Source organism: Megascapheus bottae, chromosome 22, assembly GCF_031878675.1.
Source record: "Megascapheus bottae isolate mThoBot1 chromosome 22, mThoBot2.hap1, whole genome shotgun sequence".
In the NCBI taxonomy this organism is placed as follows: domain Eukaryota; kingdom Metazoa; phylum Chordata; class Mammalia; order Rodentia; family Geomyidae; genus Megascapheus; species Megascapheus bottae.
The window spans coordinates 32654626-32726092 of record NC_143530.1 but is presented as its reverse complement, the minus strand read 5'-3'; the positions used below and the strand labels follow the sequence as shown (position 1 = coordinate 32726092).

At 46.1% G+C, this 71467-nt stretch overlaps 1 protein-coding gene across 2 annotated transcripts; it reads left to right on the top strand.

The window, feature by feature from the left end:
* Positions 1 to 48341: 48341 nt before the first annotated feature.
* Tfap2a (transcription factor AP-2 alpha) lies at positions 48342 to 70311 on the top strand. 2 transcript variants are annotated; one of them, XM_090356460.1, is made up of 7 exons: positions 48342 to 48600; positions 57973 to 58407; positions 61428 to 61479; positions 63475 to 63706; positions 65829 to 65947; positions 67816 to 67957; positions 69468 to 70311. In XM_090356460.1, exons 1-7 carry the CDS (start codon positions 48568 to 48570, stop codon positions 69754 to 69756), a joined length of 1302 nt encoding a protein of 433 aa, XP_090212586.1. In that variant the 5' UTR covers positions 48342 to 48567; the 3' UTR covers positions 69757 to 70311. The 2 variants fall into 2 exon arrangements, with proteins under 2 accessions (XP_090212586.1, XP_090212585.1); XM_090356459.1 differs by lacking the exon at positions 48342 to 48600 and adding an exon at positions 52950 to 53053.
* Positions 70312 to 71467: the final 1156 nt, after the last annotated feature.

The following is a 71467-nucleotide window of genomic DNA, read 5'->3' as shown; positions in this document are numbered from 1 at the left end:
AGATCTGAAGATCACCATTTTGTTATTGTTTTGTTTTTTGTTGGTTGGTTGGTTGATCATGGGGCTTGAACTCTGGGCCTGGGCGCTGTCACTGAGCATTCAGCTCAAGGCTACCACCCTACTCCTTGAGCCACAGCGCCCCTTTCAGTTTTCTAGTGGTTACTTGCAAATGAGAGTCTCATGGTCTTTAGTGCCCTGGCTGGCTTTGAACTGTAAGTCTCAGATTTCAGCCTCCTGAGTAGCTAGCATTACAGGTGTGAGCCACCATGCCGGCTTGAGGATCACCATTTGAAGCCAACTCACACAGGAAAGATAGAAAGAGTCCTATCCCCTGTTAACCATCAAAAAGCCAGAAGTGGAGCTGTGATTCAAATGGTAGAGCTCTAGGCCGGATGCTGGTGGCTCACTCCTGTAATCCTGGCCACTCAGAAGGCTGAGATCTGAGGATCACAGTTCAAAGCCAGCCCAGGCATGAAAGTCCATGAGACTCTTATCTTCAATTAACCACCAGAAAACTGGAAGTGGCACTGTGGCTCAAGGGGTAGATTGCTTTCCTTGAGCTGAAGAGCTAAGGGACAGTGCCCAGGTCTAGAGTTCAAGCTCAATAACTGACAAACACAAATGATAGGGCACTAGTATTGAGCAGATAAGAAAAGGAACAGTGTCTAGCCCCTGAATTCAAACCTTAGTACTAGGACACATATATGCACACACACACACACACACACACACACACACACACACACACACACCAGAAAACCACAGTTCAAGATATCAGCAGGTAGGGGAAAGATCCTCCTTGAAAAAATGTCAGCAAATTCCTAAATTAAAATATAAGAAAGCAGAAAAATTAACTTTGAGTTCATAAAGCTTAGTAGCCCCTGATTCACTTAGTAACTCTGTTTTTAATATCAAGAGACAAGTTTTTATAGAACTTCGAGTACTCTTCTACAATTCCTAGTGCTTCAATTTTGTTTTAGCCTTTTCTGTTATCAAACAAAGTTAATACCTTACAGGAACTTTTGTGAGTATCTAATGAAGTGACAAGTTTGGTTCATAGTCCAGAAAGTGTTAATATATCATTAGATTCTGGAAACACTTCTTCTTGCCTGAAGCATATGCTGGGGGGATCAAGTCAGCTGAAAAGACAGAAATGGACATTGTCCTTTCATAACATGAAATCTAACTAGGAATATACACCAAGTATTTAACAAGACAGATGAGAATCAGGGTGCCATGTTGACACATCACAAAATGAAACAACACCCAAGGGCTCTACTGTCGAAAAAATCTTTATTCTATGGCTATGGCTTTGTCTCCCTGCCATAATACAAAAAGTAAAATTAATTAATCAAGAAGGAAAACAACTAACAACTTTACTTAGGTCCAACTGGGAATTTTTTAAAGAATCCTGAAAACTTCTGCACGTTTAACCTTCAGTATTTGACTCGATGAATTTGTACAAATGCATAACTTATTTTTTTTGCCAGTCCTGGGGCTTGACCTTGGGGCCTGGGCACGGTCTCTGAGCCTCTTTGTGCTTGAGCACTAGAGTGGTAGAGTACTAGCCTTAGTGCTACTAGCTTTTTCTGAGTAGTTTATAGGAGATAAGAGTCTCATGCACTTTTCTGCCCTCTGGATTATCTTCTGATATCAGCCTCCTGAGTAGCTAGGGTTATAGGTTTGTGCCCAGCTTTGAAAACATGTTTGCAAACAGAAATTTCACTGGTGCCAGTGGCTCATGTCTATAATTATAGTGACTCAGAAGGCTGGGATCTAAGGATCAGTGAAAAACTAGTCCAAGCAAGAGAGTCTGCGAAAGTCTTAATCTCCAGTTAACCACCAGAAAGCCAGAAGTTGATTTGTGGCTCAAGTGGTAGACTGCTAGCCTTGTGCAGGGGGCGGCGGGGAGCAGGGAGGGAAGCTAAGGAATCACACCTAGGCCCTGACTTTAAGTCTTAGTACTGACAATAACTGACTAAATGAATAAGTAAATCTGCTGCATCTCCAAACACTTAAATTCATTCAGTCAATCTATTTTATTTGCTTAATTTATGCCAGGTACTATATTAAGCTTTGGGAATAGAAAACAAGTGCACTAGAAATGAATGCAACAAGCCTTTGTGGCTTTAGCTGCAGTGAGCGAGTAAACAGACGTCATGGAGAAAGAACAAATCCTCATTTCCTCCCTCTAGTAGCTTTCCAGCAAGTGAGTCTCTATTGAGACTTCAGCAAAGTAAATTGCCCAGAACCATTCTACAAGAAAACTGTCAGCCTAGTTAAAGGGAGTTAAGCCACAGTGTTTATAAGTAAAACTAGGAACTTGGATACAGGTAAAGTGCAAAGATTAGTTTGCCTCCAAAGGTCAGTTTGTCTCACCCATCAGAAAAGAAAATACGTATCCACAGAGACCAGCTGGTCCTAGAGTGAGCTGTGAAGGACACAGTGAGACCTGACACACTCCTCCTAGGAGGGTTTTGAACCTCACAAATGCCACCAGAAGCCATGTGCTCAGGCGATCAGTTATTGACCTACTGGATATGAACCACTACTGGGACCATCTGACTTAGAACTCAGGGTAATGGTTTTCTGCTATTTTCCTGGTACTCTCATTTTAACCACTCAAAAGCTGCCTTTTTCACAGAGGCAGTTTTTTCCTAGTAAGAAATCATATAGCCTTAGGTCCAAGTTGATCTCTCACAGACTTCTGATGTGTGTTTCATGCAAATGGATCCCTGCTGGGTAGGTCTAGGTAGCAGAGTGATCCAAGGTACCAGTAAGGTCTAGTAGAAAATGTTTGAACTCAGGGCCTAGGTGATCTCCCTTAGCTTTTTAATCAAGGCTGGAGCTGTACCATTTGAGCCACAGCTCCACTACGAGAGAGAGAGAGAGAGAGAGAGAGAGAGAGAGAGAGAGAGAGAGAGAGAGAGAGAGAGAGAGAGAGAGAGAGAGAGAGAGAGAGAGAGAGACGGATCTGGTCTAAGACTAGGTCCTGGATGGGCCCTGAGCTTTTTGTGCCCTACAACTCCTCTTCTGACTTTTTTGCTTAACTGAAGACAAGAGTTTCATGGATTTTCTTCCAGGCTGGATTCAAACCATGATATTCAGATCTCAGCCTTCTGAGTAGCTAGGATTATAGGTATGAACCACCAGCGTCCACCCAGCTTCAAACCCTATTCTCTCTCTCTCTCTCTCTCTCTCTCTCTCTCTCTCTCTCTCTCTCTCTCTCTCTCTCTCTCTCTCTCTCTCTCTCTCTCATACATACACACACACCACCACCACCACCATCATCACCACCACCACCACCATACCACACTCAGAGCTAACTTCTTGTAGAACTGAAACCTGGCCCACATACCAGCAATTGTATTTAGCATCACCCAGAAATGTTCATGAGGAGAATGGGCCCCTCTTAGTCTTCCAGAACAAAATGAACAAATTCCTTTGTAAAGGCCACACAAATGGAGCCAAAGTAAATGGTGAGATTATGGAGAGCAAGGTTTTTTTTTTTTCTCAGTCCAGCCCACAACATGAAAGGAAAACCCTGATACCCTGGCTCCACAGGCAGTACTCGATCCTTCCTCTAAGTTGGCTGGGGGCAGCACCCCCAGGCTTCTTCTTTTTAAGTCCTTTGGGATGCTATACAATTTTCTTGTTGGTCTTCAGGGGGAAATCCTGCCCCCATGTGTTGAGCAGGTACTTGCAGGGACCTTGGAGGGCGCTACTTCAGGTCAGTCTGGAGCCTAGAGATTCTCCCCATACACCATGGGCTCCATCTTGGAAGCCAGAAAAGCATCGCGGAAGCAGCTGAGTAACTAACTGTCCCATGGCTTCTTTGAATTCAGCCTTGGCCTTTTCATCCAAGAGAACACAGTAGATATTTGGGGGTTTGTAGACAGCCTTGAACAGCCTTTTGAATATATCACAGTTTTTGTGAACAACCTTCAACATGGGGCAAAGGAAGGTGGCTTCGTCTCTGGACAGAGTTTTCATTCTGTAATGGTTTAGGATCAAGTACTCCTGACAAAGTCTATGTCTTCATGATACCATTACGTAAGACAGTTTTCCCTCCATCACAATCGTGTCACAGACCTTCTATGAGGATTAAAGTACTGGGAGACTTTTTTTCCACTCCCAGGCATTTTTGTTTAATGGGTAGACAAGAATGAAAGTGTTATTGAGATAGCCAGGAACCCCATGATAAATGTGAATGCCTTCCACTTCATTTTCCTACAACCTCTTCTTTTCTTTTTATTGTATTTTATTGTTGGGATAATGTGTAGAGAGGTTACAGTTACATTCATCAGGTAGTGGGCACATTGCTTCTTTTTTTTGTTTTTCATATATTTTTTATTGTAATTAATAGAAGGGTTACATGATATTTGCCAGAGAGATGGTGCATTAATTCCCATACATTGATACCCTTTCACATGTCTTGGTCCCCATTTCCCTCCCCCCCACCCCCACCCCTCATCTTGTTTTCCCCCGTTCCCTATCCAATTTCAAATAACCAAATACAAATATATCCAATATATCAGGTAACAAAGTGAGATACTGTAACAATATGAGATAACCAAGGGACAGCAAAAGAGATGAGAAATAACATAGTACCTTAAGAACAACAATCATTCATTATATGGCTTCTGTTTCTGTATTCTAGAGATCCTTTCATTTAGCGTCCTACTATATGGCCTTTTGTATCAAGGTTTTGCTCTACTGCAAACCTCTGCTACTAGAGCCCAAAGTTTCTACTGATTATGACAAATGAGGGAAACCATTGAGCCTAAGTTCCTTTGAGTCTGGCTCACTTCACTTAATATGATCTTTTCTAAGTCTTTCCATTTCCTAACAAATTAAAACCAGTTAGAATGGCCAGGATCAGGAAAATGAATGACAACAGACGCTGGAGGGGATGTGGCCAGGAGGGATCACTACTACACTGTTGGTGGGAGTGCAAACTCGTTCAACCACGAAAGCAGTATGGCAGTTCCTCAAAAGACTAAACATAGAGCTCCCCTATGACCCAGCAATTCCACTACTTGGCATTTACCCAATCATCCAGAAACAAGGACATACTAAATCCACCAGCACAACAATGTTCATTGCAGCACTATTCACCATAGCAAAGATATGGAACCAACCTAGATGTCCCTCAGTTGATGAGTGGATCAACAAGATGTGGTATTTGTACACAATGGAATTCTATACTGCTGTTGGTACATTGCTTCTTGAACCTTGATACTCCTTCTCAATTTTTGTCCCCCTCCCAGTCATCTTGCTTTCCCCCTTCCCTATTTCAAAAAACAAATATGTGTATATATGGTATACTTGTATACAAATTCAGACACAGTAAGTATCTGATAAGTGAGAGGAAAAAAGAAAAGAAATAATAAAGAAATAATGTCACATAGTACATTAAGAACAGCAATCACAAAGATAAATCTCTTGTTTCATTAACCTAGAGTTCATCTTGTTTAGACTCATCCTGCATGGCAGTAGCTTTTGAGCTACTGTGATCCTCTGTTAGGAGAATCCTAGTTGCTACAACCTCTTCTTGATTTATCATTTGTTTGACTTCACATCATTGCCAAAGTCAGGTCCAGGCCCAGTCTGCAGAAATCCTTATTAACTCCATATTTATTTATGAATTTTATGTATTTTATATATATGTGTTTCTTTATTTATTGTGATGATCCTGGGGCTTGAACTCAGGGCCTAGATTCTTTCCTTCCGTTTTTTCACTCAAGGCTAGTCCTCTATTTCATGACCCACATCTCCATCTCAAGCTTTTTGTTGGTTCACTGGACATAGCGTCTCATTGACTTTCCCGCTTGAGCTGGGTTTGAGTATCTAGGATTACAGATATGAACCATTGATACCTAACAATAACATCTTTATTTTCAGCCAGGAGTAAAATTCAAGAATTCACGGAAGAGGGCCGGGAGTTTGGCCTAGGGATAGAGTGCTTGCCTAGCATGCACAAAGACTAGGGTTCGATTCCTCGCTATCTCATACATAGAAAAGCTGGAAATGGTGCTCTGGCTCAAGTGGTAGAACCTTGAAGAAAGCCCAAGGACAGTGCTCAGGCCCTGAGATAAAGCCCAGGACTGGCAAAAAAAAAACACAATTCACTGAAGAGGAGGGGAGTACTCCAAATCTGAAGCTCTTCTCTGATACTTAAGGGTGTAGGCAGAGCTGAGAAAAAGTCACTAAGGCCAACAGATCTACTGCTCACCAGCCAGGCACAGCTGGGCACTTCTGTCCAGGTCAATGTCACATAAAGACTGTCACCACAGGTAGTCTTCCTACAGGATGCCTGTCATCCTGTAGCTCTCTTCCTCCAGAGAGGACAACCATCACCACCACTGGTGTCACCATGAGACACGTGGCACATCTTCCACTTGGGGCAGTCACTGTTGTTCTGAGGCAGGGCACTGTTGATAGTAACAGCACCCCAAACTGAAGAGCAATGGCTCAATAACTTCATCTAAAAATAAAGATCAAGAATAATTTAGAGTATTTCGGGGCTGGAGGGAGTGTGTGGACTGTTCATCCCAGCTCATTCCATGCCTTGACAAATGGAGAACAGTAGAATGGAGCTACAGCTAACATTCCGTCACACCCACCTGGAAGGTGAGTCTTGGCTTGGTGTCTGCTTTACAGGTAAGAAAGCGGAAGCCCAAAGAACACGCTGACTTCCCTGATATTTAATACTGAGCATGTGGCAGCATGGAGTCTTAAGGCTAAATATATAAATGGACATATATGCACACAGGAATGCATGCATGTGCACACACACATGCGCGCACATGCACACACGCACACAGACACGTACACACATGTCTTGCTGTGATGTGCAACCTGTTCTGGAAGTCTTGGGCTCTTGTGATCTTCCTGCCTCAGCCTTCTGAGTAGCTGGGACTACAAGCATACCCCACCACACCTGGATTGAAATCCTGGTTCTTGTTTTGGTTCACAGACATGCTGTCTCTGTCTTTTCTGATTGAGTTCTTCTTTTCCTTTTAGGTCATGGCGTAGCCATGAGGCTCTCTGGTGAGCCTTTCCTACTCTCCCAGGGAAGGATCGGGAACCATTTCTTTTTTCCCTCATGGGGTTTCCTGTTCCCTGGAATTCTGCTTCTATTTGCTCTGGTACCACTCATGGGATACTAGTCTCATCTACTGAGCACTGTATGCCAGCCCCTTGCTCACAGTATACATTTATCACTGAATTTAGGTCAGCCTGCCTCCTTTCTTTGTACCAGATGTCAGCCAAACTTTACTGAGGTTCCAGTGGGGCCTGTGAAACATTTTTATATAACCTGAGAGCTAAGAATGATTTTACCCTTTTGAGTTATTAGGGAGGAAAAAAATCAAAGAATGAAAATAGTTTATGATGTGACTACTATATGAACTTCAAATTTCTGTGTCCATAAACACAGTGTTATTCGATCCTAGCCAGGCTCACATGATAGCACAGCTGAGTTACTGCCATGGAAAGCTAAATATTAACCTATTAGGCTAGTTAGCAAAGCCTTAAAGGAGTCACTAGTGGCTCCTTATCAGAAAAGGTTTGCCCATCTCTCCTCTCTATTGTCAGATTCTCTGTATACTGCCCATGTTTTCACTAATTCAAGATGGTTGCTGGAGACATAGTACCACTTTGCTTTCTGCTTTATTTTTGAGATCTGGTGAATGTTAGGACATCCTATTGTCTGATTGAGAGCAGAGTGCGGATTGAAAAGAGAGATTTGCATAGGGCTCAGCATGCGGCTTAGTGGTCAGGTACTTGTCTAGCATGCACAAGGCCTTGGGTTTGATCCTCAGAGTGGGAATTCATGTGGGTTTCCATCCTGGCTTTGTTGATTCCTAGCGATGTAACTTGAGCAGGACTGAGCCCAGGATTGGAAAAAAAATTAAATTAAAAAAAAAAAAAAGCAAACCGTGGACTTTGTGTGAACTCAGATACATGGTAAACATTCTCACTGCTGCCTGCCTGCACCTGTTCACTATTTCCATCTACCTGTGTGGCTAAGCCCTGGAAGGCCTGGCTCCAGTGAGGCCCAAGCTGTGGTGAGTTGCAGTACAGCCACTCAGTGGCCCTGCTTAGTTGGAGTAGCTCAACTCAGGGTGCTTTTCTTCTCATTCCAGAGGGCAGAAAAGACTGGGTGGGGGAGGGGAAAAAGGAGAATTTTTATGCCATCCAATAATTTTATTCCCACCTGCCTGGGAGCAGCTCTAAGGGAATAACAACCTCCACAGAGAGAACAATGTGATATTTGAGGGACAGTGAAGTGTCTACCTGACCCAAGATCTCAGTCACAGAAACCAGCTAGCTAAGGTAGCCACAAAGACACCAATAAACCTGGTGCTGGTGGCTCATTCCTGTAATCCTAGCTGTTCGGGAGAATGAGAACTGACATTGGCGGTTTCAAGCTAGCCTGGACCAAAAAAAAAAATGTGAGAGATTCCCATTTCCAATTAACCAGCAAAATGCTGGACTAGAGGTATGGCTCAAGTGAAAGAGCAGCCTTCATGAGCAAGAGTGAGAACCAGTGAGAGTTTGTGATCTAGAGATCAAGCCTGGTATGAACACCAACAAAACAAAACAAATGATGAAGAGGTCCCATTGAAGACACAATGTTTGTTATTGTCTAACAAGGCTTTACATATCATTAAATCCCATTAGTAATCCGATGACCACAGAGATCCTGAAAATATGACATCCGAAACATGTGAGACTAGGAATGCTGCAGCAGATCCTTTAAAGTGAGCTGGTAGGGAGGGCTGTACCCCACAAGGGAAGACAAAGGTTAGAAATTACATCCAGGATTCCTGTTCCATTTAGAAATGAGTCTTAGGAATTAAGATTTCCGCTCTCCTCCCACCCCAGAGTCCTAAACATACTCAAATAAAACTTGAATCATTTTTGTCCAAATTACCTTCATGTCATTTGACAGAGCACCAGGTTTTGTTTGTTCATTTGTTTAATTTAAAGGTGAATGATATCTGATATATGCATAGCCATAATATGGCTACTCAGGAGATAGAGGTAGGGAGACCATGTGTTTCTAGGCCAGCCAGCCTGAAGAAAGTTAGGAGACTTTAGCTGGAAAACAAAATTACAAATAAAAGAAGTGAGGTGTGACTCAAGTGGTAGAGCTCCTGCCTAGCAAATGCAAGGCACTGAGTTCAATCCCCAGTATCACCAAAAGAGAAAAGGAATTCTAAATGGCAGTCACATGGCAGAATGGACAGGTAAGAAAAGCGCCGCCCAGGAAAATCTGGTGACTCGGATCTCTATGTCTGGTTATTCCTTTCCAGTGCCATTAGCTGCTTACAAACACATTTTTTTTCCCTTCAGTCCCATCACGCTGCAAAATCCTGCAATGGTTGAGTGGCATACTGGATGGGATTATCTTAACTGCAATAGATTTGTTCTTACAGAACATCTATTTCTACTCTCAGGCAGCAGCCGAATGAAAATATGTGTGCTTTTCAAAGAGCCTGGAAAAATATTTGCACTTTGAAACCAAGAGATGATAACATTCCAGATGGGTTAAACATATCAGGACTAGGTAAATCTATTCAAAGCGAAATAAAAATGATTTGGAACCCATGTGACTGAAGTCAATGGCTGTATTCAAAGCAGCTGTGAAGGGCATCTACCTCTTAACAAGGTTCAGATGTATGACGGTGCTCCAGATCCTTTGTTATCTTCTGTAAATAAATTATTCTTATAAACTCCAGAAGTAGCCCAGTGTTCCAGACTTGTTACCAGCCACTGACTCAGGTCTCCAGCATGAGCAGAGATGTATAACTAAATCCTTCCTCCATGGGCATCTGTAGCTCCTACCTGTCATCCTAGCTACTCAGGAGTCTGAAATCTGAGGATCAAGGTTCAAATCCAGCTCAGGCTGTGAGACTCTGTGAGACACTGATCTCCAATTAACTACCAAAAATCTTAAGAGTAGAGCTGTTGCTGGAGTGATTGCTTTTGATCACAAAAGCGCAGGGACAGCCCCTAGGCCCAGAGTAGAGCCCCAAGACAGGAAAAAAAATAAACAAACAAAAAAACCCAATAACAACTAACAAAAAATCTTTGAATAATTTGGACTCATTCTTTGTCAAGTTGAAGCAGTAGATGAAGATAAGACAAAAGGGAAATTTAAAGAATGCATTTTAAGCCAGGTACAGCTGCCTTCCACCTATAATCCGAACTATTCAGGAAGCTAAGATCTGAGGATCACAGTTCAAAGCCAGCCTGGGAAGGAAAGCCCCTGAGACTCTTCTCTCCAATTAACTACCAGAAAATTAGAAGTGGAACTGTGGTTCAAAGTAGTAGAGGACTAAGTGGTGCTGTGACTCCAGCCTTGAGCCAAAGAGCTCAGGAACAGCGCCAAGGCCCAGAGTTCAAGCCCTATGACTGACCAAAAAAAAAAAAAAAAAGTAGTAGAGGACTTGCCTTAAGAAAAAGAGCTCAGGGACAGCACCCAGGCCCAGGGTCCAAGCCCCAAAATGAAAAAAAAAAGGGGGGGGAGGGAGAAGAAAGAAAGAAAAACAAAGAAAAAGAAATTCCAGGTTCAGAAATTTAGAGCCAGGAAGTAAACTGCAAACCAAAAACAACATCAAGAAGCCCCATCCAACCATCTACTAAGATGGTTCTTAGCGCCTCTGAACACACCTGTGACCTGGCACTTTTGAAAAAAAAAAAGTGTTTTCCCCTGCCCTCTCCTCTCTTGTTCCCTGTCTACTTAGGCATATAGCTATGCCAGTTTCCCCAAGATGACTAAAGATATTCTCAACTCCTGTCTTTCTATGGCTACCACATAAGAAAATCTCCTATCTCTTTACTTTGTCTCTGTATTTGGCTTATGGGGCTGAGTGGCCAGCGGTGATGGGTAGAAATTTGAGCCTGGGGTATAAATCTGTGGTTTCTTTTTTAAATTAATTTCTAATGCACTTACTTGCTACAAATAATAAACCTTTCTTGCCTCTTCTCTTCCGGTGGTATTTATTGGCTTTGCACTCAGCGATTCGTGAATTCACCCATCGAAGTCACAAGGCTCCTCAATATGCATACAGCTTTTCCTGTGTCAGGAGAAAGTCCTGGCCACAGAAACATGAGATGGAGGCCTTGGGAAACCAGATGGCTGGGCTGAGATGAAGCTCTCCTAAAAGTCTCCTTAGGCTCCTTACTAAACTGGTTCTTCACAAGGGAAAAAAGTAAGTCTTGTAATATGAACACCTGAAGACGAAAGAGTGAAATTTAATCCCACTTATGGAGTACTTCTCCAATTTTTCATTCTTTTTTTTCTCTTTCTTTTCTTTTCTTTCTTTCTTTCTTCCTTTCTTTCTTTCTTTCTTCCTTTCCTTCCTTCCTTCTTTTGCCAGTGCTGTGGCACTAGCCTTAAACACAAAGAGCTCTGGAACAGTGTGCTCAGGCCCTGCATTCAAGCCCCATGACTGATGAGAAAAAAGGAAAGAAAGAAATAAAGAAAGAGCAGAATGAAGGAAAGAGCAGAATGAAGGAAAGAGAAAGAAAGAGAAAGAAAGAAAGAGAGAGAGAAAGAAAGAAAGAGCAGAAGGAAGGAAAGAGAAAGAAAGAAAGAGCAGAAGGAAGGAAAGAGAAAGAAAGAAAGAGCAGAAGGAAGGAAAGAGAAAGAAAGAAAAAGAAAGAAAGAAAGAAAGAAAGAAAAAAGAAGAAAAAAAAGAAGAGGATAAATACTGGGAGAAGTACTCCATAAATGGGGTTAGCTTTCTCAGCCATGTTTCTTGTTACATAAATTGACTTGGGTGAAATGGGGAGAAATGGAGTTCTAAAAGATGGCTTTCTGATTGGTGGGTCTTCTTTCTGTTTCCTAGAACCTAAAGATTTATTTTCTCTTTCTTTTGTCCTTACTTAACAAGTTGTTTTATTCCTTGTTCTTTTGTAACTCCCTGCCCCATTTCATTGTCAAGCAAGTATTGGTTTCTGAGCTGTCTACAAATTCAATAGGCCAAAATCCTCTGGCTGGCTGCTTTTCTACTCTTGGAGCTTGGGAGCTCCAATTTCTCCCATTCTGTCCACAGAGGGGCTGTGGTGTGCCCACCTGGGCCCATTGTTTTCTCTATCTACCTCCCACTTTCTGTGAGAGGAGGGAGGCTAATTGTTACAAAACAAGCAGCATTTCTTTTTCTTCTCTATTAAGCCAGTTGGTTCAACCTGTCAGCCCACCCCGGCCCCCCTCCCCCGCCCCTATTCTGGGAATTTAGCAGGATTTGTAGATAATTCATGGCTCAATTGGAAGTCTTCTCCCAAGAAGACTAACTTTTGTGTATCTTGAAAACTTGTCATGCCTGGTGCTGGTGGCTCATGCTTATAATCCTAGCTACACAGGAGGCTGAGATCTGAGGACCATGGTTCAAAGCTAGTCCTTGGCAGGAAAGTCTATGAAACGCTTATCTCCAGTTAACCACTAGAAAATGGGGAGTGGAGCTGTGGATCTAAGTGGTAGAGTGCTAGCTGTGATCAAAAGAGCTCAGGACAGGCCCTGTGACCAACAGAAGAAAAGAAAAGAAAGTTTCTTTTTAGAAATACTGTGATATAATAGCTACCTTGATTTTTATTTAGCCTTATTACCTTAACAGAAGCAGCCACAGAAGATGAATTCTCAACCCTCAGAAATCCCATCAGATTAAACAGGCGTTGTGGGGTATGGGCTGGGGAATTGAAGTAAATCAGAACACACACACACACACACACACACACACACACACACACACACACACACACACACACACACACACAGAGTCAGAGGCTGTTATGTAGCCCAAACTATCTTGAAACTCCTGATTGGTGGCTTTGACAGGAAAAAGCAAGCTTGTGGCACCCTCTGCAGGTGTACTTTTGAACTGCAGTGATTTGTTTTGAACTGGTTTACTTTTCTGTTGGGTGGTCATTTCCCATTCCAACTGAAAAAGCATACATTGAAACATCAGATTCTGGCACTAAAAAACTGTAACAACCTGGATCCAGGCCTTTGTCTCTTTAGACCTCAAGAAACAGAGTCCAAGGATACAGAGTGTAGAGGAAAGCTACAAAGATTTATTGAAGGAAGAGATAAGGAGGGGGTGGAGGGAAGGAAAGTGGAAGAAAAATATGGGAAAGGGGTAACAATGTTCAAGAAGTAATGTACCCATTACCTGATGGATGTAACTGAAACCCCTCTAAACATCACCCCAACAGTAAAATAAAATTTTTTAAAAAGTAAAGAGTATATAGAGATTCCCTTCTTGAATACTTGTTTATTAAACATGACATTTGAAATATGATGTAAAAATCAATGTTAATAAATTCTTTAATAAAAAAAAGAAAAGATAAGCTGAGTTCCTGCTACATGAGTGGGGTCCCAAGGGCTGAAGGTCACAGTCTGGGACGCATTGAGCTGGGGGTTAGTAAGGGGTCTCTAGCAGAGAGCTAAAGGACTCGTAAGATCGTTGGACAGCCTGTGGGCCATATTGGTCCTCAGACACTATCAGAGGCTGCTCGGAGCACTGCCATGGGGCCCGCAGGTGTGAATGCTCCCGACCATGGTGACTGGTGTGTAGGTCCCTGCACACAGGACTGCTCACAGCCTGTGTGGGACACAGAACCACGATGGGAGGAGCCTTCACCCTGATTGGCCAGTCAGGATATTGTCTCTGTTGTCATGCTTACCATTTATTGGGGTTGCTGCCATCAGGCTCCTGATTATCTATCCTTGATTTCTCCCAATGGTATTAATTCAGTAAAGCCTTTGTCTGCTCATGAATTTGTCTCTAAGGATTTGATCTCTTGATTATTATTTTAAATTATTTTTTGTACTGGTTCAGGGGCTTGAACTCAGAACCTGGCCACTGTTCCTGAGCTTTTGCTCAAGGTTAACATGCTGCTATTTGAGTCATAGTTCCCCTCTGGCTTTTTTGTGTGTGTGTACTTAATTGGAGATAAGAATTTCATGACCTTTCCTGCCTGGGATGGCTTTGAACTGTGATCCTCAGATCTCAGCTTCCTGAGTAGCTAGGATTACAGATGTGAGCCACTGTACCCAACTGGGACTTACTTGACCTTTTAAGAAACATTATTACATATAGAAAAGTACGGTTGTACATAGAGTGGTCTTTTATTCACATTGCCCATGGCTCTCTGTGGTTGTGGACTCCTTAGCTGCTATGGAAAGTTTTTGTCAATTATACCTAATGTATTTATGAGATATTTGGAGCGTTCAGGGCCCACCCCTTAGCTTCATTGTTCCAGGGTCCTCTTACCCCTCTTGCCATCTATCCATGAGCCCTGGCTCTAAGGAAATTCTCTGCCTGCCTTCCCAGGTCTGCACATACCAGCACGGGCCTTGTCAGTGAGTAGCTAGGATTACAGGCATGAGCCTGCCTGGCTTGAGGACTCTTATTAAAGAATTAGCTTTATTAATTAGCTATGTTAAGAAACATAATCACGATTAGGAGGTAGTGGTCCTGCTTTGCTGTGAGTTTAAAATGTATGCATATCCAGATGTGAATGTACAAATTATTCAGATCCTGCTTCCATTCACATGGCTGTGTCTACGTGGTGGCAAACTCTGACGGGCAGTAAAGTCACGTGTAGTGTCGTCATTAGCTTTAGTGGGCCCTCCCTCATCAGCATCACCTCCAAACTCATCTTTCCTTTTAAGTCGGGGATGGGAGGAGGGCAGTCACCAGCTATCATCAACCAGTGGTGGGATGTGCTTAGCGGTGGCTCCATCAACCACAGGCCTGACCACTCCACAGCATGGCCTGTAGAGATGTCCTCAACCCCCCTCCCACCCCTCAGAGTCTCCTTCTGTCTGGTTGGGAGTGAGGGTCTCGTGCCTCCTGAGTGGAAGTCATCCTGCTCTCATGGTGCCTCTCTGTGGAGGTGGACACACTGTGGTGTGGGGCGGGGCCCAGCGCTGCGCCTGCCCTCTGGAAACCTCTGCCTTTTGTTAAGTCCAGCCTTAATGTTTTCCTGATGTCTTACTGGTAACAGACCCCCCCCCAAGTGGATATCAGAGTAATAGGAGAGGACACGATGGTGAGAATGGCTTCACCAAAGATAATGAAATACCAACCGCATCACGTCTGCATGAATGCATCCTGAGAAACCTGAATGTTACGAAAAACCAAGGTATTTGGGGGAAATTGTATACTCTCTAGTAACTCTGTGTGAATTTTCATACAAGCACTGCCTTATGAGTTTTATTTAAAAATTAGTATAAAATGGGGGAGGGAGAGCCATCTGAATTGAGCCATGTAACTTGAGAGTGGGAGTAGGAGGGAGGAAAATGGGGCAACAATAGAAGGGTGACATTGATTAAGATGTGTTGTCCTTATAATCTGACTTCTGGAATAGAAATCACTTTGTACAACTTCTCATACCTGTAATCCTAACTATTAAGGAAGCTGAGATCTGAGGATTACAGTTCAGGGTTAGCTTGTGCATCAAAGTCTGTGACACTCTTATCCCCAATTAACCACTACAAAAGCAGAAGTGGTGCTGTGGCTCAAGTGATAAAGCACTAGTCTTGAGCTGAAGAGCTCTTAGACAGCATCCAAACCCAGAATTCAAGCCCCATGGCCGGGAAAAAACCAGAAATAGGTTTTTCAATGCTGCCAAGTCTGGAAGTCTGAAATAGAGCTATCCGCAGGGCCTTATTCTCTCCAAAAGATGGTAATAGTGCCTTGTCTTGTCTGGCTTGTGGTGGACCCAGCTCTTTCTTTACATGAAGCTGTGTCACTGCAGTCTCCACCTCTAATCCACTTGGGTTCCCCAGTTCTCATAGGAAGACGTAGAAACTAACTAGATAGCCTAGGTTGATGATTTCTTAACATTCTTAATAACTTCTGCAATGGTATTTCAGTCAAGTTAGGTCACGTTCACGGGTCCATGAAGATATCTTTTTTTGATTAAAGAATTTATTAACATTGATTTTTACATCATATTTCAAATGACATGTTTAACAGACAAGTGTTCAAGAAGGGAATCTCTGTATACAATCACTAGCACTTAGTTTTTAGAACATAATCAAAATTAGGCTAAGGGTTTGTATGTCATAGATACATATTAATTGATGAAATCAAACATTATGTCTATAGAGTCATAGGTTTTAATGTCTATGTAGTTATGTTTGTATTTCCAATACCATGTCCATAGCATTAGGTATGCAAATATTGAGTCCTCGCTCTTGTACTGTTTGGATCTAGTAGCCATATATTAAGGATACCATGCCATGAGGATATCTTTTGGGGGATCCCATTCGGGGGAGCCGTCTCCAGGGATCCTATACCACTGAGGTAGACAAAGTCAATATAGTCTTCTGCCTTGTTTGCATTTATGTTGTGACCCTGAGCAAGTGCAGGCAGAATCCAGACCTGTGCATGCTCTCTTGGTCTTTGCTGCCCTCTGCTGGTTGAGCTGTGCAGCTCTCTATGAGCTTAAGCCCTTTCTTTTCCTATAAAGGCAATTGCATTTCAGTGGGTTATGCATACCACTTATCGCTGCCCCGGAAGACAGATGAAGGTACCTCCATGTAGCAGGTAGCGTGTCTTGAAAGAAAGGGGCCTTTGCCTTATCTTCGAACAAGGGGTATAGGAGATGGAGGGTTGGCACATGCTAGGGAGGAGAACCCACATCTGCTCCCAGAGTCCACAGGAAAGTCCAAGCTGAGAATGATCGGTCAGCTGCACAGATGTTTGCATCCTCTCCTCCTCCAATCAGTGCCCTGAACATTACACTGCAGATGTGAACTGGCCTCAGTTCATTGGTGATACTGATACTTTGATTTCAGGCTCAGGGCTTCTAAGAATAAATTTCTGTGGTTTTAAACCACCAAAAGTCTGGCAATTTGCTACAGCATCAACAGGTAGCTAATGTAATAAGTCACCACTTGTGACAGGAATGAGTCAGGGTGTTAGGAAATCATCTATGATTGAGAATAATGGCCTCCGTGTTGACTTTAAAAATGTACGTTATCCTCTCTCATAGAGTGAATGACTGGTGACACACCATAGATCTGGTTAACATGAAGCATCTGTAGCCTTCAGAAATAAAAAGGCTCAGTGTGACCAGGCAAAACCCCAAACTCCCTATTCAACATTCAGGAAGGGGTTATTTTTTATTCATAATTTAGTGTCCGGGAAGGACTGTCCCTCCACTTCTATAGACCCCAATAAAGACTCGAGGTCTAAAGAATCTTGAGGGAATCATTCCTTCTGGAGTCTACCAAGTCTCCTGCCTTGAAAATGTACTTTCACTTTATTTGCATTAAATACATCTGTTTCTGCTCAGTGTGTTTCCTGTCAGTCCTTGAATGCTTTTTCCATGGAGGCCAAGAACCTTCTGGTCCCAGCCGGCTGCTAACCCTGGTTGTGTGATACTTAGAAATGTAAACTCAGGCTCAGAATTGAGTTCTGATTCTGCCACTTATATTGGCAGTGTAATTTGGGCAGAGTTCCTTATTTGTAATCTCGGTTTTCTCTTTTGCAAGATAGAGATAATAATACCCATCTCTTGGATTTAATATACATATTAAATAGCACAATAGAAAGGTATACTCCAAACATAAGCAGGTATTGAGTATTCATTAACTGATTTAACAACAAATAATATATACATATATGCACACATGCATCAATAAGCCAAATGCCAGCGGCTCACATTTGTAATCCTAGCTACTCAAGGGACTGAGATCTGAAGATAGTGGTTCAAAGCCAGCCTACATAGAAAAAAATCTGTGAGGCTTTTATCTCCAGTGAACTGGCAAAAAGTCAGAAATGAAGCTACGGTTCAAGTGGTAGTATGCTAATCTTGAGCAAAACAACCTAAGGGACAGTGCCCAGGCCCTGAGTTCAAGACCCAGCATCAACATGCATGTGTACACACACACACACACACACACACACACACACACACACACACACACACACACCACTTCCACCACCACCATCATGCCTCAAGACTCATATTTAAATACCATAGCTCTACAGCCAGTCTCAGGGCTATCATGTAAGTTCCCAAGAGCTTTGATAGCCCTCCCCATGTTGCTTCTGCCAGTAGTAGCCTGCACAGCCTGTCCCTCAGGCTGGGTCATTTCATTCCCTGTGGCTTTTTTTTTTGGCCAGTCCTGGGAATTGAACTCAGGGCCTGGGCACTGTCCTTAAGCTTCTTTTGCTCAAGGCTACCACTCTACCACTTGAACCACAGCACCACTTCCAGCTTTTTCTGTATATGTGGTACTGAGGAATTGAACCCAGGGCTTCATATATGCCTGGCAAGCACTCTACCACTGAGCCACATTCCCAGCCCATGTGGCTTTTCTTGGTAGACATTCCACATACCTGACATCTCCAATAACATGGAGTCTCAATGACAACCTCACAGCTTCCTGCTTCAGCCTTTCAGAGACTGCCTGCAAGCATCTTGACCTCACCACACATTGCCTCAACTTGCTCTGGAAGACTTCCTTCCAAAGCCATCATTCAGAAGGCTTTCTTCAGCTTTCCTTCGAGAAAAACAGAAGACTCTGTGATTCTGTAACTTGCATTAACATGTCTGGAACACCAGTGCTGCACAGGCCAGGTCAAGGGCTCCTGTCAGCTTGAACTGTGAATAGGTGCAGTCAGCTCGTAGAAAAACAGCTTCCTGTGCAGCCTTCTGTGGATGGGACTAAGATGATCTCTTTTCAAAGGAAAGTCTTGAGGCTTGGTGGGTAAGGCATGGCCAGTTCTACAGATGTCCCCAAGACTTCTTGCTACTGTTCTAAGGCAAACTATTTGGATTCTTTTTCACAGTAATAATCTCTTCAACAGCTATTGGTTTCTCTGGTCATGCTGCAATCCTTCACAGTCCCTGTCTGCCTTATGGTTTTCATTCAGTAATGCAGAGCACCACCCAGAGACAACTGAGATTCTGGTTCTTGGTTTGCTTGTGTGTGTGTGTGTGTGTGTATGTGTGTGTGTGTGTGTGTGTGTTTTCGTTTCAGTCAAAGGTAATTCTAGATGGCATTGACATTTCCTGAGCTGACATTCTTTTCCTGATCCCGAGTCACAGTGGACATGACTTCGGAGGTGGATTTAGCAGATAAAAAAATATCTCAGAGCCATCCCCAGAGTCTATCTTTATTGTCTTCGGATCCATCTCCCACTATTCCTTCCTTTTTATTTTATTGTGACTTGATTCTTTGGTTTGTCTGTTTCCTTTTTCATTCCTTTGCTACTCTGTTGAGTAATACAAGAAGGAGATTGGGAAAACAAAGATTGCTTAGTAATTTTTTTAAAGAGCTTTGAGGGGCTGGGAGCATGGCCTAGTGGTAGAGTGCTTGGCTAGCATTCACAAAGTCTTGGGTTTGACTCCTCTACACCACATACACACACAAAAAAGTCTGAAGTGGTGCAGTGGCTCAAGCAATAGAGCACTAGCCTTGAGAAAGCCCAAGGACACTGTCCAGGCCCTGAGTTCAAGCCTTAGGACTGGCAAAAATAAAAGAGCTTTGAAACTGGGCTCTGGTGGCGCACGCCTGTAATCCTAGCTACTCAGGAGGCTGAGATCTGAGGACGGTGGTTCAAAGCCAGCCCAGGCACTAAAGACCTGTGAGACTCTTATCTTCAATTAACCTCTAGAAAACAGGAAGTGGGGCTGAGGCTCAAGGGGTAGGGTGGTGGCCTTGAGCTAAGGAGCTCAGGGACAGTGCCCAGGCCCAAAGTTCAAGCCCCACGACCCACAATAAATAAATAAATAAATAAATAAATAAATAAATAAATAAATAAATAAATAAATAAATAAATAAATAAATAAAAGAGCACACATATATGCTCTTTCATACCTGTTACTTTTCATTTTCAGGATTGTGTTTAGTATTTATTCTCATTTGGTGTTTACCCAGACCAAAAAAGAAGCTAATTACCCATTTCTCAGCGCTAACCCCTGCCTTGAAAATCTGTTCCAGAGATATCTGCCTCAGTGTGAATAGCAAGGGAATCTTATTCTACCCCTTGTCCTAGAACTGACCAACTTTTCTCCTGCAGATCTCAGCCTTGGCCAAGAATTTTGAACTCTTAACTTCAAAGTCACCTAAGAGTCAGCTGCTCCATGACCTCCAAGTTTGAACTCTTGTAATCACAAAAAGCAAACTCCCCCTGAGATTATCTGGGCATGGCTCATGGTCTTGCCTTCCTGAGGCCCTTCAGTCTGTTTCGTGACCACACACCATTCACTCAGTGGTAAGCCTCATTTCATGGACAAAGCAAACATGCACAAACTCCTCTCAGAGCTGGCTTCTCAGTCCCCTGTCCCATAGGTGACAACATCACCTATTGCCTCTCCATCCTCCTTGGTCTCCATCCATGTTGCCTCTGCTGTAATAGCCACACATGGCGGTCCCAGATCAAGAGACCTTTCCCCAAGCCTGCTCACAGCACAGTGGGTGCTAGGGTCTTCCAACTTAACAGTCCCCTTCAGTGCCCACTTTCTGTCTTTCTGGAAAAATGATTCATACGAGGGTGGGAAGAGCAAAGACACAGCAGCAAGGCCCATGTGTTCCCAGAGATGAGATGGTAGGACTGTGAGATACACCACCTCCCTTGCCTCTTCCTGGCTTTGAGAAGAACTGCTCCTTGCCACATGGTCTCTGGCCCTGTCACAGAGCCCATCTGTGACCAAGATGTGTCTGCTGCTGCTGTAAGGGAGGTGGTAGGCTTGTGTCTGGGGCACCATCATTGGCTCTCCACACCTGAAGGATCTCCTTATTTGCAAGGAATCTCAGTACAGTAGGGTGTGGTATCCTTTTTTCTTTAAAAAAAAAGTTTTTTAAAGCTGGTGTCTTACACACAAAGACTCAGCTTAATTTTAATTATGTTCTTAAATTTATGTGCCAGTGATTGTATACAGAGCTTCCTTTCTTGAATACTTGTTTGTTGCACGTGACATTTGAAATATGATGTAAAAACTCAGTGTTAATAAAAAAAACCTTTTAATAAAAAAGCTATCATTAAGAAAGCAAAAACAAAAACAAAAGCTGGTGGTGTCTTAGTTCAGCGAAAGGTGATCATCATGAATGCCTTTGCTGTTCATGCAAACAAGCAAAATAAGCATGGACGGCTTTGGAGAGAAGCAGAGTGTTGTGTACGTGGCTCTGAGCCGTAGGAAGGAGGTGAGCAGCGTGCAGAAGGAAAGCAGAGCATGGAGGGGGGCAGAGTCCCGTCCCTTGCTTCCCTAAGAATTAGCTTCAAGATTCTTGGCAAAATGGTCAGGAACACCTCAAAGTTCAAGCTCTGCAGCGGGTAGTACCGTAACCCAACTAAAGCCATTTTTGTGGATCAAGGAAAGTGGGCATTTTAAAGATTCCAGGGGTCTCCATTGCGATTGAGTCTTCATCATCCTAGCTGTATGGCCCACTTTATCCGAGGCTACCTACAAGGAACTTGGCTCTGTCATGCATTGCCTGGCCACTTACATACTTTCCTTTAAAACATAGGTTCATGTCCCTGTCATGCTTGCCTTCTGCTTCCCTTCAAAGCCAGCAGGAGAGAAACAGTTCTATGGTCTACTGCCAACTTGAACAGTAGCTAGGCCTCCTTGGGCCATGCTGCATTAGTCTCTGAGTCCTGTAGGCCACTCCTGGCATTTAAGAAACATATATGTATGTGTATGTAAAATATAAATATATAATAATATAATATAACATCATTATATTATAATATTATATAGTTATATATTAAGAAATATAAATATTAATATATATCTGCTGTCCTGGACAAGAAAACAAGCTCGCCCTCTGTCACAGTCTTGGACAAAACACTTTTGAACTGATAAACATGCCTACATGCAGAACTGAGCGCAGCCCTCCTCCAGACTTGAGGTCACCAAGGTGGCGTGCTTTGAAGACAGATATGTGGAGACTTTTAGCCCATTTTAATGGCTCATCAGATACAGCTCTAGTGCAGAGTCAGGTTCTTAGCATAAACAACCTTCCTGTTTTCACAAAGTAACCCAGGCAACTGGTGTTATCATTACTCGCATAACTCCGCTGTTATCATATCATAACCCCATCAGCGGGTTTCATCTGAAGAACACTTCTTGCTCATCCGCACGACGTCCAGTGTTTGTGATTTTAAAATCTACTAGGGCAAACGTGAAGCTTTAGTTCTGGCAGGTTTCCTGATGGGTGAGTTGATTCTGGGGGTTGTAGGTTCACCAAGTGCATTTTATGGGTGAAGGTTTTTCCCTTAGCCGTAGTTTTCCTCTTGTCTTCACCCATCACTTGCATAGCTACCTTGAACCCTGCTAGTCTGGGCTTCATCTAAGTCACAAGGGCTCTCTCTTGTCTCGAAACATTCCAGCCTCATAGACTCATCTGCTGTTTGTGACAACGCTGTGGAAGGCAGGTTTTCAATGGGTAACAGGTTAAGAGAGCCCACAGTTCATTTCCCTTCCGTCCCTCACGATGCTCTCATGTCCGGCCTTGATTTTGTTAAGCAGTAAGCCCACTGGGAAGACAGAAAACTTTCTCAGCAGGGTTACCAAAGTACGATTTACAAATAAAATTGTATGTAATCAAGGTTGACGGTGTTGTTTTGCTAATTGTCCTGTCTGCCATTTCTCATAGTTATTTTTTAATCCTCTTCTTTTTTTTTTTATTTTTTAAGGTCAGGGTCTCATTAGACCATCCAAGCTGCCCTTGAATTCATAATTGTCCTTTTCCTTTGGTGGTTTTGAGAACGCTTTTTTTCCCCCCAGTCCCGGGGCCTGGTAGCATTCTACCACTTTGAGCCACAGTGCCACTTCCAGTTTTGTTGTTGTTGTTCCTTTTCTGGATAGTTTATTGGAGAGAGATGCTCCAAGGACTTTTCTGCCCGGACTGGCTTCAAACCATGATCCTCAGATGTCAGCTTCCTGAGTAGCTAGGACTATAGGCCACCAATGCCCAGCAAGATTTCACGCTATCCACAGTCTCTCTGCTCATCCCTGTGACCTAAGACATCAGAGTCCCTCCCACCCCCACAATCGAGAGTATTGTTGTTACATGGGGCTCTACTGCCTGAAACAATCCATGCCATGTGGCAGAAAAGTGGCTGACCTGCATCTAAGTTGATGTCTGCCTGTGTCTGTGACTATTTCAGGTGGATCCATCTCAGTCAAACATCGATGTCCATGCAAATTCACCAGTCAGGAAACCAAAACAAGGATCACAATGATCAAGTAGTCTGGATCATCACATCAAGTACTCTGTGTTATTCCCACCAACAGATGCTAGTTGTGTTGGCTATTCGGTGATAGTTCACTGAATTCACTGGCGTGCTTTCTTTCTTTCACTGAATATGTATGAGTGTGGCTGGAAAGGCTTTATTTCCCTGCTCCCCCCCGCAGGAAATCAGTCAAGCTCTTCCTTCACCATACAGTTATAATGTGCTTAATTTTATACTGCCATACCATTTGCTTACTCTTGTCTATGAGTTCGTATTATTTTTAATGCTCCATATTGCTTATTGGGGCAGGAAATATAACAATTTGTTCCTCAAGTGTATTCCTGGCAGTTCTAATATAATGGATATATATGCACACACATATATATATATACCATTAGGGGATAGACACATGAAATTAAAAATCATTTAAAATATGATGTAAAAATCCACGTTAATAGATTCTTTAATAAAAAATTGCTGTATTAACTAAAAGTTGACATTTATTGACTTAAAAATATCTCAAAATACTTTTTTCTGCATCCACTTGTTTTTCACTTGATCACACTAGGATCCCATGCATGCCAGGCAAGCACTCTGCCACTGAGTTATACCCCCAGCCTCTTGACTTTTATATAGAAGATGCGTTCTTAAAAATATTGCACTGAATATAGAGCCAATCATGGAACTGCAGGACTGTCACTAAGTAGATTGAAACATTCCTTGAACTCAGGACCACTTGGCTTGCTGCTCACGGCAGGCACGCTTTTGGTTGAGCCACGACTCCAGTATGGTGTTTTGCTGGTTATTGGAGAGCACCTCATGACTGACTGACTCTAAACTGTTTTTCCAAACAGTGAACATTCTCAGCTCCCTAAATTCTTAAGGCCTCAAGATCACTAAATCCCAAGCAAATTCTACACTGACACTTGTAATGAGGATTGAACTAGAACCTTGGGCAGGCTACGCAAGCACTCTAGTACTTAAGCTATGCCCACAGCCTTTTTGTTGTGGTTTCAATATTATTTCTTTATTTTTGTGCTTGTCTCTGGGGCTTGAACCCAGGGCCTTGGCACTGTCCCTGAGCTTTTATGCTCAAGGCTAATGCTCAACCACTTAAGCCACAGTTCCATGTACAGCTTTGGGGTGATGATTCAGGATAAGAATCGCATGGACATTTCTGCCTTGGCTGACTTTGAACCATGATCCTCAGATCTCAGACTCCTGAATCACTAGGAATACAAGTGGGAGCCAATGACATTACTCTTTATTTTTGTTAAGTAGTTGTACAATAAGAGTTTTAATCCCAGCTCTCAGGTGACGAGTATGAGACATCTTAATCAATGTCACCCCTTCCACCATGCTCCCCCATCTTTCCCAGCCCAGCCTCACCCTTGGAGGCATGTAGTTTAATTTTTATACAATGTATATTGAAAACAGTAACAGTATGTGCTCCCTCTTCCTTTTGAGGTAGCATCTTGCTATATTTGCCGGGAGTATTTGAGATTCACTTGTCCCCAGCTCCTGAGGAGTTGGTATTACAGATGTATGTTACTGTGTTTGGCTCCAACAGCTGTTTCAGGGGGGGTTCCGTGATGGATCAGTCTTTTTTCACCAATTGTAATGTGTTTTGAGGTGTCTTGACACGGAATGTATCCAACAGTGGAATCTTTATAACCATGCCCAAATGCGTGTCCTGAAGCCTGGCTTCAAATGTGTTTTCTCCTAAGCAGAAGCATCATTTGCTCCCAGTGGGCCTCACATTGAAGAACGATCCACATCATCAAAGCCAAATTCTCATTGTAGGAATTGCTATTTGCCTTTCTGACTCTCTCCTCCTTTCAACACATTTGTTAGCATTAATGATGAGGTCTGATCACTTCAAGCATGTATTATTCTTTGGCGTCAGTGTGTGTTCTCCTAGGATTTTCTAAAATACATTACAATTACCTTTCTCAGGAGATTTCTCAAAACAAATTCTCTGTAATCCAGCCAGACCATTTTTGGCCATCAACCCAGAGCATTACAAGATAAGATATGGTGAAGATACTTGCACACCCATGTCCATCGCTGTACTGTTCACAATAGCTTAGTTATGGAAACAGCCCAGATGCCCTGCAACAGAAATGTGGTACTCATATACAATGGTATCGTGCTTATTTATCAGAAAGAATAGATTAAATCATTCATGGAGAAATGGACAGACCTGGAAAGAGTTATGTTAAGTGAAGTCAGGCTCAGAGAGACATTTTTGCTCCCTGTCCTGCACCATAGGTTGGTGTATAGATTTATTTTCCTTGTTCTAGGATTTTACACACACACACACACACACACACACACACACACACACACACACACACACACTCAAGGTCCTGGGAGAACTGTGTTCCAGATCTCCTCTTTACCAAAATCCTTGGCTGCTCAAGTCCTTCATATACAATAGCATTTGTACAAAACCACACCTATCCTCCTCCTGATGTCAATCCCCTCTGGATGACTTGTCACATGATACACACTGATTATGTAACTTCATTTCTATACTCTATGTGTAGGCAACAACAACAAGAAACAAGATCTCTGCTGGGAAGCTGGTGGCTCACACCTGCCTGTAATCCTAGCTACTCAGGAGCCTAACATCTGAGGATCTAGGCTCAAGCCTGCCCAGGCAGGAAAAATCCAAGAGACTCTTATCTCCAAGTAACCATCAGAAAACAGGAAGTGGTCCTGTGGTTCCAAGTGGTAGAGTGCTAGCCTTGAACAGAAAAGTTCAGGGACAGAGCTTAGGGCCCTGAGTTCAAGTCCCATGAAAAACAAAAAGAAAAAAAGATCTCTGTTCAATAAGGGTGCATATTGCTTTCCATATTTTTTTTTCTTTTTCAATCTTAGATGCAGAACTAAAAGACACAGCGCACAGAGACCTCTGGGCTTAAGACTGCCGGATTAAAACAAACAAACAAACCTAAGCACCTTTCCTGTGAGACTTCTTTCCTTCAGGACAGTAGTTCTGAAGTCAACTATGGGGTTATAGGTCAGTAGTGCATCTGTTTTTACCATCCAGTAGATTGCTGTGTGATTTTCTGACATCTAAGCCCTCTCCTGCAACTTACTCGCAGAGTTAGGCTACTATGAAAACAACTGAAAGCATCTCCCCATAATCCTCTTTGGGGACAGACACATACCATCTTCTGGGGTTCTTAGTTGGCTCTTTGTGGTTGCTGTTGTTGTTTATGACTGGCACTCTACCTCTTGAGTCATGCCTCCTCTTCTGACTTTTTGCTGATTATTTAGAGATAAATGTCAATGGTTTGCCTGCCTAAGTTGGCTTTGAGCTACAATTTTCAGATCTCAGCCTCCCGAGGAGCTAGAATTACAGGCCCCAGGCTGTGCTGAGGTGGAATCCAGGGCTTTGGAAATGACAAGTAAGCGCCATGCCCCTGAGTCACATCCCCAGCCCCACATTTCTTTCAGAGGCCAATCGCCCTCCCTCGCCCCACAACTTGTTTGCAATCTACTTGTGGGGCTGGGGTTTGACCTCATGCACTTGCTCTGCTTTTCACATTGTGCTGTTTCACAGCTACTCGAACCACATCATCACACTTGGCTTTTTGTTTTTTAATCGGAGTTAAGGATTCATCTGCCTGGGCTGAGTTTGAACCTCAGATCTCAGCCATCTGGGGAAAAGACAAGTTTTTCATGTTAGTCTATCAATGCATTCTTAGAATGCTTTCTGTAGAATTCAACTGAAAACAAAGTGATTGGATTTCTCACTAAAAACAACATCAGCCTTGGATAAGAAAGAGCACTGACAATGGCTAAAAGCCCAGCAAGGGAGCCATGAACAATATTCCACTAGGGGGCAGCATTGGACAATTTTTAAAAATCATTTTCTATGCTGCCAATTAGATTTCAGTAAGCAAATTAAATGTGGTCAACTCTCTCCCTCTCCCTCTCTCCCCCCTCTTTCTCTTGCTCTCTTTCTCTCTCTCCACCCTCCTCCTTCTCCTCCTCTGCTTCCTCCTCTTCCTCTCCTCCCTCCACCTCCCTCCCTCCTTTCATTCTTTTCCTTCTCTCTCGCTCTCTTTTTTCTTTTGCCAGTCCTGACATTTAAACTCAGGGTGTGGGCACTGTCCCTGAGCTTCTTTTGCTCAAGGCTAGCATTCTACCATTTGAACCAACAGACCTTCTTGGATTTTTTTTTTCTAAGTAGTTTACGGGAGATAAGCGTTTCCAAGACTTTTTCCTGCCGGTGTTGGCTTTGAACCTTAATCCCCAGATCTCAGCCTTCAGAGTAGCTAGGATTATGGGTGTGAGCCTCTGGTGCCCCACTTGTTTCCAAATTTCTGAGTGAGAATTTTTTGGACTTTTTATATGCTGTACACTAAATTATAAGAATAATAGCAATAATAATAGAGTAGTTGTGAGATGAACAAACTGTTTTGGCCATTGAAAATAAATAAATGCTGGGGCTTTGCTAAGAATTTAATTGTGCTCCTTTTCTAACACCATAGGTAAAGCTCTCACCCCTCCATGTGATTGGACTCAGAGATAGAATCTCAAATTGGGTAAAGGTAAAGGTAAGGGGCCTGATCAACCAAGGCTGCTGTGTCACTTAGAAGAGGTCTAAGAAGGATGGGGGTGGGGCTCGGTGACAGAGAACTCATGATGAGGCCATGGGTTCAATCCCCAGTACAGGAGGAGGGAGAAATTCAGGAAATAACTTGGAGGCTGAGAATGGGAGAAGAGCTATTTAAAGCCATTTAGGGCAGAAAGCTCTTAAGATCGCTTCTCAACTCATAGCTTTGAAGGGTGGCATGCGCTTACCATCCCAAAATACATGGGAGGCTGGAATGGAGAGGACCTGGGTTCTACCCTATCTTGGTAGAGAGTCAGTGAGACTCCATCTTTAAGGGAAGCTGTACAGTGCCAGCCTAGAAATCCTGAGGTCCTGAGTTCAAAAACATTCTGTACTACCAAAAGCAGGAGGAGGAGGATCAGGAGAAGGAGGAGGGGGGAGGGGAAGGGAAAGGGAGGAGAGGAAGAGGAGGGGGGAAGGGGAGGGACAGGAGTAGAGAAGAGCAGAAGGTAAGCCTAAACCTTACTGCAAGCACAGAGTGAAGGCATGGAAGGACACCGCAGAAAATCTGCCAACTGCAAGCTGGGGACAGAGTCCTCACAGAAGGTACCCTGTGGTGTCTGGATGTTGGGTTTCCAGCTTCTAGAGCCCTGAGAAAGTGCATGTCCACTTAGGGCCGCCAGTCTGTAGGACAACTTTAGCCCAGTCTCCAGCACAAGCTGCCTGCCTCTGCAAGCCCTGCAGCCCAGACGGGAGTCCTGCAGCCTGCCTGACCAGCAGAGCACAAGGGCCCTGGGAGCCGGGAACTGCTCACAGGGCTGAGATGTCAGCAGGTCCTGTGATTCTTCTCTTCCTGTTGCTTTTCTGTCCTCTACATCCACTGCGGACTGTGGGACTGAAACCCAGAGTTTGCTAAATATATCCGTGGAGCCCAGTGCACACCTCCATCCCTAATCCACGGTCCCTGCTCCAGGCTCCTCTGTCTTGTCTGTAACCCCAGCTAGTCAGGAGATTCAGATCTGAGGATCACAGTTCAAAGCTAACCCAGGACGGAAAGTCTGGGAAGCTCCAATAAAACTACCCCAAAGCTGAAAATAGAGATGTGGCTCAAGCAGTAAAGTTGTAGTCTTGAGGAAAAGAGTTCAGGGACAAGGTCCTGACCATAAATTCAAGCCTCGGGACTGGCACCAAAAAAAGAAAAAGAACCCTTAGCCGAATTTTGACTAAGTTCTAAATACTAAGTCCCAGTGATTGTAAATAGAGATTCCCTTCTTGAACACTTGTTTGTTAAACTTGTCGTTTAAAATATGATGTAAAAATCAACGTTAATAAATTCTTTAATAAAAAAATAAAACTAAAAAACCCACCCATGATTCAAATCATTTCATTCTTTTGCTCCGATACCCCCAATGTCTGCTCTCAGGGGAGAGGCCAGAGTCTTTATAAAAGGCCTCCATGCCTCTATCATTTCTCAGTGCCTCCTGGCTCCATCTGCTGCTGTTTTTTCCTTGGCCCATGCTCTCCTACCTCACAAGTTAGTCACGCTTCTGCCTCAGGGCCTTTGCACTTACTTATCTTTCTGCCTGCAATATGTCTCTGGTTGTACAGATTGTTAACTTATCCTTGGGGGCACCATATCTAAATCATAAACCATTCACCCTCATACTATTTCCTAACTTCCTTTCTTTGTTTGTGTCCCTTTAGCACATCCCATTACCTAATATACTATATATTTTACTTATTTACTTTGTTGATTTTCTTTTTGTTTTCTCCTCTTTAGCACACAAAGTCTATGGAAAGGTGGATTTTTGTGTTTTGTTTTCATCACTGTTGTAGACTCAAAGGTAGACTAAGGTATAGGGCTACTGTAAAGGTATATTTGCTAAATAAATAAAAATAAAACAACAACAAAACTATGGAGCTGGGTGCCAGGGACTTATGCCTGTAATCTTAGGTACTTGGGAGGTTAAGACATGAGGATCAAGGTTCAAAGCCAAGAAAGTCTGTGAGACTCTTTATCCCTAAGGAACCAGCAAAAAAGCCAAAAATGGCACTGTGGCTTGAGTTCAGAGTGCCAGATGTAAGTGAAAAAGCTAAGGGGCAGTGCCCAATCCCTGAGTTCAAGCCCCAGTATTAGCATGCAGACACACACACAAGCACACACACACACACACACACACACACGCTCACATCCCTTGAGAATGCCATTGTGTAATCAGAGCCAGCGATGTCACAAGTAAACGCTTGTGTGAAAGATTGAGATTTTTTAAAAAATCAGACATTAGGCATTCTCAAGTATTGCAATAGGCCACGAAGGAAAACATCCAAGCCGGATGTGGTAGTGCACGTCTCTCCTCCCAGCAACTGGGGAGGCTAAGACTGGCTGAGATTGGGTGGATCAAGGCCCCAGCCTTGCCTGAAGCAGAAAAGTCCACAAGACTCCATCACTAAGGAGGGGAGCTGGATGAGGTAGCATGCACCCACAATCTCAGCAATGGTGGGAAGTCTCAAATAGGCAGATAGTGACCCAGGGCATGTCTGGGCAGGAAAAGAAATGCTATCTTAATAGTAACTTGCTGCTGGAAATACTTTAAGCCCCAGTCCTAAAGGTTGGATGGGGGGTGGAAGGGGGGTTACACACACACACACACACACACACACAAATCAGCTGGGTACTGGTGGCTCATGTCTTTAATCCTAGCAACTCTGGAGGTGGAAACCTGAGGATTGAGACTCTAAGCTAGCCCAGACAGAAAAATTAGTGACTGCTATCTCCAGTTAACCACCCCAAAGTTGGAAGTGGAGCTATGACAAGAGTGATGGAGTGCAATGTTTCTCGACTTATGTGGACCTTTCTGTCATACCCCCCTCTTGCCTCTCCCCTTCCTACCCTCCAGTTCCATAGATTACATTTCCTGATGAGGGATATTATCACTTTTCAAGAGTACAAAGGGGGCCCCGCCCACCTCAACAGCCTCCTGACTGACCCCAGGGGACCTGGCTTTCTGATTTTGGACATTGAAATACAGAAGTGCAGTATTATTATATGCTTAGACAATGAGAAGCGTTATTTAAAACACAGTCCTATTTGTTCAAAAACCACACAGCAAGCCAGTTACTGGGGATGTTTGCCTGTCATCCTAACGTCTCAGGAGGTTGAGATCTCAGGATTGCCATTCAAAGCCACCCCAGCAGGGGGAAAGTTCATGACACTCTTATCTCCTATTCATCATCAATTCGATCTGTGTGGCTCTGGTGACAAAGTGCCAGCCTTGATCAAAAATGGTCAGGGACAGCAGCACACAGGTCCTGAGTTCAATGAAAAAGTTGATTTATTTGCCAGTTGTGGGGCTTGAACTCAGGGCCTGGGTCCTGTCCCTGAGCTTTTTTTTTTAATTTTTTTTTTGTGCTCAAGGATAGTGCTCTACCACAGGAGCCACAGCCCCACGTCTGGCTTTTTCTGAGATAAGAAATTGGAGTCTCTTGGACTGGCCTGAGTCACCACGCCTGGCCAAAAAGTTTATTTCCATTGCAAGTGCCTTCCTTTAAAAATTATTATTCTTAAGTAACAACAAACTATTTAAATAATAGAACAAAAATAGCACAATAGAAAGATTACCTATCAAGATTCTTTATACATTCACCCTTCAAGACTTGTGTGACTCAGTCCCTGAAGGAATCATCATACTTTTTTTTTATCATATTCCTACATATTCTGAGCATGTGGTTACTCAGTGAGACCTATAACTCAGCCAAGAGACTTCTCTCTACGCTAGGCAAAAGTTCCTGTGACTTTTGGTGGGGGGGGGGATATACATCAATGAAAACATTTGGTACTGCTGTAACTTCACAGTACTGGCATTTGAACTCAGGCCCTTGGGTTTGGTAGATAAGTAGTCTACCACTCAAGCCATGCCCCAGCCCAGCAACAGCAACTGCGCAATGCCGAGTAAAGACAGGCTGACTCCCATGTGCTGGGAGCTGTTTACCTGGGCTCCACTAGGAGATGATGACATCTACCTAAGCACGTCTTCTAGTCTTGTGACTGGGCTCTCTCAGTTGTCCTTGGTTTTCTGAGTTCATTGTTTCTGGGCTGGGCTGTGTGGGGCTGGAGGGGGCTTCTGGGATGAGGTAAGAGCTCTTAGAGCAGACATCACTGGACCTGACGTGCATGAATTCCAGGCCAGGATATGTGGCCTAGGGCAAGAAGGAACTTGCCCACGACACCCAGTAGCTCATAGCTGGCCAACACTGGAACCCAGTTCTTCTGATTCCAGTCCTATGTTGCTCAGGAACCGCATCACACCGGCAAACAGCCGAGCACTCTACTCCATGTCACTTCTGTGCTCTTCACAAGGGTCCAGATGGCACTCAAGTCTACTGGGGAGGCGGGAGAAGGATAGGATGGACCTATCAGGGGTGGCTGCAAAAGTGGCGAAAGCAGGGGCATGAACAATGAGTGACTTAGAGTTCCTGATTCGTCCATCTCTCACAGACTGAACTGTGGCCCTAAGACCAAAGGATTTCATGCCTGCACCCTACCTATCGCTTGTCTTGACACTCGTGTCTGGGCATTTCCTCCTGCAGAAACTTCCAGTGTCAGTGGTAAGACTGTCTGTGAAGGGTCACTGGTTTCCAGTGGGTATAATGGCTCCTGCCTGTCAGCCCAGCTACATGGGAAGTGGACATAGGAGGATTTGTCTATTTATGTATGTATTTAGTGTGGTTTGAGGCTGGAGAGGTAACACATCAAGTCCTTAAGGGTTGGGCACTCAGGAAGCTGGGATACATGATTTCCAGTTCAAAACCAACTCAGGCAGAAAAGTCCAAGGAGACTCTTACCTCCAATTAACCAGCAAAATCCAAAAATGGAGGCGTGGATCAAGTGGTAGACTGTTAGCCTTGGGTGAAAAAGGCAACTGAGAGCTGGGAGTTTGGCCTAGTGGTTGAGTGCTTGCCTAGCATTCACAAAGACCTGGGTTGGATTCCTGGGTACCACATACATAGAAAAAAACAGGAAGTGGTGCTGTGCCTCAAGTAGTAGAGCTCTAGCCTTGAAAAAGCCAAAAGACAGCACTCAGGTCCTAAGTTCAAGCCCCAGGACTTACAAAAAAAAAATCCAAGAAGAAGAAAAAAAGTCCAATGGAGCCCGGCACAGTGGCTCATGCCTGTAATCCCATCTACTCAGGAGGCTGAGATCTGAGGACTGCGGTTCAAAGCCACCCCGGCACTGAAGTCCGTGAGACTCTTATCTCCAATTAACCACTAGAAAAATGGAAGTGGTGCTGTGGTTCAAGGGGTAGGGGGGTAGCCTTGAACTGAAGATCTCAGGGCAGTGCCCAGGCCCAGAGTCCAAGCCCCATGACTGGCAAAAAAAAAAAAAAAAAAAAGCCAATGGTTTCTGAATAGAATAATAGACACATTGTTTGGATAAGGATATATGACTGTTTTTACACTGTAGATTTATTTTTCATTCTATTAAATATTAGGCCATCAGGTAATGGAGACATTGAAAAATCTATACAGGTTAACCTAAAATTCTGAAGTTTTATGGACAGTGACAAGGATGAAAGTAAGGGCTGTGTCAGATATGAACACAATTACAGATGGGTACACATGTGTATAATTCATACAACATGACCCATGTTTTACTAATGCACAATGTGCTCAGAAATCACAGGAACAAGCCTGGCTTACATCTGCCATCCTAGCCACTCAGGAGACTGAGCTCTCAGGATCATGGTTCGAAGCCAGCTTAGGCAAGAAAGTCTTTGAGACAGTTCTTTCCAAGTAGCTGAAAATGGAGCTGTGACTCAAGTGACACAATTACCAGTTAGCCTGGAGCTAAAATGCTCAGGGACAGAGTCCAAGCCCTGAGTTCAAGCTGCAGAGCAGGGATCAAAAATAAATTTAAAGAACAAAAGGAAAGAAAGGAAGGAAGGGAGGGAGGGAGGGAGAGAGGGAAAGAAATAAAACAAAATAAAATAAATAAATCACAGGAAGGGAAGACTAGCTAGGATTCTCCAACAATTAAGGGCTCAGTCCCTGGCCATGCTCCTTCCTCCATCATGGGCTGTGAGTATGGAATGTGTGGTTTTTATAAATGGAAGCAGGATGTGCATGCAACCTGACGTGTCAGATGCATATCTGCTACACTCACACTGCACATGTAGAAGGAATCACACAACAAGAGGAGTCATATGGCTTCTTTGTACATCCATGGGCCATGAGTAGCACAAAAGCTGGAAGGAAGAGAGATGTAAACACTTGATCTCCAATGTTTAAAAAGAGGGAGGGACTTGGGTGTCAACTCTGAATAGAGTGCTTGCTAGAATGTATACCAACCATGGGATCAGGCTGGGTGCCTGTGGCTCATGCCTGCAATCCTAGCTACTCAGGAGGCTGGGATCTGAGGATCACAGTTCAAATACAAACACTTTGAGACTCTTATTTTCAATTAATCACTAGAAAACAGGAAATGGGGCTGTGGCTCCAGGGGTAGGGCAGTAGCCTTGAGCTGAAGAACAGTGCCCAGGCCCAGATTTCAAGCCCCATGACCCACAAAAAAAAAAAGCTGGAAGTGGAGCTGTGACTCAAGTGGTAGATCACCAGTATTGAGTGAAAAAGCTAAGGGATAGTGCCTAGGCCCCAAGTTTTAGCCTCAGTACCAGCAGCATGCGCACATCAATAGAACACACACACACACACACACACACACACACACACACACACACACACACACATCAATAGAACTGGTTAATTCAGCAGACTGACAAGGTCACAATAGGCCCCAGCAACCTCCACCCATCCCTCCCTTCTTTCTTCTCTTCCCTCCCTCCCTCCTCCTTCCTTGCTCCCTCCTTCCCTCCGTCTCTCTCTTTTTTTCCTTTCCTTTTTTATTTTCTCTTTCTCCCTTTCTCTCTCCCTTTCTCCTTTTCAACACAGAAGAAATCTTGTCTTGATATATAACAATTGGCTAAAAATTGCTTCCTTTGTTCTTTCCTAAACCAATCAGAAAAAAAAAAAAACAAGAATAAATGGGATGATTGCCATTGTCTTTGATAAACGATTTGCCTCCAGGTCACATCTAGCTTCACTTGGAGATTACTTTATTTAATTTTTTCTGCTAGCCATGGGCTTGAACTCAGGTCCTGGGCACTGTTCCTGAGCTCTTTTGTTCAAAGTAAGCACTCCCCCACTTTGAGCTACAGCTCCACTTCCAATTTTCTGGTAGTTAATAAGTGATAAGAGTTTCATGGACTTTCCTGCCTGAGCTGGCTTTGAACCACCATCCTCGGATCTCAGCCCTCTGAATAGCTAGGATTATAGGTATGAGCCTCCAGCACCTAGCTAAAATTTTTAAACCATAAAACTTTATACTAACTACAGAAGAATTTCTGAAGATGTACCTGGGCATTGACATTTTTTGTAGAACTCCCCCAAAGATCCTGGATAGTAGTCAGGGCTAAAAATCAGTAAAAAAATAATTCTTTGAATTCAGGGTCTGGGCATTATCCCTGAGCTTTTTTACTCAAGGATAGTGCACTATCACTTGAGCCACAGCTCTACTTCCAGCTTTGACGGTGTATAATTGGAAGAAAGCATTTCACACTTGGTTGCTGGGGCTGGCTTTGAACCATAATTCTCAGATATCAGCCTCCTTAGTCAAGATTACAGCCATGAGTCACCAGCACTGAATTATCTAATTCTTAAAATACATCCCTTTGAGCAGAAGGATGACCCAGTCTCTCTCTAGACAAATGATTGCCTGAGACCTGAACAAAAGCAGGGCTCTATGATCGTGGGAGAGAAGGTTCCTTATCGACCCACACTGTAACTGTGGTAGGTGATTCCCACGTTGAAATCACAGCAGTATACAGAATCATCTTTGAACATTAAAAAAAATGCAAATTCCTTTTTGTCTTCTTTGTCCCAGAGCTATTCCAAAGCAGGTTTGCCAAGATGACAGAGAGGCGAGCTCATGAATTCCAGTGAGGAAACAGGAAATGAATGCATGAGGTTCTGAACACCCACGTCCATCCACTATGAAGGCTTAGGCAGCAAAGGGATGGCTGGAAATGCCTGCGTTGCCTTGGTTACCCTCCAGACCTTAGGACAAGGGCACATGAGGGAGCTTGAATTTCTCTCCCTGTCTCCCAGCCTGCCACCACTTTCATGTTTGTGGAACTCAGGACAGGGAGGTAGTAGTTTTACTGTGGGTTGTCCTGGAAGTTTGTGATGAAAGCCAGTCTTCACCCCCCACCCCCCTCACCTTCCTGCACCCACTCAGCTGCTCTTTCTTCCCTTCTGTGGTGGCACTTACTGTATCTGAGCTGTGGATGGATGGATTGATTGATAGGCCACTTTGGGCTCCACTTAACCCTCAGTTTTTTAAAGGAACACATGAGGGCAGCAAACATTGCAGTTGAAACGTGGGCATCTGTGTATGCATTTGCAAAATGTTTTGGAGAGATGCAATGGCATTGGCTTATTTACTGGTGGGTATTGACATTGTTTAGGGTTTATATAGCTTGACCCTAGAATTGGTTTGTTTGTTTTTACTGAAAGTGTTAGTGACTGAGATTCAGTATGCCTCTGCTAAGAAGCTGTGCAAAGAAATCTTACAAAAATGTTGTACTACTTTTAAGTAGTGGTACAAAGGAATTGCCAGTTAATAAAGTAGTTTGTAAATATGATGTATCTTGATCAGTGTTAAAAATGATCATTATTATGTAGTTGAATAAAGGGATTACAATTATATCAAAGAAAAGTCCTTTTAAATAGGATATTTGAATACTTATTAATTTGGGGTTGCATCCTTATAGAAATTAATGGGATTTGGTGTCTCAGAGTTGGGTTGAGTGTAATTAAGCTGATTTCTTTTCATTGCCTACTATTCTAACTCTTTTTTTTTTTTTTCCTAATTCTGAGTCTTGAACTCTGGGCCTGGGCACTCAAGGTTAGTGCTTTACCACTTGAGCTACAGTATCACTTCTGGCTTTTTTTTTTAGTGACTAGATTGTGGATGATTATGGATCAATAAAACATTTCCCTTTCATTCTATACTTTCAAAATTGTTTCCTTACTTATCCGATGTTTACCCTCATCTTACATTTCTTATCACACCTTGATAATTCCCGATCAAACAGTAATTTTTTTTCTTTTCTTTTTTTTTCCAGTCCTGTTTTTGGGCTCAGGGCTTGAGCACTGTCCTTGGACTTTCTCAAGGCTAGCACTTTACCACTTGAGCCTCAGCACCACTTCCGGCTTTTGGCTATGTATGTGGTACTGAGGAATCGAACCCTGGTCTTCGTGCATGCTAGGCAAGCACTCTACCACTAGGCCAAACTCCCGGCCCCCAAACAGTAATTTTTGAGGGACTATTACTGCTTTCCTTCTACTGTCCGTTGATTTGGAAAGACAGAACAATGACCAGGTGCAGAGTGTACCAGCTACTCACAAGGCTGAGGCAGGATAGATTAAGCTCGGGAATTTGAAGACAGCTTGGTAACAGTGAGAATGACTCTCCAGAAAAAGAAAAAAGAAAAACAAGAGGGAAGGAAGAGAGGAGAGAGAGAACGAAAGTTGAAGAGAGAAAGGGAGAAGGGGGGTGTAGCGGCATATCTCCATAATCCACAGCTACTTGGGAGAGTAAGATAAGATTGTGCTAATTATTGGAGGAAGAGATAGGAGGATGCTGGTCAAAGAAAGACCAGCTCAGGCAGAAATCTGAAACCCTTTCTGAGAAACAATCAAAACGATAGAAAGTGTGTGAGACGTAATGTACCCTCTATATGGCAGATATAACTGTAACCCCTCTATACATTAAAATAAAAAAATTATAAAAGAAAATATCAGGACACACATTATTCTGTTTATATTAAACAACTTGTCAGTCCAGTGCATTTTTTGAAAGATAATAGTAAATTTCTGTTTGGTATTTTTTTAAAAGAATATTAGTCCTACCTCCAAACCCTTGAAGTTACATTAAAGGTATAGGTAAGGGCAGAAGTTCACATTTTCTGGTTGTTATTGTTTTTTTTTTTCTTTTGTAGTTCTCAGTGGCGGCTGAGCTTGTTGATAGGAAAAGAATCACAAGGGAGTCACCACCATGAAGAGTCATATCTCAGCTTTATCAGAACTAAAGCTTTCTCCAAAGCTTTAGTTTCTCCCAACAGTGCATATTTCCTGTCTGAAATTGGTGATGTACACATAGCATCTTCCTTCCTTCTTTCCTTCTCCTTCCCTCCCTTTGTCCTTTCTTCCTTCCCTGCCTTTCTCCCCTCCACCCACTTCGATCTTCTTCTTCTTCTTTTTTTTTTTTTTTTTTTGGCTAGTCCTGGGCTTGAACTCAGGGCCTGAGCACTGTCCTTGGGCTTCTCAAAGCTAAAGCTCTACCACTTGAGCCACAGCACCATTTCTGCTTTTTTCTATGTGTTTGGTACCTGGGTCTTTGTGCATGCTAGGGTCTTTGTGTGTGCTAGGCAAACACTCTACCACTAGGCCAAACTCCCAGCCTGACTTTTTTCTTAAGGTAAGTGCTCTACCACTTGGGCCACAGTTCCATTTCCAGCTATTTTTGTGTTTAATTGGAGATTAGAATCTCAGGGTCTTTCTTGTCCAGGCTGACTGTGAACTGTAATCCTCAGATCTCAGCTTCCAGAGTAGCTAGGGTTACAGGAGTGATCCTATAACAACATATTTTATCTCTACTCCTTTTAAATACACTGGTTTACACATGTTCATAAGTTTTAAAAATTATTTTAATCACATCTTTAATTCATGCTATAGCACCATGGAAGGTTGTTTTGGGCTTAGTAGATACACATGTAGTGGGTTCAGTGTACATACACCTATAATGTGTTTTTTGTTTTGTTTTGTCAGTTTTAGGGCTTGAACTCAGGGCCTGGGTACTGTTCCAGAGCTCTTTTTGTTCAAGGCCAGTGCTCTATCACTTTGAGGCACAGCCCCACTTCTAGTTTTCTGATGGTTGATTGGAGGTAAGAGTCGCACAGACTTTCCTGCCTGGCCTGGCTTTCTCACATCTCAGCCTCTTGATTAGCTAGAAGTAATCATCAGTTGTTTTGGTAAGAGGGCTGTTTTGTTTTGTTTGGTTTTTCAATCGTCATGGGCTTGAACTCAGCCTGACACTGCCCCTGAACTTTTTTTCTTTCCTCCTCAAAGCTAATTCTTTACCACTTTGAGTCATAGGTCCACAACTGTGTTTTAGGTTGTTGGTTGGAAATAAAAGTCTCATAGACTTTCCTGACTTCCAACCATGGTCCTAAGACCTCAGCCTCCTGAGTAGCTAGGATGACAGGCACAAACCACCAACACCATCCAGCTGTGATGAGAATCATAAGGTTTTGAAATTCTGTGACTCTAGAAGTTTCTGCTTTTGAATAAAGCTGTCAAAAAGCCTGCTGAGAGTATGGCAGTGCCTCAAAAGGCAATTCCACTACTAGGTATTTACCCAACCATCCAGAAACTAGGGCATACTGAATCCACTAGCACAACAATGTTCATTGCAGCATTATTCACCATAGCAAAAATATGGAACCAACCTAGATATCCCTCAGTTGATGAATGGATCAACAAGTTGTGGTATTTGTACACAATGGAATTCTATGCTGCTGTCAGAATAAACAACATCGCCCCATTTGTTAGGAAATGGAAAGTCTTAGAAAAAATCATATTAAGTGAAGTAAGCCAGACTCAAAGGAACTTAGGCTCAATGGTTTCCCTCATTTGTCATAATCAGTAGAAACCTTGGGCTCTACTAGCAGAGATCTGCAATAGAGCAAAACCTTGATACATAAGGCCATATAGTATGAAGCTAATTGAAAAGACCTCCAGGATATTGAAATAAAAGCCATATAATGAATGATTGTTGTCCTTAATGTATTATGTTATCTCTCATCTCTTTTGCTGTCCCTTGGTTATCTCATATTGTTACAGTATCTCATTTTGTTATCTGATATATTGGATTTATTTGTATTTGGTTATTTGAAAATGGATAGGGAAGGGGGGACAACCAAGACAGGGGGGGGGTGAAGGGGAGGGTAATGGGGACCAAGACATGTGAAAGGGTATCAATATATGGGAATTAATGCACCTTCTGTCTGGCAAATATCATGTAACCCTTTTATTAATTACAATAAAAAAAAAGCCTGCTGAGTTCCATCTCCTTGGGAGGAGAGCTAGGCCACTGTTTGCTTATCTAATATTAGCATTGGAATACAGTACTTGCCAAAGTGAAGCAAATCACATTGTGTGAAGAGATTTTTAGTACAAAGAATGAGAGAGAGAGAGAGAGAGAGAGAGAGAGAGAGAGAGAGAGAGAGAGAGAGAGAGAGAGAGAGAGACAGACAGAGAGAGAGAGAGAGAGAGAGAGAGAGAGAGACAGAGAGAAGAGAGAAGAGAGAGAAAGAGAGAGATGAAAAGCCAGGCCCAGGTAACTCATGCCTATAATCTTAGCTACTCAGGTGGCTGAGATCTGAAGATCACAGTTCTAAGACAAAGCCAAAAGTCTAGGAGACATTTATCTCCAATTAAACACTAACTAAGCACTGTAGCCTTGAGAGGGGAAAAAAAAGGGCAAAGATAGTGTCAAGGCCCTGAGTTCAACCTGTAGGCGTGGTGTGCCTGCACACACATACACACACACAAACACAAACACATTTACACATGCACGCACACACACAGACATACAGGAGATTTTTCTAGTTTCCATATAAATATTTGAATGAAATAAGGATGTATAAATTGCATATATATTTTACATATTGTGCCAGCCTGAATTTGATCTAATAATTGTGAATTTTGTAGTAGTAAAAGTAGACTATATGTATTTAAATTATGTTTAAAAATGCTTTCTTTATTCAACCTGTAGGAAGTCTTAGTTTTTTTACGTATTCAAGAGTTTGAAACTAAAAGAAATCAAGTGCTATTGTCAGAGTCTTTTTTATACTAAGTATTTTAGACCACTTTGCTCTTAAAGTTTCCTGATGTGAATGAAAACCAGTTTTCCAGAATCAGAAATAAAATATTGAGGCTGAAGACTACAGTTAACTCAGAGCTCTATAACACTGGCATTTTAAACTGTAATTCTCCAAGGTATCAGTCAATTCAGAAAGGAAACTCTGTATAAATTGCCAGGTCTGGGTGCTTGTTTTCAATGGTTTCCAGAGAGAAAACTTCCTTTTCATTGGTCTGAATGCCACACTTCAAAAGAAAATTGTATAATTCTTCTATTCACAACCTCATGGCTGACATTATCTAATTAGAAAGGTTATACAGTTTACATTATAGGCTGCAGAAAGAGAACAGTTTAAGTTTGAAAATAAAAATGGACGTGGACTGTCAATTTAAAAAACATACAGCCTGGTGTATTTGGTCTGGCTTTGATAGACTGTCAGCTTAAATTTTGAATGTAACTTGTATATCAAAATAAGGAGAGAACAACTCAAAGCTACTTGAACACAATGCCTCCCTAGGGTTCTACAGCCTGTTAAAAATTGCTCTCCTTGGGGAGTGGGGGTGGGGTAGTAGAGTATCTTGGGGGGAAAAAAGAACTCTGCAGCCTCAGAAAACAAAATAACACACCTCTGAGTTTTGAAGTTTGAGCCTGAAAACTCTGAGGCTTGCTATTTGTGATCTTTCATAAGTAACATGGAGACGTCTCTAACTATCACACTGAGTTCTCAGCGACTGACTCAAGCAAAGAGTCACCATTAAGAAATTCCCAGAAATTAAAATGTGGTGATCGGACAGGTTTTATTGGTCACTGAGGCTTGCTTTTTTTTTTTTTAAGTTTGTCGTCTCTTGGTGCGGCCGTGGGTTTTGCATCCAGCCGAGCGCATCACTTGCACATGTTTTCTGGTGCAAGGCAAAACAGGCTAGGCTGTTTCACTCCCCCCCACACCCCCATCCCCACCCCCAGTTTCTTTCTTTCCGTAGTTAGATTCAAGAAACGAGTCATGGAGGGAAAAAAAAAAATCTCATATCAGCCTTACAGCCTCCGCCGCCATTAGTCAACTAAGACAAACTGAAAGTAAACCCATCCTGGTTCTAAATCTTTCCAAGACCCTGGATCCCTCTTGGGCAGCCAGCGGGAAAGGGTTCACACTGAGAGAGCCAGGACTGGGGTGACCCAGGCGACAGCCGGGACTTTGCATGGCAAAAGCAAAAACAAAACAAAACAAAACTACTTTTGAGGCTTTCCCCCCAGACTTTCAGGAGACTTGCTTGCATTTAGGAGACTCTCTGTCTCCACCAGCTTCTAAATTCTAAAAGGGAAGAAGCCAAATCGCCTCCCCGTTCCCCTCCGCCCACCCCCGGGCCCGGCGGGATTTGGCGCCAGGGCGCGCAGCGGGGACGCTCAATCCGACGGGGCGCCCTAACTCTGCATAGCAGCCCCCTACCTACACCTGCCACGACCGAGGGGCGGAGGGGGAGGGGGTGTGATCTTGGAGCCACCTGCCCCCAAGGCCCTTGGGAACTGACGGGATCTGCCTCGCCAAGTGGCAGCAGCGACACTGCGGGGCTGAGCGCGCGGCACCTGGGGTCCCCTCTACGCTTCCTGGAAACGATGCCCACTTGTTGGCTCAGAGATGGCCATCCCCAGGCTCTTGCTTCCCGAGCGACAGCCCGACCGTACCCGAGGCCTGAGGCAGACAGCCAGGTACACATCCCGTTGTAGATTTTGCCACCCGGTGGCAAGTTGAGGAGCCCCCGGGGAACTGGGTGGGCTTGCCTTGCGGCTAGATGCGTAAAGCGCCGAGAGGTTGGGCCAGGCAGAGACGGGGGACGGGGGTGGCGGGGGAGGGGGGGACGCTTAGGAGCGTCCTGGCACCTGGCACCTTTTTGTACAAATAGAGAAAAGTTGGTTCTGTAAGGGGGAGGCATTGGACAGGGAACATTTCTGGCCAGCAAATGAACTCAGGATTTGGAGACAGGATGAGGCAGGGAGGAGACAGGCCCGCACTGAAAGATCAGTTGCACCTTGGGGTTTTAGCTTCAATGAACAGGCACCAAACACGTGGGCTGAGCCATCGAGGCTAAGATTCCAGTGGAGAGGGAAGAAAACAGAAAAGGGTAGACTGTGGAAGAGAAAGGAGTCCGGGAGTGAAGTAAAAGCTCCATTTATTTCCAAAGAGACTTTGTTATTACACCCCGAGGGTGTCTCTATTTTGTAAATAGGGACCCTGAGAAGGAGAGGGGTCTGTAAACTTTTATCCTGGGGAAACACACACACACACACACACACACACACACACACACACACACACACACACACACACACACACACACGCTTCCTAGAGTTTAAAAATGATGTCAGGCAGTGTGAGTTCTGCTTTATTAGCAATGTTTAATGCATGGTTAACTTGGTCAATTTGAATGCAGAGAAGTTTGCTATTCTTGGGATTGGGAAAGAATATAAAGCTTGAATGTCTGCAGTTCTCCCACAAGGCCAAAGATAAGGAAGGAGTGGCTCTTAAATTCTACACCAGCCAGGGCACACATGTCTGCCAAGGAATGTACATTGACTGTGTGAGTGTACACCAACTTCGTTGAGGGGGCAAGTGAAAATATTGTTAGTCCTTACCCCAAGAATTTTCAGTCACCCTCCATCTTGGCTGTACCAGAATTTTTGCAGCTAGCAAGTTTCCAAGTGATCTTGATATTGGTACCTCTATCAGACTTTCCACTCTCCTTGGTTTCTAGGTATCAAATATGGCTACACTTTGGATTTTTGGTTACCGTGGGGGGGGGGGTGCTTGGAATCAAACTCATTCCCCTTCCATTTCCAGTAAGCACTCTGTCACTCAGCTATATGTCCCCTCACTGGTGTTCTTTATAAGATTTATGCTATGTCCTACTTCAGCCTGGATATCAAGACTTTTTCTTTGTACCAGTCCTAGGGCTTGAACTGGGGACATGAGCTTTTTTGCTCAATACTGGCACTCTACCACTTGAGCCACCACTCTTTTGATTCTTTAGTGGTTAAATGTAGATAAAGAGTCTCACAGACTTTCTTGCCTAGATTGTCTTTGAACTGCAGTTCTCACACAGTTTCCTGAGTAGCTAGGGTTATAGATGTGAACCATGAGTACCAGCTAGTATCAAAAATTGTTTAAACTCTACAGGTGATTTTCATGTATGACAAAATTTGGAAGCCACTGTTTAAGCCATCCTCAAAAAAAAAGTGTTGCAGCTGAAGATTCTGCCAGGTTCCACTGTAACTCCTGAATCTCCCCTTTCTGACATGTTGTCCAGTGACATGCACATTTTTTACCCCTCTCCTTTCATGAGTTATGTAGGATTATAAAAATGTAAGTGATCATTTGACATTGAGAACTTTGCCTGCTGTGTCTGGGCACACTGGCAACTCTTTCCCTCATCCTGGGCTCATGATGTGCAGTTAGGAGACACAGTGGTCTCTCAGATAGCACATTTCTTAGAAGAAACTAGGATCCCAAATCTTGTCTGGATTGCACAAATCTCAAATCCAGATGGATTACAAGCACTTGACTCCATCGTTGCCAAGCACTACCCTGCTAGGGTTGCCTGCAATGAGGGAAATGTGGGGAGGGGAGGGAGTTGTTGGGCTGTACTGAGCATCTAAGAACCAGAACTCTCAGGGGCAATCTCAAACTGGCTCTAGTAAATTGTGTGTTCTGATACCAAGACCAACAAAGAAAGAGCTTTACAAGTGGCCATCTGAAGGGGAAGGCCCTGTATCTTGATTTAGGACAGGCAACTCTAGGCCCAGCAGAGGCACCCGAAAGGAATGCATATCCTCCCCTCTCCCGAGAGTGGGTTTGTCTACCTAAAGTCTTTCTCACTGGCAATATTTCTCATAGGCAGCCAGGGTGATAGAGACAGCTCCAGGGTACTGGATCTCTTTCCCTCATTTCTGCTCAATTTCCTTGCCATTTTGTGGGTGTTGCCTGACTACTTAATTCTCCCCAGTGCCAACAGAGGTGAAGGGGAGGAGGCATTGCAGAGAGCCAAGACCCACACCACTGCTCCAGAGTTTACTGAGTCTTTTTGCTGTTAAACACAAGAAAAAGAACCTCACAATCTCCAGGGTCTACTTCGAAGCACCTAGGAGAGTCTGAAAATGAGCCTTGCTCTGTTGTTCCCTCCTCCCTGCCCGGGTACCCTTCGCCTTTCCACGGCCTGTCAGGACACGAAGGGGCTATGCAATTTATGCTGCAGGAGGGTCAGGAGAGAGCCACCCCCTCTTTCTCGGATCTCCACTTCCCTCCGCCCCCACACTGCGCGATTCTCCGCTAGGGTTTCCCTTGGGGCAGATTACTTTATGACAGGGTGTGATAAGTGGTGATTTTGTTCCTCTTTTGATGGCACGATTGCTTTGTAAACAGAAGCGCAAACTCGTTCCGATAGTGGTTCCGCGCCACTGCGCGGCGGCCTCCCTGGCACAGCGGGCGGCAGAGACAGTCGGTGCACCTGTCGCCTGGAGGGGGGTGGCAAGGGCCTGGGAGCCTGCGCTTGGAAGGGGCGCAAACGCGCTCCTCCCCCTTCCCGGGTGTTCTCGGCCTTGCTTTGTGCCTGGGGCCTTCCGTGGGTCCTAGATTTCAGTTAAAAACGCACACCTAAGGGTGTCACTCCCCAACTGGCCCGCAGCTAGAGTTGCTGCTCTTCCTTTCTGCACTTTCTTCGGAAACACCTCTGGCAAAGATTTTTGGCTTCTTCCTCCTGTGGTTACCAAGCCATCCTATCTTTGTCTTTATGCTACTGGAGAGTCCAGAAGGGTTTGGGCGCCCTGAAGGAATCACTTTCAGAAAAAAACAAGATGCTCTTGGACTCTTCTCCCTTCCTGGCACCAATCCAGAAGGTCAATATGGTGGAGGGTGCAGACCTGGCTCCAGCTGGAGCTTAGGAGAACTTTCTCACCTCCCCCATCCCCCTTCTTCCAGAAAAGAATAAATCAATCAAAGCCATTGGCCTTGCATTCCAAGGAGCCCTGAGGCCAAAGACAGGTCTAGAGATGGCTTGGGTGTTGAGAAGGGTTAGTGGCCTGTGGTCTGTCCAGATTCTGGGCAATGCTGGCTCTCTAGAAGATGACTGGTGCCAACAACATGCGTAGAATGCAGCTCACCTCTCACCTTTGTGAACGTCATTATTCTCCCCTTCCCTCCCACAGTCCTGTGGGATCCAAGCCCAGAGGGTGATCTAGATGGAAAGAGGCAGTGAAGGTCCTAGCAGGTGTCTAGAAAATGAGGGCAGGGCAAACACTGGCTGGACTAAAGTTTGAGGTTTGCCCAGGGAGGTGTAATTCATCAGAGCCCAGGTTGTGGGTGTCTCTCTGTGGAATGGACAATGTAGTTGACATCTTCTTGAATTGCATCTGTCTTGGGTGCCATGTGTGTAGGAGTAGGGGAATGAAGATTGTCCATTATTGGCATTCAGCAGCTCTAGAGTTTATATTGGTGATCAGATGGCCTGATGCTAAGTGATTTGCTTGCATTCCCCTACCAGATTCTCACCAACTAGCCATGTTACAAGTGTGGAAACTGAGGTTCAGACAAGTTCAGGCACTTGCCCAACATTACAAGTGGTCAGTAGAAATGATTAACTTGAGTGTGACTCAGGAGGTCCACCTAGAAAGTTAAATCCCAGCTCTAGGTGGTTTTCTCTTTCCAGCTTATTCTGCCTGGGGTCTCTCCCCTCTCCTGCTCCCCAGCATGTGAGCAGAACCCTCTATTCCTGGGTGGTTTCATTTCCAACCTCCCTGTTTGCCATCACTCAACCCTATAACTCAACTTCACCCTTTACCTGCAGCTATGCTTTCCTGCTGGCCCCACAGTGTCTCCCAGTGCAAAGTTACCCCTTTTGCTCTGAAGAGATGTGGGATGCCTGGACCTTATATTGCAATTTAAAGAGAGCAGGGCACCCCCAGCAGAAATCCTAGGGAGTTGCAGGCACTCCCTCCACTGGTGTCTTGGACTGAACATTGGGTTTCAACACTCTTATTTCTAGTCTAGAAGAAGTCGGGGAAAGGGCAGTGTAGATGTTTGAGAGCAAAAGAGCCATTTCTTTGTTAATTATGTCCAAAAATAAAAACCAAACAAGGGGAAACACACTTCCCTCCACCACGTACAACCCCCAAACTTGTTAAGCAAGGTCCTAAAACAAGTCTAAGAAAGTTTCCAATCAAGTAGAGAAACACCTCACCAGATCAGGGCTGATTCAAATGCTGAAGCGACATGGGGGACTCCAATTAGAGAGAGGTGTCACTAAGCCAGGCCTGGCAGAGCAAGCCACCTGGCCAGCCCCCCCCCCCCACCTCCGTGGAAAGCTCCAGGCGCAGGGCTGGAAAGGGTTTTGGTGTCAGAGTCTTCTCTCTCCACTCGGCAGTGGTGAGCTAACCTTTTACACATATTTGTCTGACATGTCAGAGAAGACGATTTGAAACCGGTTCTTTGTTTCTTCTTGAAATCTCTGCTGTGGAAGCCCAGGGAGGGTTAACTGACCCTGCCTCAAGCTTCCCAGGCCCCAAGAATTAGACAATCCGACCTTGTGGCATTGAGGAAAGGGGTTAGCTTGGCACGATCTCTGGGGGGTAACACAGCCTGAGGCGAATGTACCTCCTCACCCAGGCCTCCCTGCCGGCCAGGTGTGGTTCCTAAGGGAGGTGAGTTTCCCGGGAGCCCCGAATCCTGTGGCTGCTGTTTTAAAGCTTCCCCTCTAATTAGAAGCAGCGGTGAAATCACTTGAGCGATTTTATCTGTCATGGGAAAGCAAACCCCAATCCCAAACCTCAGGTGCCCATCCCAGAACCACCAACGCCCCATTCTCCTTTCAAAAAGTTTTAAGTGGGAAAGATAAAGCGGGGAGACGCCTTGGGGCGTGGGGGAGGGGAGTGGTGAGAGTGGGCGGGGCAAGAGGTGGGCCTTATGTGGTGTGTGTGTGTGTGTGTGTGTGTGTGTGTGTGTAAGAGAGAAAGAGAAGGGGGGTGTTTGTAGGATCCTTTTCTGTCCTCTGCGGTAGGTGGAGACTAAATGTAAAAGAAATGAAACAAAATCACGAACTTTTTTTTTTAATCAATCGAGCAACACTTGATCCAGGGCAGAAACAACCCTGGCGTGGCAGTCGCAAATCCGTTAACGCTGGTGTGCTGGGCCGGCCAGCAGGCTCGGGTTGGGACCTGGCCTCGCCACGTGCGTTCAGGTGCACCCCGCAGGTCGGCTCTGGTCTCTTCCCCCGGTCTTCCCCACCCCCCACCTCTCACCCAGAGTCGAGGCCCCACCGACCTAAAAGTCCTGAGGGCATGGTTGAGGGGGGGGGGAGTTCACGTAGTGAGTGTGTAGATGCCCCCTGCCCACGAGTGTGGAAACACACGCTCACACTCCGCGTGGCGCTCAATAAACCTCAACCATCAATCTCCTTAGGTTCCCTGGTCAGGTAGTGACCGGGAAAGCGGGTTAGGGCTGTTGGGAAAAAGCTGGAGCTGATGGGGAGATTGCCTTGGCTATAAATCCATCACTTATCAGGTCAACTCGGCGAGGTGCTGGGACTGGGGCTGGCGGAGTGAATTCCTGGGCCAGCGCGCATGCGTCGGCAGGTAGCAACCCAGCTCTTTAAGACCAGGTGAGATGTTGGTGAGCAGGTAAAAAAAAAAAAAGGCAAAAGAAAAAGAAAAAAAAAAAGAAAGAAAGGATTTGCCTAAGCGATCGCAGGGCGCGGGCGCAGCCCCGACCTCCAGCCCACGCCCGGCGGGGCCCCGTGCGTCCGCAGGAGCGCCGAGCCGCGATGTCCTTACTTGCCAAAATGGGGGACTGGCAGGTACGGGGGTTTGCCTTTGGCTGGGGCTGAGGTGGGCGGGGGTGGAGCGGGGGAGGGGGCCGGCAGGGAGGCGGAGAGGAAGCTCCGTGGCCCAGGGCTGGGGAGTCCTGGGTGAGGCACGCCCGGCAGCGCCCCGACTGCTCCGGGGAGAGACGGGAGAGGCGAGCGCGCCGGCCTGCGGTGCTGGGGGCCAAGCGCGCCGCCCTGGGGCTGGGCCCCGGGAAAGTCCGGTGCACGCTCCACAGGTGGCCCCCGGGGGTGACTTGCGGTCACCCTTCCACTCCACCCCCACCCCGAATAGGAACTGCGGTGGATGACTAATTCCGACGGGGAGTGGACGCGGGGCTGGAGTGGAGGGCGGTGGAGTCTCCCGGCTTCTCCTGCCTTCTTCAGCCTCGCCCTAATCCCATGGATTTGCGCTGGTGTGGGGTTCTGGAGCACCTGTGTCTCTTGGTGTTCCCCACCCCCTCCCTCAGGCTTAGGGGACACCTAGGATGTAGACAAAAAATGAAAAGGAGGTGCACATTGTTTTGAGGGTTACTTCAAAGAGTTTGCCTGAAGTTGAGCTAGTCACTCCGTCGATATCCTGAACTGGGGTTCACGGCTTGGGCTACGGATTGTGGGTGAATGGGGCGGGTAGTAAGACCGAGGGGTCGTGGATTTGGGTAACCAGAGGCTGCCAAATTTGACCTCCTAGGCCGCGCGCACCCTAGGGCTAGTAAACTCCACGTTGGGCCCTTCTTGAGTCCTAGATTCCCGGACTCTAGTCACAGGGGTATTCTTCTAGGGTGTTTCTCTCTCTCTCTCTCTCTCTCTCTCTCTCTCTCTCTCTCTCTCTCTCTCTCTCTCTCTCTCTCTCTCTCTCTCTCACACACACACACACACACACACACACACACACACACACACACACACACACACACACACACACCTCCCAGTCCTTCTCCCTCTTCTTCTCACTTTCAGACATTTTGGGGAATCAGGGCCAGGTGAGTGAGGCAACTGCCTCTCCTCAACCTCCGATTTCATAATCGGAACCTCAAGGGCCCTGTTTTCACCCCAGCCAGGAGAGGCCTGGTTAGTGGTAGATTCGGAGTCCACAGGTCTGCCGGGATAATTCAAATCAAATGCCTTGACCTCCCCAAACCCCCCCCCCAAAAAAAACGTTGAGATCCTGCTTCTTCTGGAAAAGAAATGTAGTTTTGTTTTGGTTTGTCTTCTTGTTTAAGTCATGCCAGTAAAGTTCCCAAACTCTTATCTTCACTACATAAAGAAGTCTTTTCCTAGTTTTTTTATTGGATCAGTGGGTATGCAGTTAAACTTTACTAAGGTAAGATCAAGTGGTGTTCTAAGGAGGTAAACCATACAACATACACCCAAGAATTCTTTTTCTCCCAACCTTTCCTTGCATGCCCAAGAGCCTTCCTTGGTTCTCCTCCCTGGGGGTCTCAAGATTAGAAAGAAAAGAGAGGGTGGGGGAAGAGATTGGGGCAAGAGGGTTCTTTATCAATAGTCACTGGGGTTTGCTCAGTTTCTTTCAAACTTTGCTGAAGAACTCTAAGTGGTGAGAGCAGACCTACTGTCTTAAGTTCTGCCTGGAGCTAGGCCTCTGGCAAAGCCAGCTAAATTTAGAATTGGGAAGATTGGTATTGAAAGTTGGGGGTCCAGGGTCTGCTTCCAACAGGTCAAAATGTGGCCAGTGGCTGGAAGTTTGAATCTTTGGTGGAAGGAGCATTTTTGGGGCTCAGCCAGCTGGGCACCTGGTTCTATTTGGGCAGTGACAACCACAGGTTTATAGGGTCTTCTCTCTAAGTTTCTGTCTGACACAGATGCTCGACACATTCTCCATATCCTCAGGTCAGGCCTGAATCCTCAGCCTTACCCGCAGGTCTGAGGCTACAGTCCAGGGAACCAGGGACCCAGCGGGGTTTCAGCTTTGACAAGTGACTTGTGGAAATGAAGCTCACTCCACCCCGGCTGGGCTGGCTCCCTCTCCAGCCTTTCATCAGTGCGCACACTGCAGGCAGCCGCCCAGAGCTCCCAGGCCGCAATCTACACCTCAATGGCGTCCTTGGCAGGAATACACAACAATTTAGCAATCCCTGCGGGTGCGGAGCCAGAGATCTGCGGGGCTCGGGCTGCGGAGACTGGGGTGGAGGGGTGGCACGAGGTGAGATTGAGAACCCGAAAGGCCTTCCTCAGCCCTTGGGCAGAAGGAAAAGAAAGCGAAACTTAGTTCCCTTAAGCAGTACCGCGAGTCTGCGGAGTGTGAAGCCTTGTGCTTTCAGGCCTAGAATTTGGCCTACGGGTCACAGACCAGGGCGGCCACGGCTAGGGCTGCCGCAGGGAGGATGGCGGGGTAAGCGGTACTCGGTTCCCCGTGGCCCAGTTTCTGACATCACGTCATGGTGCCGGGCAGGCCCTGAGGCAGACCCACAGGGTCTATCCCTGGAAGTAGACAATTTCCTGGGTAGGATGGGATGCCCATTGAATCAAAGAACTGTTCAGGCGAGGAAAGCCGGCTGCAAGGGAGTGCCCAGGGCTCTGAAGCTCACCCCGCTGGCTCTGCATTCCCTTGCCAACTCTAGACTTATCTTCAACTTTTGGGAAGCGTCGGGCCTCCCAGGAGACAAGTCCCTATTTCAATATAGCATGAAGTTGGGGTGGGGTTCTTCCTTCCTGTTGCCCTTTATCCCACCTGTTAGGAAGCACTGGGATTTCCAAAACACTTTCTGCTCCAACACAGGATATACGGTAGAAATCTGGGAGGCCTGCAGATTTTTGAGAAACAGATAGGAGATGAACCAGAGGTAAGAGGAGAGGTACTGCTGCTTAGGAGTTTGTGGCATTCCACAGGAAGAAAGACAAATGGTAACCTGTGTGTGTGTGTAGACAAGAGGGAAGATCAGCCAGAGAGATTATTCCGTATTTCTAGGTATCACATAAGGTCTCCTCTACGTTTATTTATCCTACTTAAAAAAAAAATCTCCGAAACAGGAAGGAGAAGAAGTCCCAGTGGAACAAGCAGACTCTGATGTGGAGTCTGAGAGCCTCAAGTGGGCTGTTTGGATAAGGGGATGGCTCCCCGGATTCTGGTCCCTCATCAGCCGGGCACTGCGCCGCTAGTGCGCCCGCGTTAGTGACATCAAATCATAAAGGAACTCTCCCTTCTTTAATTAAAAAGGGGGATCTTGGGAAAAGTGGAGCGGATTAGTAGAGAGAAGTGTTGGTTCCCGATGATTTATTTGGATGCATGTATGACTGGGTATGGAGATCTGCAGGCTCAGGTCTACGTTTTGACTCTGCAGAAGCGGGTGTAGTCTCCACAGGAGTTCTGTAGCCTTTTCTACGTCTCACCTGGGAAGCCTCAACCCGAACATCATGTTGAATTGTCAGTTGGCCCCAGCTTCATACAAACCGAGGAAAATCATTTAACCCCTGGAGCTGTCGAGTAACCTCTTCAGGGTACAACTTTTATTATACACACAGCAATTAAGAGATTGCAAACCCCAGCCGAGCAAACCCGGAGCCCTTTGACAAAATCTCCAACCTGGGGGAATGCGCAAAAGCCAATAAAACTCCCAAGACGCTGCGGCCCCGAGGGGGTAGCTGTCAGGAGTGGAGGCGATCTCTTGTTGGGCACAAATCCTGGAGTGGCTTCTCTGGTCTTACTTTGGTGGTTATGTTTAATTGCGAAAGGAGTAATGATTTTCTAATAAAATTGGACGGGGCCGAAAGGGCAGCTTGAATGGTGGCGGCGGACGTGATTAAGGGTAGTGGGGTCCCTAGACGCAGGTATTCGGACTCTCCATATAATCCAACGTTACTGGGGCGGGGGGGGGGAAGTGGGGGGACAGATCTAGCCTGGAGGAAGCGAAGAGAGAGGAAGCCGAATGGGATGGAAATTGGGCTGGAGTGGGGGGCCACTGGGATCAGGGAACGAGTGGAGTCCGGGAAAGATTTTTGTCGCCTGAACCAGCAGGCGTGCGCTCTGGGAGCCAGATCCGGGCTTGGAGAGGCCTTTATACCTGGGTCCGAGCGGTGGGCGGCTGAACGAGGTTCTGGCAATTGGACTATTGTTGATATGCTAATGAGGCGATTAGGCTTGTTGGTGCCGAGCTGGAAAAGGGAAAAGTTTCTACCATTAGAGGGAGACCTCCGAGCGCACACGGGAGCTCTTACCCTTCTCCTCCTAGCCCTTCTCCTCCTGGCCCTCCTCCTCCTCCTCCTCCTGACCCTCCTCCTCCTCCTCGTCGTCCTCCTCTTTCCCTCCTCCTCCTCCTCCTCGCCCTCCTCCTCCTCCTCCTGAGCTCACCGCCGGCAGCCTGCACTTTGCGCTTACCCAGAGAGTAGCTCCACTTGGGTGCGAGACGGAGAGGGACAAATCCGTTCACGCCGACCCATGAAAATGCTTTGGAAACTGACGGATAATATCAAGTACGAGGACTGCGAGGTAAGCGTGGCGCCGTCTCAGTCTTCTTTGCGGCCACAGGCTCCGGAGATCGACCCTCCCTCTCCTCCTCCTTCTCCTCCTCCTCTTCCCAACAAGCCATCTGCGAATCGCGGGTGGAACAAACTTTCACCAGCGCAGCACCCGCCCCTTGGATTCGCGCGGAGGACTCGGGGGAGAAACGGGAGCGGGAGAGCAAGGACGTTCCTTTTTTTTTTTTTTCCCTATTTTTCCCCCTTCCATTTCCCCACTTGGAAGATCGTGTCCTACTTTTCTGCCCCCCTCCTCCTCCTTTCCCGCCCCCCCCCCTCGACCACTTTTGGCGGTGCCTAAGAGTCGAACGAAGAATGGGGTTTTGGAAACAACTGCTCGCTACAACAGGCACGCGCCCAGTGCACTCGGTCCGTGTCTGCAGCGAGCATGGTGGGGGGCCCAACTTACAGAGCAAGGAAAAGAAAGCCCCCTCTCTCCCCTTGACTTCCTTTCTTCTCCTTCTTATTCCATCTTGCTCCTCTCTCCTCCTCTCGGTCCTTTCCGCCTCCGCACACGTTGCTGAGCTCCGGCTGGCATCTCGTTTCTGGTTAAGGATTCGGCGTAGGAGAGCACTCACCCCGGCTACGGTGCTCGCGCCCGAGTCCCTGCGTTTCCACAAGTTCGAGGCAGCTTCTCCAGCCGAGAGGTGGTAGTGGCGAGGACGCGCGGTGGCGCGAAGCCTCCGGGCTCGGCTGGGTCCCCGCGCACCAGCCCCTGCCCTCGCCGGCCCTCGGCTGCGCGACCGTGGGAACCCTGGCACGGTTACCGTAGGCTTTCGCCTTTTGGAGCCGCCAGTTGGCCGGGGAGGGACCCAGGAGGAGCGCGCGTCCCTTGTTTAAAAAAACTCAAGGTTCCCCAGAGCTGGGCAGCCAGGCGAGGCCAGAGGACGGGTCAGCCGCTGCTCGCTGGAGGACTGCGGGCCGGACTCAACTTCCCTTTTGAGGACCCCCCCCCCCCGCTCTGGAAAGGAACGGAGGCGTCCAGGGCCAGAGGACAGGGGTGGGAGAGGAGAGAATCCCTAAATGCACTGGGGACCCAGACTTGTGCCATCGCCCCCTCCATTTTCCCCTCCCTCCCTCCTTCCTTCTTCTTTTTTTTCTTGGCATTTGGAACTGGGAATTCCGGCCCGCGACGTCTGTGCGAGGGCGCAGCGACCCGAGTCTTGTCTTTACTTGAAATCAGAAACTAGGTTTATGTGAACGATGTGTCACCCGCCCCCTCCTCCCTCTCTCTCTCTCTCTCTCCCCCCCATGCTATTTTACTTCGTTCTCCTTCCCGCCTCCCCACCCCCCCTTCCCCGCGGAGTGGGCGTCGGAGGACATCCCCACCGGCACCGGCGTTGAGGGAGGGGTGCAGGGACCCCACGTCAGGCCGGCCGCTTTGTCTTCCGGGCTGGCGAGGGGGTTGGGAGTGCTGCTAGCAGGTTGACCCGAAACCGAGCCCCTGGGTCTCCTCCCCGGACCAGGCATGTTTTGTACCGGTTCGGGGCCCCGGCCCCCGGGCAAGCGCATTTCACTTTCGCGGTGGCCGAAAACCGACTCCAGGGTGCGGGCGGGTCCCGAACCTCGTCGGGCTCTGCGCTCCGAGAGGCTCCGGAGGGAAAGGGCGGAGATGAGCCGGCACCCTCGGAGGGACCTTTTTCTTTATTTTTTGAGGGGCTGCGCGTGAATGTGCGTGTCAGGGGGAGAGGAGAATAAAGTCCCAACTTCGGTGCCGGCGGGCTCGCGCCGCCCGAGCGGGGATTCCGGGTTTCTGAGCCGGCTCGGGGTGTTTGGTTTGGCCGGGGTTCTGCAGGGACACGCAGGAGGCGAGGTGCCGCTTGTTCTGACAACGCGGCGGGCGCGGAGAGGGCCGGCCGTGTCATCCGGGGGGGGCGTCGGGCGGGAGTGGCCCAGCCAGTCGGACGGGTTTGTGCCGGGAGCCCTCGCCGGCGGCGCCCCGACCGGGCCGCGTCGCGTCTGTGCGCGCCTGGGGCCGCGTCTTGGCCCGGGCTTTCGGAACCCGGACTGCCAAAGAGCCCAGGGCCGAACGGCGGCCGCTGACGGAGAGCTGTGCGCGAGCCCTCAGGAGGTGGTGGTGGTGGGGGGGAACCGAGAGGAGACCAGGAGGGACAAGGGGTCCGTGAAACCCGCGGGCTGGTCCCCCGACCCGGGCCGGCGGGTACTGGGTTATGGAGGAGTCGAGGCACGGCGGCGGGCAGCTGAGTCCCGACTCCCAGGCCCCGCTGAGGAGCCGGGAAGCCCGGGGTCGGAGAGGACCGGGAACCATCTCCGGATCGGAGAGCCCGATGAACGCCCGGACGCGGTCTCCCACCCGCTACCCGCGACCCCCGCCGCATCCCGAGGTCTGCCCCAGCCTTTTAGGTCTGATTGTCCTCTCTCTCTCGCTTCCTCTCCCCTCCCCTCCCCCTCCCCGCGGCTTCCCCCTCCCCCCCCCTCCGTGAGCTCCGGCTCAGCCCCCTCCCCCTCCTCCCTCCCTTCCTCCCTCCTTTCCCTCCCTGCCTCCTCTCCGGGCTCACCCTCCTTCCCTCCCTCCCCTCTCCCCACTCGGAGCTCCCCCTCCGTCGCCCACACTTTCTTTCTCCCACGCGCTCGCAGACGCATTTTTTCCCCCCTGTCGGCGCCCTCGGCCTCGGTCTCCCCGGTCTCCCCTCTTTCTCTTTCAGTTTTGCATGCCCCGCAACCTTTTAAAATGTTGCCCCTTCCCTGTGATTCGCCAGGCGCCGCGCCGCGGCCCCCCGCGCGCTCGCCCGCTCCCTCTCTCGCCCGCTTTTTGTCTCTGGCGCTCCCTCTCCCCACCTCCGATTTGCCACACTGAGGCCGCCGTCAATGGACTGCATTGAGAGCCGGCTCCGGCGCGAGTTGCCTCTCCGCTTCACGCTCCATTTCCAGGCATTCTTCCCTTATTAAGTATTCGTGTAATATTAATAGTCATGAATATCTGCTATTAGGAGGCTCCGGGAACGCCGGCCAGCGCGGTTATTAGAAGCTCCGGGGGGAAGCCGCCGCGGAGGAAAGAGGGGGACACACACACACACGCGCGCACGCACACACACACACACACACGCACACACACTTTTTTTGTTTTTTTTGCCTTTGGGGGGGGTTCTTTTTTTTGGCAAAAAGAACTTTTGACTTAGAATCGACCACGGCAGGAGAGACAGCCCGCGAGTGGTTCCAGCGGAAGGCGCCGAGCGAATCGGGGGTTCAAGTTCGGATGGAGCCGAGCGGGGCCCCGGCGCTCGCCCGAGCGTCCGCGCGCTGGTGACTCGAGTCCGCGGGGGCGCGGGGCGCTCGGTGCCTTTTGTGTCCCGGGCGCGCTCTCGGGCGGCCGGGCAGCCCCGAACTCTACCCCGGCTCGGCTTGGGTCGTTGGTGGCTTTTATTATTATTATTTTGTTTTGATTTTTTTTTCCATCTGACTGGGTACCCCAGACCTCTTCGCAGATGTTAGTTCACAGTTTTTCAGCTATGGTGAGTCCCGTCCTCCATTCCTTCCCCGCACACACCCTCCACACCCTACCCCACCCTACCCCACCCCTCTCCACCTCTCCATCCCTCGTCCCCCCCACCTCACCCCGCCCCGATTCCTTAGGAATCGCGTTCTGGAAACCTGGTGCGGCGAAGCAATCGGGCTTCCCGGACTCGGTTTCCTTCAAGACGCACCCACACACACACACACACACACACACACACTTTCCCTAGCATTTCGTCCCCTTTTTCCTCTGGCCCCTCGCTCTTCTGCTCCTTTCCCTTCCTCACTGGAATGCAAACGCCGCCGCCAGCACCCCCGGCCTCTTGCTCGACCTCCTCTTCCCCGCCGACTTACCCCGCCGCGGCTCCCCAAGGCGCTCCTCGCCGCCCTTCTTTATTTTCCTTGCGCCCTAACTGGTTTCCGAAATCTTCTCCACATTGAATGCTTTAATCTTGTTTATGGGGAGGGGGACAAGGGGAAAAAAAAAGGTCTCGGTTTGCCCTTACCCTGGGGGCCTGCTTCTGAACCTCCGAGGGTTCGAATTCCCTGGAATCAACTCTTTTGCTTGAATTGCAACAGAGAAAGTCAGGCGTTCCTTCTGCGCTTTGGGGCTGGGGTGGAAGGGGCCGGGATTGAGGGGGGGGATTCACCTCTCTTTACCAAACCCAGTAAAGGCTGAATATTGTTTTAAACCTTGACTTCATGTCCCCTTCATATCATAAAAAGCGACCCTGTGGAGGAAAAGGCTCCTAAGTGAGGAAGCGGAAAAGACAGACCCTTTGGATCCAGCAGTTAAAACCTTTAAGCTGGTAATTTAAACGTGTGCTTTCGTTACAGCCCCCCACCACCCTGTGCAGAAATATGTTTCTATTTAAATAGTCATGAAATGGCAATAGTCTTTGAAGGTTTATGATTGTTTTTTTTTTCCCTTTCCAAAGAAATGGGAAGAGAGTCAACAATAACGCAGTAGCAGACCGATTTCAAATCCAGGGAGCAGGAAAGGCCGCTTCTGGCTCTTTAATATTTAGTAGGAGTTTTAAAATTTTGCTTCAGGGAGGTTGACGCTGCAATTTAACGGGTTATATTCCAGGAGAGCCTTTTGCATCTCCCCCCCCGCACACACACACCCTGCTTTGAATGAAACGCCTTAGGAGAGTCGCTCGCGTCCTAGTATTTACACAATCTAATTCCTGCGTTGTTGGAAGGGCCTGTTTGACTTTGGGGCTGTTTTTCCAAACGGATAGAGTTGATCCCCCCTCCCATCACCACCACCACTCAGTGGTGGTCTACAGGGTGGGGTAGGGAACCGGGTGATTTCCCACTCGGGTTGGCCGTGCGTCTTGAGTGGGAACAGCTGAACTCCACGCCTGGTCCGATCCCCCCCTCCACCCCTGTCCTTTTCTCGCTCTCTTCCAGGACCGTCACGACGGCACCAGCAACGGGACGGCACGGTTGCCCCAGCTGGGCACTGTAGGTCAATCTCCCTACACCAGCGCCCCGCCGCTGTCCCACACCCCCAATGCCGACTTCCAGCCCCCCTACTTTCCCCCGCCCTACCAGCCTATCTACCCCCAGTCGCAAGATCCTTACTCCCACGTCAACGACCCCTACAGCCTGAACCCCCTGCACGCCCAGCCACAGCCGCAGCACCCGGGCTGGCCCGGCCAGAGGCAGAGCCAGGAGTCTGGGCTCCTGCACACGCACCGGGGGCTGCCCCACCAGCTGTCGGGCCTGGATCCTCGAAGGGATTACCGGCGGCACGAGGACCTCCTGCACGGCCCCCACGGGCTCGGCTCCGGACTCGGAGACCTCCCGATCCACGCATTACCTCACGCCATCGAGGACGTCCCGGTAAGAGGCCTCTCTCCCCGGCCGTCCCCCACCCACCCCGGACCCCGCGTGCGTCCGGGGCGCGCGGGAAGGGGGGGTCTCCCCCCCCCCATCACCACCATCACCTAGCTGTAAAGACCCCGGGAAGCCTGGTTTTGTTGGTCCGGATGGGATTGAGGAGGAGGGAAAGACTGGAAGGACCCCCCCCCCTTATAAACGACTGAATTAAAAAAATTAAAAAGTAAACTGAGAGTTCGGCTTACAGAACAATGGTTCCCCGAGCTCCCCCCCCCCCAAAAAAAAAAACAATGCCACCGCGGCCACTGCCACCGAAAGGAGAAAGGAATCCGGCGGATGTCATCGCCAACCGGCCTGCGCTCCCCCTCGCTCGTCTCTGCGTCTCGAGTGGGGGGTGTTGCTGGGTCCTGCGAAAGGTGTTAGATCGCCCCCCCCTCCCATAGCCTTGTCAAGGGAGAGAGAGACAGACCTACTAAGGTCCTTAGGTCTGGATCTCATAAGCAGGAGGCAGACCTAAAGCTTAACGTCCACTCTGTCCTGCTGGAGGAGAAGTCAGGGGCAAAACCCAAACAGAGGGAGATTAAAATTCACCTCTCATTTCTTCCTAGGGGTGCTAAATGGTGACCTCATAAATCATTAGCCAGGTTCCCCAATGCCTATCAGACACTGGCTACACTCTATATTAAGTTAAAGTGATCAGAGACTATTGAGTTATGCATTACCCGAGTTCTCATTCAGTTATCAATAAATGCAGTTTTAAGATGGTTTCTAAATGAGCATGGCATCAGCGCATTTACTATTTACAATGCAAAGCAGGGGGATTGATAATTTGAAAATTCTTTCTAAAATTACATTTAAGCCAGCATTTCTCGCTATATATTTATAGTTTCCTCACAACCTTCCTGAAATGGAATTAGAGCAAGCCAATAATTTTATTAAAGCTGTAAAGGCTTCTGTAAAAGCTGCTTTTCTTTGGGAAGGGAATGTATCTGGATGTGATTTTTGCTAAAATGCTATTTCAAATTACTGCATCAAATATAGCAGCAGTATGTCCACTGACAGTTTAATGATTGCTGTATTAGACTGTAGGGGAAATGGTCACATGAACTTACCTGCTCTCTTAGTGGGTTTTAAACATTATTTCAGTTCCATAGGAAAAATAGAAAATTTATTGCTTCTCCCATTTAGCCCAGTTAATCACTGCAATTTGTTGGTTTTGTTTAGCAGCCTTGCCTGGAGAGCAGAAAAGCAGGCACTTACTTGAACTGGTAGAGAGTGAGCCAGCATTGTGTGCTCATGTTTATATGTTTTTAGAAACTGCTATTTAACAGTGCATATTTGGGGAAGTAAAATGAGAGGGGCAGCAACTCATTTTAAAAAAAAGCATTTTTAAAACATCACCGGAAGTAATTTTTTAAGTTACATTTCCCAAAGTATCTCTGAATCCTTTACTTTGTTGTGCGGAAGTATTTGAGTTGCAATATTATAAGCTTTTGCTCTACTTTGCAAAAATTTCAGGTAGTGGTTGGTGGGACTTCTTAGTACCTGTGTGGTGATTCTTTGTGGTAAAGTTAGCCAGTGGGAGAAATTAGCAGAAAGAACAAATCAAAGCCAAGGAAAGCCAGTTGCTACTCTTCCTTCTCCCTCCCCCACCTTTTAAGAAAAAAAAAATTCTTTCAAAGGAATTTGGGTCAGGAAAGGGGTTGTTTTCAATTTTCCCAAGCTGCAACAGTTAACCTTTAATAAGAAAGTATGCTAAATATTTAAGAAAATCAAATCGATGGTGAAAATTATTTAATCATTAGTATCTCAGTGGGGTTTTAAATTTAGCAGTCTTCTGTATATGGACAAGGTCTAGAAATAACACAAATAAAAGTATTATGCCACACTACATTTACTTTATGGGTTTAGGGTGCATGCATAGAGGGATCATATTTCCCATATAGTTAAAACACAAGAACTGCAGCACTAGTCATTTCTGAACATTTCTCAATTTAATTATACTTAAATCCAGAAGCACTTTAGGCAAGTTACAAATGAGAGCATTGAGTATAATAAAACCTGTAATAAAGCAACTTAGTATCATCCACCCGGAATCATTGCGATCAGGCACAATTAACAGGAGCATAAATCCAAGACAGAATGGAAAATGTTCGAATCAGTATTATTGTTGGACAAAGACTAGAGAAGGAAGTAATAGTTTTTTAAATGGTAATGCCTGTGTTTGGTAACGATTGTGAAATCTTCTATCTCAGCAGCCCTGGTGCTAATTTGTAAACACAGCCAGGCATTATATTGCCTGTCAGTTTCTGCATTAGAAAACATGATTTCATTTTACTTTCTAATCACGTTTTGACTCTAGCACACACATATATCCATCCATCTTAAAAAAAAAAAAAAGAAAGAAAAGAAAGAAACCTCACCAATGACAAATCTGCTACAGGACAACAGGAAAGCAACCTCTAAGGGTTTTTGTGTTGGACCATTTTTACAGTCCTGCCATATCTACTTTAGGCAGCGATCTTTAAATATTATTTCTAGTTTTTAAAAAATAAGTGAAGGTGTGTGTTTGCTCTTTATTACACTATCTAAAGGGTTTCCAGTACACTCCAGTTACCTCCACCCCTGTCATCCTGTCATTTCTATTGTGTGTCTCTGGCTTGGGCTGCAGAAGCTACTGAGATGCCAAACTAAAGCTAGGTGCACTTCTACTGACTGTGAGAAAGATTTGGTACTCCAAAACTTGATTTAATTTCCCAAGAAAGTTTTATTTTCCACCCACCCAGTTCAAATGTGGATTCTTTGCTGGGGGAGGAGATATTGGCCTTGGGTGTGCAGTGAAACCTCTTGAGTTGCAAAGCTCCAAATTCCAATAAACCAACAGAAGATGTTTGTATATAAATGTCATTATGAGGGAGGGAGAATTTCAATTCTCTGCCTTCCCCTCCCCCACCCGACAGGGAATATTCATTTCCTTTTGTTTTGATTACACACTTACATCCATGTGTATCCTTTTGTTGCAGCATGTAGAAGACCCGGGTATTAACATCCCAGATCAAACTGTAATTAAGAAAGGTAAGCCATTTCCTTCTGCATTCCAAGCATGTCCTTACAGGAGGAGTGCTATTTAAAAGAACTTGCAGAGCTGTATTTATTTTTTTCAAATAGGATTTCCTAAAGGCTCAGAATTAGCAAACAGATAGGCATAGAGGAGCTTTGCTTAAATAATCAGCTTTCAGTATCTGGGTAGTGGCAACAGGCTAGCTTTGTTCTGATTCATGATTTGACCATTTAATTCAGTTTAATGATATTTGGACAGACATATGAGTTGTGCTAGAGTTGACTGAGCTGATTTGGAAGTGGCATTTCAACTCTGGAATGGTTTAATAGTTAATTCGTTGTTGTGTGAAGTGGAGATAGGGTTAAGTGGATTAGGGTTAAGAAGTATACCCTGCTGCAATGGTACAAATGATTTTATATTACTGTAAAAACGAATGATAAAAAGCACTCCTTGTCACAGGACATATAGCGTCATGTTCTTCAATTTAGTTTCTGGTTGGCTGTTTATAAAGATTTTTTTTTAAAAAACTTTGTGAATTGGATTAACAAAAATTTAGCTTTGGTTAAAATTAGCATCTTGAACATGTCAAGATTATTAGCTTATTTGTTTAGAGCAGAAATTGTTAGGAAAGTGTTCAGTGGTTTGAATGTATTTGTAACTTATATTGGATGTTATAGTGAATAGAAATAAACTTTCCTGGATGAAATGTTATTAGCTCTCAGTAGCAGCTTTTGTTTTTTGGTTATGGTACTGTTATATCTCAGGATTTTAGGCATCACCCGAGACGATGCTATATAAAACTGTTCTCATTTCTAACCTGAATCAGTATACTGTTCGCTAAAGTTTCGTTTTTGTGTCTGTGAAGTCTTTGTCACGTCAAATTAGATGTGCAAGGGATAAATCTTAAGAGATGCTCTTTCCAAGTCGACATGATAATTGGCTCTTTTATTAGTAATCTCTCAAGAGTTCGTTTAACTCCTATTGTCTCTATTAGCCTCCCCAGAGCTATTAATGTCACAACTGATCTATCCAAAACCTAGAGCCCCCCACCTCTCCATACGCCTAGCACACCCCATTAAAGAACGCATGAAGAGCAATGTGATGAGAATGTGGGCACATGATTAGGTCTCCATGTGGAATTAAAAAAAAAAAAAGCAAATGCACACTCGACTTAAATGGCTGTGAGTGCAATTGGATTGCACTGGGTGTTAAGAAAAGCAACCTGTGAAGTACACTTCCTCGCTGGTCTTACATATATATATATATTTTTTTTTTTTCTCGTAACAATGGTAGCGCCAACAATGAAAGCTTGTGGGTTTAACTTTGAAGAGTACTGTGCGAGGCCCTGAAGCAGAAAAGGGACTGTTAAGTTTATTCGCCCAACAAAAGAACAGAAGGGGACTGTTCTTCCGGCCTGTTCTTTACTGGACTTTGGAATAGATCTCCAAAATCTTGAGTCGTTTTTTTGACAAGGAGAGGGTCTACTGAAGGGAGAGAGGGAGAGGAGAGGAGGGAGGAGGGGGGAGAGACGTGTGACCACAGAACCCACCGCTTCTCGGCTGGGTGCCTGGGTTGAAATGCTCCTTTAGTCACCGCTAGAGCCATCCGCGCCGCTGTCAGCTGGTTTTAATAACAGGGATCTGAAGCAATTTCTCCGCCAAAAAAAAAAAAAAAAAATCACAATACACCTAACTTGTGCTCGCTTTGCAAAGGAAAAGCCGGTCGCGGGCGTCTTGGAGGAGGGGGTCTCACCGGGCTGGGGTGTTCGGGGCCCGGGGGGGGGGGATCGCAATTCCACCGCCCGCGTCCACCGGGTGGGGTGGGGGTGGAGAGGGGGGGGCGGGGCTGGCGGGGGGGCGGGCGCGGTTGCGGCTCACCCCGCCGCCGAGGACGCCTGCCCGGGCCGGGGCGGGAGCCGGGGTGCCCGGGGATCGGGGGTGACGGGTGAGGCGGGAAGGGGGAGGGTCTCGGAGAGCGCCCACACGCGGCCTCCCCGTCTGTCTCCGCAGGCCCCGTGTCCCTGTCCAAGTCCAACAGCAACGCCGTCTCCGCCATCCCCATTAACAAGGACAACCTCTTCGGCGGCGTGGTGAACCCCAACGAAGTCTTCTGTTCAGTTCCGGGTCGCCTCTCGCTCCTCAGCTCCACCTCGAAGTACAAGGTCACGGTGGCGGAAGTGCAAAGGCGCCTCTCGCCGCCCGAGTGCCTCAACGCGTCGCTGCTGGGCGGAGTACTGCGGAGGTGAGAGCAGGCGAGGCCCGGCCCCGCCCGCCCCGCCCCACGGCCGGGGACGCGCGCGCGCACACACACATACACACGCGTGCGCGCACTGCGCCTGCGCCGGGGGGTGGGGTGGGCTGGGCGGCCGGGTAACACGGGCTTCGCGCCACAGCCCTCCCTTCGCGGGAAAAGAAAGGGGGCGGGGACAAGAGCGTAGACTCCAATGGGTGGGCTCTGAGGCGGGGCCAGGCAGCGCGCGCCTGCGCCGTCCGCCGCTCGCCGCTGCCACCGCGCGCGCTCGCGGGGCGCGCTCCCGTTCTGGCCGCGGCGAGCTGGTTGAACCCTGGGCACTCCGCTCTCCTTCCCCTCCCCGCCTCCACCAGCGCTGTGCGCGCATGCGTCGCTCAGTCCTGCCGTGGGCTCAGTCCCGGCAGCTGCAGCGGCGGGGCGCCGCGCAGCCGTCTTTTTCCCTTTGCACGCACACCTTGCAAGCCCAGGGAAACTTCTTCTCGGGCTCCTTGCTTATTATTTTTTTTTCCCCTGACCAGTCTGTCGAGACTCTTCACAGCCGCTGATCATCCCTTGAATAGGATTTTTTTCCCCTCAAAGGCTCTTAACTAAAGGAAAAGAATCTGGTGGACTGAGATGTACCAGTGTGCAAAGCACGTGTTCGTGCATTAAATGCATGCGGGCTGGCATGGTTTACTTTGTAAATAAGATCTTGCGGCGGGCCATAGATATTGCCGCCTAGCAGGTGTGTGTGTGTGGAGGGGGAGGGGAGGTGCCCTCCTGCTGGGCGCCCACCCCGCCTTGTGGGGTGTAGAGCTGGTGTTGAACTTACTGTAGCCATGAGTTTAATCATTACTACATAGCGGCAAGGACTTGAGTATTTATATTCATTTATGTATTTATGGACCCACACACAGTTCCACTGCAGCGGGGCAAATGCCATTACGGATCCTGTAAGAGTGTTTTGGGAGGTCTTGCCATCAGTGATTCCCATCTTCTCTTCCACCTTCCCAGGCTCTTTGCCTCCCCTTTGTGATCTTCACTGACACAGAGCTTTTCTCTGTCTCACCTCCCCCCCCCTTCCCTGCCCCTCTTCCCCCACCCTCAATATCAGAGGCTGTTTACCTAGGGGAGTATAATCTAATCCACACAATTAAAGAGCCCTTGAGTAGGGAATAAAATCTGAAATTAATTAATTTGCTGTTTTATTTAAACAATTTATCTTAACCACGTTCTGATTATGGGAGTCTATTTAGACATCTATTTAGAGCCGCCTCGGTTGTCTCTGAAACCAGTGAAAAATTTAAAGGCTGATACCAGTCTTTGACATTTCCAGTTACACTGGTGACATGGCATGTAAACACTCGGTGAAATGAATTTCCCATTGGGGCCAAAGCCAGCGCATGAAATGTGAGAGTGATGATAACTTTGGTTACTCTGAACAACCTAACAGCAGATCTTGAAAAGACAATTTAAAGACTCCATTGGGAATTTGTGTGATTGTAACAACAGGGAAAATATACAGTAATCAGCGGAACTCAAGAATACCTCAACTCTAGAGATCAGAGCTGTGTATGTTTGTGGCTCTTCTTTAGAGAGTTAAGAAATCAGATACCCACCAACTAGCCACAATGGTTGCAATGATAACTGAGGGGGATGCTTTATAATTTAACAAGTATTTATTTTCTGTGATCTTTCTATATTGTTCCTTCCTAGATTCTCCTCCTTCGGGGGGGGGTCTCAAATCACAGTTTTCAATTTATTTTTATTTTTTTTTGCTGGTCCTGGAGCTTAACCTTTAGGCCTGGGCATGCACTGTTCCTGAGCTTCTTTGGCTCAAAGCTATCACATGTGGTAAAGTGTACATGAGCCACAGCACCACTTCTAGCTTTTTCGGAGTAGTTTATTGGAGAGAGGAGTCTCATGGACTTTTCTCCCTAGACTGGCTTTGAACTGCCACCTTCAGATCTCAGCCTTATGAATAGCTAGAATTACAGGCATGAGCCACTGGTGCCCAACTAGTCTTCAGTTATTAAAAGCACAATTTAGGAAGTTTTCAAAATGACTTTAATGTGACACATAATCACCCAGTGTTTCTAAATCCTTTTTTTGTGTGTGTGTATTTATAAAACAGAGCAAAGTCTAAAAATGGAGGAAGATCTTTAAGAGAAAAACTGGACAAAATAGGATTAAATCTGCCAGCAGGGAGACGTAAAGCTGCCAATGTTACCCTGCTCACTTCACTAGTGGAGGGTAAGTGAACCTACTTGCCAAGTAAAGAGGGGCTTCTAATTATAGTGTACAGATGTCTGGGTGTATTTTGTGTCAATTGGGCAGTTTAATCTTTCTACAGAATATAACTGGAAGTGAACAGAATTCTTATCTGCCAAAAAACCTTATTTCCATATATTCCTATCCTTCTTCCTCATTACCACAAAATTGCACCTCCTAAACTTAGTCCTGACCTGAACAATGCACAAATTGAAGAACTGCACATTCTCTAAGTTCCTGTCTCCTTTAAAGAACTCAGCAGTAAATCACTTAAGTTATTCTGACATCTGCATTTGAGAAATGCGTGACCATTACTTCCTGAATTAATTTGGGAATCTTTGACCTGCATCCTGATTTAAGAGGGTCCTGAAAGCTCAGGGTGAGGTGCCCTTGAGAGAGGTTTTTTTTTCCTCCCCTCTCTCATTTAATTGTGTTTCTCTCTTGGGAGAGAGGGGTGCTGTGAGTAGTTTTAAAAGATTTTTAGCTTGTTTGCACTACAAAAGTTTCTCTTGGAACTTTTAAACTATCATATACACACACACACACACTCTTCCATACTCCTAAAACAAAAGGCCAACCTTGTCCTCTCTTTCTGTTCAAGATAAAACTATCACCAGAATCTACTGTCGCTTCTGCTTCCTCTAGATTCCTCAGTTTCTGAACACCAAATAAGCTGAAGTGAAGTTTGATTTAGGATGAATGTATAGTTCTCTCATATATATTTTTTAATTTGTGTCTTGGGTCTCATTTTGCTAGAACAAATAATTGCTAGTAATTTATATCCAGGAAGACTTAAAAACTAATACCTACATTTAAAGAAGGTATTTGATCTTACTTCTATCTTCCATCTTGGATTTTCTCACAATGGGATTCAAGTCCTCACTTTGTAAATATCACAACACACACACACACACACACACACACGGTCTAAGAACCCTCTGATTTCCATTTGTTAATGGTATCAGAGATGATAATAATGTAATGGGTTAAAAACTCAGCAATTGGCTGGTACCAGAATTTCAACTCCAGTAGCATTATATTTAAAATAATGACAACATGCAGAAGACTCACTGTTCATAACCCCCAAAGAATTACACGCCCTGCGAATGGTGGTGGTGGTAGCTGCGGGTATGGCCTCAGAGCTGGTCTGGGCCTGGGGCTTGAGTGCTGTAGCAGGGAGGCAGTTTGGAGAACTGTTATTGTTTGTGATCCGCTCCATTTTATGGAAACAAGCTCTGCGGAAAGAGCTTTGATGCCCTAATTGGCGCATGCGTTCTTCCGGAGCTGGAGCTAATGGCAGGAAGCCCTGCAGTAAAAACCAACTGGTTCAGGAAATTAAAACCAAAGATCCGAAAATCAACAACACAGACAGACTCAGTGGAATGACCCTCAAATCCTCTTGGTTAATCGGTGTGGATGAACAGATAATTATATGTGATCAAGTTAAAATGTAAACCCTCAGTTGTCCCTTACACCGGAGCTCAAGGAGTAATTATGAATATCATTTATGAATGTGTTGATAGGTGTGAGGTTGGAAGACAAGAATCATTTTAAAGGAGAAAGTTGGGGAAAGGTTAATCAGGGTGGGGGTGGGGTGGGAGGCACATTTCCAAATCACCTCAGCCTTACTGCAGAACAAGCTGTCATTTATTACTGATAAGTGCATCCCCCAGGTTTTTGTTTTTGTTTTTCAGAAAAGGGAATAAAAATACTTATAGTGAGACAGCAGTGAGTTTCTGGATTAAATCAACTTCTGAGCTGAAAAAATAAGAGAGTTGGGAAAGGAAAGGAAGCTTTGATCTCCAGTTCTCTTCATTCTCTTGCTCTCCTTCCTCTTTACCTCTTGCCAGGTGAAGCCGTCCACCTCGCCAGGGATTTTGGGTATGTGTGCGAAACTGAATTTCCTGCCAAAGCAGTAGCTGAATTTCTCAACCGACAACATTCCGATCCCAATGAGCAAGTGACAAGAAAAAACATGCTCCTGGCTACAAAGTAAGGCATTCACCTCTGTGGGGTCTCTTTGCTTCATTGTCAAAAGAAACAGAAATGGAGAGTTTTCCCTCCTTCTTCTTTTTTTTCCCCCCTCTTTTCCTGTACACCAATCAGTCGTGTTGTAAATACTAAAGTTACAAATGTATAAAGCATCATCTGTGTGAAAAGGGGAGGACAGGACACCAAGAGCTTACCAGTTTGGTTTCATAATTTCCCCTCCTCCCTATCCCATCTTCTCATTTATGAAATTTTATGTTTGCTGGTGTGGGGTGAAGTGTGGTAGGGAGTTTGATGGAAGACAAATGTGGATTTCTGTGGTTCAGGAAGACCAGAATCAAATGTTCTAAGGAGGGCCAGGCTTGTCTATGTTCATGTTGGTCAACAAGGGCAAAGGTTAAGCAGAGGCCTGCAAAATGTAGAAGCCAGAAGGTGTCCTAGTTCCAATCCAAAGCCCTTGTTCCATTTTATCCCTTTCCTCCTCAGAACTGCGGGTCCACACCCCCGCCCCCCCACACACAAGTTTTAGCCTAGAGGCAAGATGTCAAATAGGTTTCCAAATGGCCCAAACTACATTCCTATTGGTGGCTGGACGAAGAAACAGGCTTCTCCAGGTGGTGCGTGAAAAGAAAATGAATGTTTTGATGTATTTTGTGGAAATGAGAAGGCTTGTTTGGAAACCCTTAATTATCAAAAGTCAGGGGAGGGCATGATAGAGGGGAGAAGCTGAGGTCTTGGTGAAGGGAGCCAGCCTGGTCTCCTGCACTGGTCCTGCCCCTCCCCAGCTCTTGGGGGGAGAGCCCCTGCCAGACTCAGGGGGCAGAATTTCCTGGGTTTTGGCCTCATCCATCTGATTTTATGACTTTTAAAAGTTGAAATTTCAACTTTTCTTTACCCCATTTTCTCTAGAGAATTTTTATTTAAGGTTGGGATGGAAAGCTACTCTTCCTCCAAAAAAACATCGTAAAATTATTTTCAAGAAACAGATTTTTGGCACTTATTTAAAAAATAATAATTTTCTGAGGCAAAACCCATCCTAAACCAAGTTTTATCTTTTTTTGTCCAAATTCTACCTGGTTTGATTTGGAGGTGAAAGTGGGGGGAGGGGTTCTGCTGCTGAGATCTCTTTATGGAAGGGGGGGGTGGAGAATGTGGGGTGATGTTTTGGAATGGAAGGTTTTATCATGTTGGTGACAAACTACTTGTCAAGCCTACCTACTTTCCTCCCTCCATCTCTCTCTCCCTCCCTCCCTTCCTTTTCTTTCCCCCATCCCAAATCTGAAATGTTTTCTTATGTCTGGGGAGGGGAGCAGCAGGCATAGAAGTTTGGGGGTGTGGGAAGCAGTGGCAAGGTGGAAGGCATGCACCTAAGGAAGGTCACGGGACCCCACCAGGTCCATGTCTGTAGCCTTGGCCTTGTTAGGTGCCGGGTGGGGGTCCTGCCTTTGCAGGGAGTCTCACCTCCTCCCTGTCTTCCTCTCTCCGGCTCTCCCCCTGCCCGCTCGCGCTGCAGACAGATATGCAAAGAGTTCACAGACCTGCTGGCTCAGGACCGATCTCCCCTGGGGAACTCGCGGCCCAACCCCATCCTGGAGCCCGGGATCCAGAGCTGCTTGACTCATTTCAACCTCATCTCCCACGGCTTCGGCAGCCCGGCGGTGTGCGCCGCGGTCACGGCCCTGCAGAACTATCTCACCGAGGCCCTCAAGGCCATGGACAAAATGTACCTCAGCAACAACCCCAACAGCCACACGGACAGCAGCGCCAAAAGCAGTGACAAAGAGGAGAAGCACAGAAAGTGAGGCTCTGCTCCCACCCCGCCGCCCCCTGCCCCATCCCGCCTCACCAGCCCTCAGGCGATCTCCCCTCCACCCCCCTCTTCCCCTCACCTGGCAGGTGACAGCCTCCCCCATCAGTCACCCCAACTTCTGCTGCTACCGCTGCGCTGCCGCTGCCGCCCTGCGAACCCCGAACCCTCGGGACTGCCCTCTCCACTGCCAGTGGGGCAGCCGCTGCCCACGCAGCTCCCCCACCCTGCCTCGACTTCCCCATCGGCACCCCACACTCCCTTGGCCCTCCTGTGGAGCCTAAGAGAACAGAACAGGCCGTGAAGCCAGCAAAGACAAGTTCTGTCCAGTTTGTCAACCTTTTTTTTTTCTTCTTCTTCTTCTTTTTTTTTCTTTTTAAAGAAACCCCAACAGATCATCATCAACAGACATTTAAAACTTTTTTCTAAAAAAAAAAAGACATAGTAAATTAAAAAATATATATATATATATGAGCTTCATGGGACTCAGTCAGCAAACTTCCCTTCTGTACTTCAGTTCAGATTGTAGCTATACTTTAACATACACACACACACCACAACAAGGCAAAGAGCATAATGACATTTTTATCAGTATTGTGAATAAACTTGAACACCACCACACGAGGTTCCATGTCCTGTTTTCAGTTGTAGAAGTTTTCCCTCTGCAAGGTAAAGTGACCAACTTGAACTCTCTTTCTGGCAACACGATTCACAGCTCTAGGGAATCAGTGTTCACGTCTCTGTATATATTTATTTATGTGTAATTTAATGGGATTTGTAAATATGGTGAGTCTGTTTTAAGCCTTTTTTTTATTTATCTGGTGATCTTGTTTACCTCTTGTTTAGTGGGTTTTGAATCTTATTAGTTCTTCATGTGGCTCACGGTACTTACTTAGAAACCCAAGATTGAGGGGGAATATTTTTTCCCACTCTGGGATTCATTTAGCTTTCTTGTAGCATGTTAAAGAGACAATGAAACAACTGAACAGATTTTTTTAAAAAAGTAAAATAAAATTTTATATATAATTAGTATTATACATTTAGCTTTCCATTGAACTGAAAGACAAAATGTGATATTGGAACCTGAAAAGATTTTTAAACTTAAGTGGTTTGCTAACCCTTCTATGTATTGTTGGGAGAAAAAAAAAGTTTATTTTATTCCACTATCCTCCCTTAAAAGCATCATTTAAGCAATAAATGAGTATTGTCTTTTAACCAAGGATTAGGGATTTTTCCCCCTCTCTTCTCTCCCTCCCCCCCTCTCTCTTTTTGTTCAAAGAACTTCCAACATTTGGGACCACCTGGTATTCTGTATTTTTCACTGGCCATATTGGAAGCAGTTCTAGTTGTATTGTATTGAGTTGTGCTGGCAGTAGTTTTCATGCCTGTCAATGTATCATAGTTCTTTGTTGCCCAGATAAATAAATATTTGATACGCTTTATGTCGATTTTTTTTAATTCAGTGGCTGTCTTTACCCAGGCGTATTTTTGTTCTTGGCAGTATTTTTTATTCAGTATGGTTACAGTAATTGAGTTTAACTCTCCCTTGGCAATTGCTCCTTGCAATAAGCAGCTGAACCCATTGTTTCCCTCAAGTATAATAAAAACTTACTTTCAACTTGGAGTTCAGAGCAGGGTATCATTTAGATATTCCACTGAGTCTGTATTCAGACAAATGACACAATAAAACCCAATGTATTCTTTTG

Bases quoted from the DNA above. Each gene is read 5' to 3' on its own strand.
- Tfap2a (XM_090356459.1), top strand. From the start codon at position 53,003: ATGAAAATGCTTTGGAAACTGACGGATAATATCAAGTACGAGGACTGC. The intron at 53,054-57,972 runs GTAAGCGTGGCG...GCTCTCTTCCAG, and splicing joins TCAAGTACGAGGACTGCGAG to GACCGTCACGACGGCACCAG. The intron at 61,480-63,474 runs GTAAGCCATTTC...CTGTCTCCGCAG, and splicing joins TCAAACTGTAATTAAGAAAG to GCCCCGTGTCCCTGTCCAAG.